General features: G+C 39.8%; 10 protein-coding genes across 10 annotated transcripts; 3 read left to right on the top strand and 7 right to left on the bottom strand.

Annotated features, from left to right (window-relative positions):
* Nucleotides 1-13,981: 13,981 nt before the first annotated feature.
* GCK72_004296 (uncharacterized protein) lies at nucleotides 13,982-14,312 on the top strand (the record flags this gene model as incomplete). The annotated part of the gene is made up of 2 exons (XM_003093262.2): nucleotides 13,982-14,065; nucleotides 14,184-14,312. 2 exons carry the CDS (start codon nucleotides 13,982-13,984, stop codon nucleotides 14,310-14,312), a joined length of 213 nt encoding a protein of 70 aa, XP_003093310.2.
* A 1,399-nt stretch (nucleotides 14,313-15,711) lies between these two features.
* GCK72_004295 (uncharacterized protein) lies at nucleotides 15,712-19,267 on the bottom strand (the record flags this gene model as incomplete). Its single annotated transcript, XM_003093259.2, has 5 exons — nucleotides 15,712-15,891; nucleotides 17,040-17,367; nucleotides 17,419-17,660; nucleotides 18,301-18,448; nucleotides 19,203-19,267. The coding sequence occupies 5 exons, from the start codon at nucleotides 19,265-19,267 to the stop codon at nucleotides 15,712-15,714; spliced, it is 963 nt and encodes a 320-aa protein (XP_003093307.2).
* Nucleotides 19,268-21,162: 1,895 nt separating this feature from the next.
* On the bottom strand, nucleotides 21,163-22,486 carry GCK72_004294 (uncharacterized protein; the record flags this gene model as incomplete). The annotated part of the gene is made up of 5 exons (XM_053724588.1): nucleotides 21,163-21,246; nucleotides 21,326-21,704; nucleotides 21,778-21,884; nucleotides 21,934-22,075; nucleotides 22,401-22,486. 5 exons carry the CDS (start codon nucleotides 22,484-22,486, stop codon nucleotides 21,163-21,165), a joined length of 798 nt encoding a protein of 265 aa, XP_053588782.1.
* Nucleotides 22,487-24,329: 1,843 nt separating this feature from the next.
* GCK72_004293 (uncharacterized protein) lies at nucleotides 24,330-25,373 on the bottom strand (the record flags this gene model as incomplete). The annotated part of the gene is made up of 5 exons (XM_003093250.2): nucleotides 24,330-24,404; nucleotides 24,462-24,837; nucleotides 24,907-24,977; nucleotides 25,027-25,168; nucleotides 25,285-25,373. The coding sequence occupies 5 exons, from the start codon at nucleotides 25,371-25,373 to the stop codon at nucleotides 24,330-24,332; spliced, it is 753 nt and encodes a 250-aa protein (XP_003093298.2).
* Nucleotides 25,374-31,878: 6,505 nt separating this feature from the next.
* Nucleotides 31,879-37,464, top strand: GCK72_004292 (uncharacterized protein; the record flags this gene model as incomplete). Its single annotated transcript, XM_053724587.1, has 10 exons — nucleotides 31,879-31,928; nucleotides 31,977-32,225; nucleotides 32,278-32,550; nucleotides 33,863-34,592; nucleotides 34,642-34,761; nucleotides 34,817-35,399; nucleotides 35,964-36,363; nucleotides 36,420-36,723; nucleotides 36,781-36,885; nucleotides 36,952-37,464. The coding sequence occupies 10 exons, from the start codon at nucleotides 31,879-31,881 to the stop codon at nucleotides 37,462-37,464; spliced, it is 3,327 nt and encodes a 1,108-aa protein (XP_053588781.1).
* A 1,614-nt stretch (nucleotides 37,465-39,078) lies between these two features.
* On the bottom strand, nucleotides 39,079-39,534 carry GCK72_004291 (uncharacterized protein; the record flags this gene model as incomplete). Its single annotated transcript, XM_003092700.2, has 2 exons — nucleotides 39,079-39,264; nucleotides 39,313-39,534. 2 exons carry the CDS (start codon nucleotides 39,532-39,534, stop codon nucleotides 39,079-39,081), a joined length of 408 nt encoding a protein of 135 aa, XP_003092748.2.
* A 1,869-nt stretch (nucleotides 39,535-41,403) lies between these two features.
* Nucleotides 41,404-43,356, bottom strand: GCK72_004290 (uncharacterized protein; the record flags this gene model as incomplete). Its single annotated transcript, XM_053724586.1, has 2 exons — nucleotides 41,404-41,583; nucleotides 43,123-43,356. The coding sequence occupies 2 exons, from the start codon at nucleotides 43,354-43,356 to the stop codon at nucleotides 41,404-41,406; spliced, it is 414 nt and encodes a 137-aa protein (XP_053588780.1).
* Nucleotides 43,357-44,394: 1,038 nt separating this feature from the next.
* On the bottom strand, nucleotides 44,395-45,049 carry GCK72_004289 (uncharacterized protein; the record flags this gene model as incomplete). Its single annotated transcript, XM_003092699.2, has 2 exons — nucleotides 44,395-44,550; nucleotides 44,810-45,049. The coding sequence occupies 2 exons, from the start codon at nucleotides 45,047-45,049 to the stop codon at nucleotides 44,395-44,397; spliced, it is 396 nt and encodes a 131-aa protein (XP_003092747.2).
* Nucleotides 45,050-46,277: 1,228 nt separating this feature from the next.
* Nucleotides 46,278-47,056, top strand: GCK72_004288 (uncharacterized protein; the record flags this gene model as incomplete). Its single annotated transcript, XM_003092705.2, has 2 exons — nucleotides 46,278-46,502; nucleotides 46,883-47,056. The coding sequence occupies 2 exons, from the start codon at nucleotides 46,278-46,280 to the stop codon at nucleotides 47,054-47,056; spliced, it is 399 nt and encodes a 132-aa protein (XP_003092753.2).
* Nucleotides 47,057-48,123: 1,067 nt separating this feature from the next.
* On the bottom strand, nucleotides 48,124-51,016 carry GCK72_004287 (uncharacterized protein; the record flags this gene model as incomplete). Its single annotated transcript, XM_003092702.2, has 4 exons — nucleotides 48,124-48,486; nucleotides 49,112-49,274; nucleotides 49,327-49,770; nucleotides 50,877-51,016. The coding sequence occupies 4 exons, from the start codon at nucleotides 51,014-51,016 to the stop codon at nucleotides 48,124-48,126; spliced, it is 1,110 nt and encodes a 369-aa protein (XP_003092750.2).
* Nucleotides 51,017-65,090: the final 14,074 nt, after the last annotated feature.

Raw genomic sequence — 65,090 nt, 5'->3', positions numbered from 1 at the left:
ACAAAGTTTTCACGTAAGTAAGGGTTCTTAAAAATATAAGAATGTCAAAAGCTCAATAATTTCATTTAGCAGATTATGTACCGCCTGAAACCGCTCGAGATATACCATTTTCATTAAAGACAATATTTATTTTTCGTTTTGCTCTACCTGCCAATGTTATATATACTCCCTAAGGATTCTCCCTGACTACTAAATATTACTATTTTTCATAAATATTTCTATCATTTCCATTTTCTCCTCCTCCTCCTCCTCTAGACAACTGCTCTTCGATTTCTAGTCAAGTGTACATATTTTTGAAGGACGTTCCCACGACTTGTATTCAGAAATTCCGAAATGCTCACAAAACAGTTGGCGGACACTTTGAAACATTGTGTTTTTTTGGGTTTTGAGGTTTTGGTTTCTCCGTTTTATCGGGTATCAGCTGACTTTAAAAAAAATTAATTTGTCTCAATTGTCTAAGAAACCGTTTTTTGGTCGTTTTTAGAAAAAACGAAGGTTTTTTTATAATGGAAGCAAAAATTCAAAAAGTTGAAATAGAAATAACCAAATAAAAATTCTGATAAATTAGATCATTCTTAGTTCACACCATAGTTGTCCGGAATCCGGATTCCGGAAATTCCGGATTCCGGAATTCCGGGTTTTTTTTGACATTCCGGTTCCGGTTCCGGATTCCGGAAAATGAACATTTTCATTCCGATTCCGGATTCCGGATTCCGGTTTTTTGAATTTTTTTTCCGGAATTCTGAGGTTTAAATTTTTTTTTTGAGTTTTAAACACAACTGCATTACTTCTTTTTCGGTTTTGAACCTTAAAAGTAGTTTTAAACTTTATATATCATTAAAACACTCGAAAAAATGCCTTGGCCTTGCAAATTTATCGAATCATTCCGGATTCCGGATTCCGAAATTCCGGAATTCCGGGTTTTTTCGTCATTCCGGTTCCGGATTCCAGATTCCGGTATTTGAAAAACTTCATTCCGGTTCCGGATTCCGGATTCCGGAAAATGAAAATTTTGATTCCGGTTCCGGATTCCGGATTCCGGTATTTGAAAAACTTCATTCCGGTTCCGGATTCCGGATTCCGGTTTTTCGGAAAATGGCATTCCGTACAACTATGGTTCACACCAGACTTGTCCGTCAGCCCGGATTCAATGGGTGTCTATTTTTCAATTTTTTTTTGAAATTTCAGAGAAAAGAGCTTAAATTATCAATTTTTTGGTTACCGGTTTCTTCGGTTCAAGCTGGAAAAGTTTCAAGGCAGTTTTACGTCTAAGCTTAGCCGTAAGTGCTACACTGCTTTAATTTCCACCTCAGGGGCAAACTTTTAAAACTTTTTCAAAGGTGTCTGGGCAGAGTTGCGCGGAATTCTGACTTCCGACTTCCGGGCATTTTTTCACTTCCGACTTCCGACTTCAGTTTTCAAAATTTTACTTCCGACTTCCGACTTCCGAATTAGAAATTTTACTTCCGACTTCCGACTTCCGTTTTAGAAAATATCACTTCCGCGCAACTCTGGTGTCTGGGATAAAGTCAAAATTATGCTCGCTCGGCCCGTTTTGAAACGGTAAATCAGTAGTTATAGATACCAGGGCTCATTTTCTAGTGGCCTGAACTATTTTAATCGATTTTAGAAAGTTCTTGACACCAAAGTCATTTCCTGTGGATAACTGACATGTGCCAAAATAAAATTCTTGTAATTCGGCTGATACTGATATTAGACTAAAGCTTGAAATAATATTCAGAACCCCCCATTATCTCACATGGGAAGTTTTTGGAGACGCCACTTTCAAACGTCCTATAAATTTGGTTATAGGTATATTCGACTACGGAGAGTCCATTTCTGCAGTCAAAACCTGCTAAATATCTCTGTGAGCCGAGTTATAAGCTCTCAAACTTTTCATTTGGTTAAGCTTTTTTCCATGTAATTCCAAATTGGCCGTATATACGCCACCACGCGGTTTAATTTATGTTCCTCAGCGGTTTATCTGTGCTTGTTCGTTGCAAAAATAAGAATATCTTAACTTGTCGATTTGGAGTTCCACGTGAAAAAGCTTATCCACATGAGAAGTTTGAGAGCTCATAACTCGACTCGCAGAGACATTTAGCAGGTTTTGACTGCAGAAATGGACTCCTCGTGGTCGAAAATACCTATAGCCAAATTTATAGATCGTTTGAAAGTGGCGTCTCCAGAGACTTCCCTTGTCAGATCTCTACGCATATGCCTGGTAATTTATGAGCGCCAAAGACACGCCAGATCTCAAAATGTTGATATTGGTATCTTTGATGCATTCCCCCCTGTAAAAATCGGTACTACCCTTTAACCTTCAAAACTGTAAGATTTATTCAATATCGCGGTAGTTTTTTTCGATTTCTTCGTATTTAAAATTTGGAACATTCTAAAATTCTTCTAATTTCCTCTCTTCACTATCTTGACAAGTTCTTTGCTCTCTATTTCACTCATTTAGTGTTTTGCTCCAACTCATTTCCTGAAAAATGACGTGTGTTTCTTTTTTTTTTCATTCATTTCTTTCTGCAATCCAGATTGTGTTGTGTTTCGTTTCGCAAAAAAAAAAGTGTCGTCACTCATTCTACGTCTCTCCTTCTCCCATTATCTCTCACTCATTACCTAAAACTACGGGTCCCTGGAGAGATCAACACATTTAGAAGGGGGGGGGGGAGGGGGATCTGCAAAAAGTGGAGGGGGAAACGGAAATAGAATCCTATTTTCAGAAGACGTCGAACGCAATTGGATAGGGGAGAAAGGGGTTGCACTGATTTTTAATTCCCGCCCGTCTTTATTTTTGATCTGCTCGGAAGAAAAGAAAAATAAGATGACGACAAATGGATTTGCAGTGCTTTTTTTTTTGAATGTTTGAATTTTTATTTATTGCAAAATGACCTACCCCCATTCCTTCTCCCTCGGATAAGACGAAGAAGGTTCTCAGGCTTATGTGAGGATCAGGACGAGCGGCAATGCAAAATTTCGGCAATCCGGCACTCCGGCAATTGCCGAATTCAAAAACCGGCAACTTTCGGCAACATGAAATAATAAGGATTTTTCATAAGTTGGGAGAGAAAAAATGCAAGCAAAGTACACTTTATTTCTCCAGTGACAGTTACTTTGAATAAATGAGAGTATTTTCCCATTTTATCAAAAAAATGTTGAAGTCTCTTTCAGATGAAAGGAGGAATTTTCTCTTCTTGTAATACCTTTGTCGAATTCAGTTTGAAATTTTGAGAAGATTTAGAAAAAAACTGCAAAAAAACATTGCCAAAAAAAAAGTCGGCAACCCGGCAACGGCAATGCATTAGAAAAAGTCGGCAATTCCGGCAATTCGGCAACGCGGCAACGGCATTGCCGTTCGTCCCTGGTGAGGATCCTTAAAGCAGGACTGAAGTCTTTATTTTTTATTACGCTATGTACAGTACCGGACAAAAAGGTATCAACTTTGGCTGTTTTCAGTGGAAAATGACCAACTTTGAGAGTGTGCTGTAGTAATTCTGAATGTCACACCAAGAAAACTTTTAATGGATCATACAGATCAAGGGTAGAACTTCATTTTTGTAATTGACAACTTTTTTGTACGGACACTCCCTAGCAAGTTACATATCGACAACGTAATTTCTCCCTCAAATTGACCAATTTCAGTGCAAATTAGTGCGATTTTTAAGCTGTCGTCTTAAAATGACCATAACTCTCTAGAGAGTGTCCAAAAATAGAGCTCTACGTACAATCTATATGATTCATCAAAAATTTTCATGGTGTGACATTCAGAATTACTACGGCACACTCTCAAAGTTGGTCATTTTCCACTGAAAACAGCCAAAAGTGATACCTTTTTGTCCGGTACTGTATCTCCTATGCCTGCAGAGCTATCAAATAGTTGTTAACTACCAAAATATAGAAAATTTAACGTAGATTACTTTTGTAGTTGACTGCATTTTTCTAAATCTACTAGGTTTTTAGTTATACCGTTCGAAAGATACGGTGCCCCGAACGGAGTACTGAAGTATTTCTTTAATTGCAGATTACGGTACTCTAGACAATTTTAAGAAATTTTTATTATAGACACCTAAGCTAGAAATCTCTCTAAACACCACAATTCCCGTTCTCCTGACTCAAAACGAGCCCAGATGGAAGAGTTTTTCCGCGCGGCCGTGTAGTCCTCTCGGACAAGATTTCTGATCAATTTCTAACCTACTTTTGTAGATTTTTCTATTTTTTCACTATAAATGCTGTAAAAAGGAGGAAACAAGGAATTGAGCGAAAAATTTTGTCCGAGAGGACTACACGACCGCGCGGAAAAACTCTTCCACCAAAGATCATTTTAAGTCAGGAGAAAAAAGGGAATTGTGGCGTTTAGAGCGGTTTTTAGCAAATGCGTCAATAATAATAATAATAAAATCTTAGAATTTTTTGGAAAGAATCGGAATATTGTAAGCTTCCATTGTACTATTTTCGTGCTTGAGTAGTATTTCAGGAATTTGAGAATATGCTTCAAAATTTTTAGAAATATATGGACAGCCTTTTGCTAATACTCAAAAACTCCCCGAACCGCGAATTTTCCACCCGAAAACGGTCGAAATTCCAAAGTGGTCAGTGCCGGCCGAACTTTTTGTTTGTGTGTTTCTAGGCCAAGGGGGGGGGGACAATCAGGGAGAGCATACGACACTTTCGAAAAACTGACATTTTTTAAACTGGCATTTGCCTTGTTGAACATTTTCAAAAAGAAAAGCCATTTGACTCATAAAAATTTAAAAACTGGGATATTTCCCGTTCAGAAAACATAACAATTTTTATTCGATTATTTGTAGTTTTGGCTCTATTCCAGTCTAGATGTCGTTTAAAAACTAAAAAGTCCCTTAAAATATTTGGACGTCCTTTCAAACTCTATTTTTTTGAAACGTCCTTTACAATGTTTAGACGTCCCAAAAAACATTTAAACGTCCCAAAAATATTTAGACGTCCCTTGAACCCGTTCAGTGACTTTTAGTGTTGAAGGGACGTCTAAATATTTTTGGGACGCCTAATTGTTTTTTGGGACGTCTAAGTGTTTCAAGGGACGTCTAAGAGTTTTTTGAGACGTTCGAGTTTTCAAAGGACATCTAAACTGGAATAGAGCCGTAGTTTTTATGCTCAAGAAGTAAAACGTCGACTATTTTCTGAAAAATCCTGACTTTTCGGTATACAAAAATAACTTCACTCCTTCTGAACTATAAGCCTTTATCATACTTTCCAAACCTCTCCAAAATCATTCCGAAATCATTTCATTTTTGAACTTTTCAAAGCATTATGACAAATTTTTCTTCATTAGTTCTCAAATAGAACTCCTTTTATCTCCCAAACAATAGAACTTCCACTCTTTAATCGCATAAATTCTACTCACCAAAAGTGTAGGCGGCTCTGGACAAAAATGAAGAATCATTTCTGGATTTTTTGGTCTTGATATCAGTGGTAATCCCCCATTTTTTTCAATGAAAGGAGGACATGATCATCCGAGTTTATTTTACTCCTGGAAGAACATAATGGGTGGTTTCCGGTAATCGGGGGAGTCATTTCACTTTTTTTTTGGTTTTGCAGACATATATTGTGTTCTCTGAAATGGATTGTGCCAGTCTGAAAGTTGTTTTTTTTCAAATCGTTTTTTCCCTTTCGTTGTAGTTTTTATACTAGTTTTTATATAGTTGTTCAAAAAAAAAGTACCAATTTGATACTGGTGCCAGCATCCGGGTCTTGAGCCCGAGACTTAAGGCTCGGGCAGGCCCGGGCCTTGACAGCTATGAGTTTTTTACTAAATAATTTTCAGTGAGCAACTTGCATACTCGTTGGGCCGAGTTGGGCCGGTGAATATTCTCAAATCGGCCCAGCCCATAATTTTTTTTTTTGGAAAAAAGTCGAATTTCTGACAATGCTTTTGAATATCAATAATACTCAAAATTTTTTGACTCCGGGGACAAGCTTGGCAATTTGAAATTTCTGATGTCTGGTGCGCCTTCGGCTTTATTGTCCCTATAATACCAAGTATTGTAAAAATTTTGAAAATTATGAGGGCATTAGAGCGTTACGCCACAAGACCGTTAGAAATCCGGAGACCGATGTTAGACTTTACTTTATTGACTCTAATACACCGGTACGCTCCAATTATACCGCATTTTGGAAAATTGACTGAAATTATAGTCAATTTTCCGCAGTTTTGCCGTGAGAATGGTTAAATTTTGCAAAATGTTATTAGGAGCGTAGGTGCTTCATATGGACTCTCTATGACCCTGTATCCTCTAAAGGCCGGGCCAAAACGGGCCGACACGGGACGGCGCGTAACTCACTTCAAACTCAATATTATGCGCTGAAAAATATACCAAAATGTAGATCTCGACGAGTTCTATGTTCGTGACCTAGAACGGGCCGGATGGTTATACTTTAATGTGCCGCGGGCCGGGCTAGAATTGCTTTTTGACCATTTTCGCGTTTTTAGCACTTTTTCCCGGCCCGCGGTACATTAACGAATAGCCATCCGTCCCGTAGTAGGTCACAGACATAGAACTCGTCGAGATCTGCATTTTGGTATATTTTTCAGCTCATAATATTGAGTTTGAAGTGAGTTACGCGCCGTCCCGTGTCGGCCCATTTCGGCCCGTTTTCTCTGGGGATCTCAATTTCGGTACAGCGTTTTTCGGAAAAACTACAAAAAAACGTTCATTTTCATCACTTTTCTTCCAAATACATCAAAATCATTCCAAATTCTAATGTCTCAATAATCTTTTTTTTGAGCAATTCGTGTCCTGATCTGTTGATTGACTCGAAAACCTCTCCTATTCATTTTCTCTGAAATTAGTCGACCAAACATGTTTACCCCACCACCCTCCTCCGTTCAAACATCTCAACCACCATCACCACTACAACATTTTCGTCCTCCAGAACACCATGGGGCTAATCATCATTACTGACCCCTAGCTTCTCATATATCCAGAATACTTCTCCACCCCCTCACCCGCCGCTCCTAATGAGTAGTAAACGGGAGGGTGGCACAAAATACTTGATGAATTATGACCGGAGTGAGTTGTATGTGTCCGTGTGCCCTTGTGCTAAGAATAGATAGCCCCTTAAGCATATGAATGGACCTAGAGAGGGGGGGGGGGACGTCATCATCATCATCAGAAGTCAGATATGTATACACATCATGTGTCTGTTTATATGCCCTTTTGAAACTTCTTTTCAAAACTCTCAAATTTTATATTCATTTTTAATTAGGCAACCGCAGTTTGATCTACTTAAGTCATATTCCACTGCTTACCCATTTGACCTATGTATTCATATATACTTACAGATATAGATGCTTAGACCAAATCAAAATTTTTCAAATTTTATGGAAAGGATAATTTCAAAGCCGATAAATTTTGAAACCAGACACGTACACCCGATTTTAAAGTGTCTGGTTTTAAGTGGCCTTGTTTTTTGTCAAGTTGTAAAATAACGGTTGCGGGACATTTTGACACCAGACAACTTTATCCGATTCTAAAGTGTCTGGTTTTGAAATTACCTGGTTTTGAGGTGTCCTGGTTTTTAATAGTCCTAGTTTTTACATTTCGAAACTGCGGCATTTTAACACTAAACGTAATTCAGGTGTTTCGTGATTTTTATAGAGCATCTGTCTGTCTGCGTCTCTTATTTGCTTGACTACATTCAAAGCGGTTTATCTCAAAAACTGTTTGTGCTACTAACAAAGTTTTAACTATGAAAATAATCTGCATAAAATTCTACACGTTTTTGTAGTTGACAACTTTTTGATAGCACTTAACCTTACAAAGTTATGAGTGTTTTAAGTTGAGCCTTGTCCTGAGAGACGCAGAGAAGCTAGAGCGTCTGACTGTCTGCGTACTCTTTCTGTTTCATGGTTTCAAAACGTCCCGGACACTTAAAAACGAGCCCAAAGGTCCAAACCCATTCCCCTCTCTCCTCAGGTTAACCCTGATTGACATGTTTATTTTTGAATTTTTACATTTTTCTTCAAATTTTTCTTCCGTCTCTGCCTGCCCCAGACTCATCTAACACCACTGACATGAATTGAGGATGACAGTGTCTAGACGCCCGGTTTGGGTATATAAGGGGTACGGGGGATTGAGTAGTACTTGCTCACTTGAGGTTTTTGAGACCTTTTGAAAATTGAAGTTTTATATAAGAAAAATATTATCAGCGAGTTGAATTTAATAATAAGTTTGCATTTTTGTCACTGTATTTACCAGGGGAAGATCACCGAGTCTTTGAACGTGACCTATATCATTTGAAAGCTGATAAAATGCTGAATTCAAAACTATCTATTCAGTTTTTGTCTTTGAGGCCTGGTATTCGAGAAAAATTTCACGCTACCATTATTTTTCATACGGCCAAAACTTTGACGATGGTTTTCTTGTTATACCTAGGCCTTGAGGGTAAAAATTGAATATATATATATATACAGTACTGGCCATAAAGAATGCGACACTTGCAGTATTTAGTTGAAAATGGTCAACTTTGTGACTGTGACACGGCCTCCCTAATAGAGTTACAATATCGATTGATTATGGGGTGTATAGATCACAAATAGAGCTTCATTTTTGTAGTTAACAACTTTTTTGTACGGGTACTCCCTAGCAAGTTATCAATCGTCAAAGAAATTTCTCGCAATTGTTGCCATTTTTCAGTGCTAGCTGTTTGCTTTGACGATTGATAACTTCTTAGGATGTGCTCGTACAAAAAAGTTGTCAACTACAAAAAGAAAGCTCTATTTGTGCTCTATACACTCTATAAACAATCGATATTGTGAGACTATCAGGGAGGCCGTGTCACACTCACAAAGTTTACCATTTTCAACTAAAAACTGCAAGTGTCGCATTATTTATGGCCAGTACTGTATATATTTTGAATCACCGTTTTCTCAGCTTTCCAATGATATAAGTCACGCCCATATTGACACTTGGGGCGAACTTCCCCTAGTAAATACTATCTGGACGCTGGAACATGACGTCTTTCAACGAATCTTTTTTCCAACAAGAAACTCAAAAAACTTGGCCCCCGGTGTATTCACTTTCGAACTTTTAGATTCCGAATCTGAAAAAATTTATGCTAAATCCATCCGTGGGCCGAGTTATGACCCGTCAAACTTGTCCTATGGTTAAGCTTAGTGTGATTTTGGAGCACCGTAGTCAAAAATTTCTTATTTAAAAAAAAATTTTGAACTGACTCACCCCCCTCAAGACCACCGTTAGTACTTCAACCCCCCTCCCCCCCCCCCCCCTTTTGTCCCAAAACTCAATTATCGTGACGCGAATTCAAAATTGACTTCAAAATTCTTCCAAACTTTCACATGTATCTAAACTCATTTATTTTTTTCCAGTCCCTCCCCCTCTTATCTCAAGAATTTTCTAGAACTCTCCAGAATCCAGGAGCTCCGTATTTTCCCATGAACTCCCCTATAATTATGGGATTTTTTTTGTTGCACAAAATGAAAATACGAAACGCTACATACGTACGTAAATAGATTGGGGAAAAATGTGCGATCTATCTATTTTGAGATCTATTTTTGAGAGTTTCGGAAAATTTTTTGATCTGGGGGTACTGTGACGTGAGATGTGTAGTCAAAAATAGAAGACCGTGAGAAAGTAGTCTGGCTTGTGAGTGGTGTTCACTGTTTTTGGTCCAGATGGTCGAGGGTGGCCTAGGTAAACCTAGGCCACCTAAACTTTGTGGCCTAGAAAAGTTTATAAGCCACCGAAATTCCCACCACAATTTTTTTTTCTTGGTTTCAATATTGGTCGTTTGTAAGAAGCTTATGAGGAGAATGAATTCCGACAAATGTCAAAAATCATATAATTTTTTTTCCACCTGTTCAAAATACTCCCACACGTTGTAGAAACTTTTCTTGTTTGAAGATTGAAGATCAAAAACAAGAAATTACAGAAACTTTCTGTCTAGAAAAAAAGTTAGGCCACCGAGAGTTAGGCCATTCGAAAGTTAGGCCACTAGACTGTTAGAAACCCGGAGCCCGAGATTAGACATTTTATTTGCACCCTCCAATTATCGCAATTTGAAAAATTGACTGAAATTCCACATTTTCAAGACTGTGCCGAAAAAATCCTCGCGGTCCAGAAGTTTTTATTACTGAAAAAAAGTTTTTAAAAAAATTTTTTGGAAAAAACTTTTCAAGATTAATTTTTTGTAGTTCCAAAGGTTTTAGAAAAGTTCACTTGAGAGAAAAATGCTTCTAAAAAAGTTTTTAAAAAATCACAGTTTTTGCAAGTCTGCTAAGAAGTTAGGCCACTAAAACGTTAGGATATGGTCTTAGTTTTCATGGTTTCACTTTGCCCGGTCTAGAATTTTTAGAGTTTTGAAATTCTACAATTCAATACCAGATACAGTACCGCTCAAAATTATATTAAGTTTTGACTTTTTCAGTTGAAAAGGTCCAACTTTGAGATTGTGTCATGGTAACACTTATTGTTCCATCAAGTAGATTTTAGTGGATCTTGTAGATCAAAAGTAGAACTCCATTTTTGTAGTTGACAACTTTTTTGTGCCGACACTCCCCAGATCGTCAAAGTGATTTTTCCCTCAAATAGACCCATTTCAGTGTAAAATAGTGCGATTTTTGAGCTGTCCCCTTAAAATGACCATAACTCTCTAGGGAGTGTCCGTACAAAAAAGTTATCAACTACAAAAATGGAGTTCTACTTTTGATCTGTATGATCCATTTAAAATCTACTTGATGGGACAATAAGTATTACCATGACACAATCTCAAAGTTAGGCGTTTTCAAACGAAAAAGGCAAAAATTGATAGCTTTTTGCCCGGTACTGTAGGTTGCATTCCGCTCACCTGGGGTCTCAACTCTCTACATAGACCATACATCCCTAAGATTCTGGATGACCTAACTTTTCCCTAGGCCACTGCCTTGAATGTCTCCAATTCTTGTTACACCAATTTCCATTAATGAGCCGCGCCTGACATTTTGTCCCCGAAATGAAATGCCAGTCACCCTCACTCAATTATTCAAATCGACTCCCCGATCTTTAAATTTTTCTTCCTTCTTTCTGTTTCTTTTTGACAGAAAACTACGACATTATGTCGTGTCGGTACATGATACGTATATGATTGGCCAGAAGTTTCCTCGATTTCCACCTGTAACTCATTCATTTGAAAATTTTCCTTGCTGAGGGACATTTCTGTTACTTTTATTGTTCCCTTTGTTATCTGTGTTCCCCCATTTCTTCACATTTCACCTGTAATAACTTTCTTTAAAAAATATTATCTAGTCTCACTCACACTGACGTAATTCCATTCGGGAGGTTGCCAGAAGAAGGTGGGAGGAGAACAGATTGTGGTCTTGAGATCCGACTACAAAAAGTGTTCTGACGGAAGAATGGAATACACGTAATATGAGGAAACAAAAGTTTTTCGTGATTTTTGGATTTTACTTTTAAATTTAAAACCGTGTATCTCAGGTCATTGTTGTCGTAGATTCAATTGAAATACAGATTCAGAATCCTCATGATTTCAGCTTTCTAAAGGTCTCGGTATACGGTGGCCGAGTTTTTGAGAAATGAGGTTTTCTAGGCCATTATTACTTGTTACGTATTTTGGGCGATTTGAGGTGTTCCTTAGAGTCTTATAACTTGGTCCATTTTGACCGTATATTAATTTTAACTGCAGATTCGGAATCCTCGTGACTCAAACTTTTTAACGGTGTAAATATTCTGTGGCCGAGTTTTTGAAAAATGAGGTTTTCTAGGCCATTATTACGTGCTTTGAAGCGTTTTTCAAAGTTTTTAAGCATTTTGAACAGTTTCTAAGACGTTTTAAGACCAATTTTCATAAATTACAAGCTTGTAACCTGGTATTCTGAAATGTTACAAAGCTCGCAAGGGCGGGTCCTCAAACTTCTGACGTTGGAAGTCATTTGAGCTAAATTTGACAGTTATCTTAAGATTCGACTTTGGATTTTACTTTAAATCCGTGTATCTCAGCTCATTTTAGTCATATATTCAATTTAAATACAGATTCAGAATCCTCATGATTTCAGCTTTCTGATGGTCTCGGTATACTGTGGCCGAGTTTTTGAGAAATGAGGTTTTCTGGGCAATTATTACTTTATTTTTTTCCTTTTTAACATCAGAATTTCAGTCAAATTTATAATTTTCAAAAGTTAAGTTTTCATGACCTAGAAAATGCTAGGCCACTACAGTTAGGCCTCCGGGAATGTCAACTACTCACTTCTTGAGAATCCACATTTTTCACATGAAAAATTTGACATGGACTAAGAAACCAGACTTGCAACGGGTCGGACTTTGAAAAAAATTTTCGAAATTTTTTTCGAACATAAAACTTCTTAAGTAGGTATCAAAGCTTTTTGAGGAAAATACTTGAGAAAAAAAGGAAAATTTCAGAAAATAAATTGTAGGGAAAATAGTTCAAGAATTCATACCCGGCCAGGGTACTTGGCACCAAAATTCAAAACTCAAAAATGTTCGAACTTTTTGAAATTTCTTTAAATTTTTTCGCGAAAAAGTCAAATTTTCATAAACTCAGAAAAATGATCAATAATGTTCACGTTTTTGATTTAAAAAAATTGAAAAAAATGTCAATTATCTTTTCGAAATCACGATTAGTCTCATTAGAGCGTAGTTGCAAAGCTCCTTTGCGCACTAAAAGCAAATTATCATTAGAGCGCACTTGCAGTTCGATCAGTGGGGCGCGTTTGCAGAGTTGTAGAGAAGTAAAGGCGCTCTACTGATAAATAATCGATAGAGCTCGGCAATCACGCTCTAATCACAATTGCCAATAGAGCACGCTTTGTCTAAAAATTTTTTAAAAAAATTTAACAACAAAAATCCGTTTCTCCTAAACTTGTTACGGGCCATTTTGAAATTTTTTTTGAAAAAGTTTAATTTTCGACTGAAAATTAAAAAAATTATCAGAAGGTAAACAGGTATGTGGATTTTCGAAAAAGTTTGTCAAAAAAATGAGTACCCATTTTTGAATCAGGGCCGGCCCGATTTTTGACAAGTCTGGTTTCCCCAGACCATAGTACACTTTACACACATTTTCCCACCCTCTAGACTGCAAAATTCCTTCAATTCCCACAAATTTCGAAAATCCTATTCTCATTTTGTTCTTGCACCCATTTCTCCTTTTTCTTCTTTTTCTTCTTCCAAATTCTTTCCGCCCCCCTCTAACCTGATGATTCAATCAAGACCCCCCCCTCGTCACTTCTTCCAGAAAAGGGGCGTGGCTTGTGAGGTCATCAAATAATTGAACCATGTTCTTCTCGTTTTTAAGCAGGAAATTTTTTTGTTGCAGGAATTCCGAAAATTTCTGTCTGCAGCACTCACTCGAAAATGCGGTTGCAACGAGTACTACTCTTCCTTTTCTACATTTTTACACAAGGTTCGTTTTTTTTAATGAGGACTAGAAAAAGCTAGGCCATTTGAAGAACATGAGAAAAAGTGGCCTAGGAAACCAAAAAACGACTGTATTTTGACAAACTCCTTAAATACTAGACCGTGGCCTAGAAACCCAAAAATCGGAAAATTGGCCTAGAAATCCAGGGTATGACCGTTTTTTTTGGGTCTTGAAAACCGAAAAGTCAAAAAACTCTGTTTGTGGCCTAGAAAACATTATGGAGGCCCACGTGGCCTAAAAATCTCTTATGGCCTAGAAAACTCCTCATGGCCTAGAAAACAATACCGTAGCCTAGAAAACTCTAACGGCACGAAAACCATAAATCAAACTTCGCATAAAACTTTCTGGTCTCAAAAATTAAAAACTCGCATGGCCTAGAAATCTCGGGTGGCCTAGAAAACCAATACCTGCTGAATTTCGGCATAGAAAATGATAGGATGACCTAGAAACCACAACAATCCAAAAATATCGGTCCCGATATTTGTTTGAAGGGGATAAACATATAAATGTAGAAATTTGTAAAAAATTTCCACTATTTTCAGCATTCTCGATGCAACTGAGTCAATTCCTTCGACTCGCCACATCAGACACCTATCACAACGATCCGTCGATTGCCGCGCTTCCCAGTGTTGAGGTGAGTTCTCAATGGAGCGCATTTGCAATTATCAGTAGAGCGTGTTTGCTGAGCTGTAGCATTGCCAATAGAGCGCGATTCATTCAAAACTTTAAAACTTTTGACCTTTTTTTTCCAGAACCGAATATTCAAGTACGTGAACAACAAGCCGCCTTCCACGGAAAAGTACGACCGATTCATCCGAAACGGACTGTTCGATTTCCGACCCCTGATACGACGTCACCCGTATGAGTACCGGTTACAGTAATCCCTGGTGTAACAATTTTTCGCTTATTTATGACCTCTTAGCTCAAAATTAGGTGTCACATTTCCCCCATATATGTGTGTACGGGTTTAGTTGGTAATCCACTGGTTTTTTCGCTTTGATTTTTGGTGTGGGACCTGGAATGAAAGAGGTTGGTTGTGGCTGGGAAAAAGTTAGGCCATGGATTTGGGAACCTAGGCCACAGGTCTAAGATGACCATTTGGGAACCTAGGCCATGGATGTCGGATTATAGGCCACCATTTGGAAACCTAGGCCATCAACCTCCTTCCCTCTCTTCCCCCGCCAAAATCATTTTCCCGCCCATTAAAAATCTCCCCGCCTCCTCTTTTTTCTCATCACCTCATTACTAATTTTTTTCTTATGTCTATTTTTTTCTGTACTACCACTACTACTCCTACACCCGTCTCACTTCCATAAATTTTTGATCATTTTCAATGAGTTTCCCCATTATATTTTGCATCAGCAATAATAAATTATTTGATGGAAAAAAACGAAGAAAGAGTTTGGGATTCTAGGCCACCAATACTTGGAAACCTAGGGGGATAAACACTAAATATACGCTCTATTTTTGATACACCGGTCATCGAAATAAAAATATCCAATTTTTGATTTTTCACGATTTTCGAAAATTTTACAAAAAACTTGTAAAAAATGATTTTTCACCCAGAATGTTAACTAAATATAACAATAACTCTACAATAAATGTTTTCCCAAAGTTTCAAGTCAATCCGACCAATTTGAAACAAGTTACGGTCGAAAAACCAAAACTTGATATCTTTTTGTCCGGTACTGTAATTTGGAATTCTAGGCCATCGGTTTTGGGATTCTAGGCCGCTATAATTTCAGAAACTTATGTCATGAAAATACAGTAGTGTCGGATTCTAGGCCACCGCCTTGGGGATCTAGGTCACCCAAGTCGGATACTAGGCCACCAACTTTCCAAGTTCTTGGAAGTTTGGAGTTCCAGGCCACCCATGTCCCAATCCTAGGTCACCAACTTTAAACGGCTTTGGAATGTTTTAAAACTAGACATTTCAAGAATCCCAGGTCATATAGATGTCGGATTCTAGGCCACCGAGACCTAGGCCACCTACCAGCACATCTAAAATAGCAAAATGAATTCATTAATATTACTGATATTTAATTGTTGAACAGATATGAAAGACAAATTAAAAAAAGAGAAAAAATTACAGAATCAATCGGAAATACAAATATTAAAAAACGCGGGTTTCAAAAACATAAAAATTAGAGAGTATCGTAATAGTTACCGGTGATGTTTAAAGGAGAATGCATTCAATTTTCCGTTAAAAAATGTGTATGCTTCTTTAAACACTACCGGGGAAGGGAATGAATTAAACCAGAATTAGAATGTATTAGAGAATTACTCTTCCATTGGCTCAGACGTCTCCTGGCACCTTGCCAAGACTCTTCTCGCCGTCTGCTTCTTTGGCTTCACGTTCTTCATCTGATTGTTTGGAGTGACGGTGGCGGTCTTCTTGGTTTCAGATGGAGTCTTCTTTTTGGTTTTGGCAGTTTTCGAGGATGCGGAGGTGGATGGTTTCTGTAAAAATGAGAATGCGAATGAGTGGTTCTGATGGCGGTTCTAGAACAGAGTAGTTTCGAAACAGGACACGTCGAAAACGTCTGAAATATATACAGTACTGGCCATAAAGAATGCGGCACTTGCAGTTTTTAGTTGAAAATGGTCAACTTTGTGAGTGTGACACGGCGTCCCTGATAGTCTTACAATATCGATTGTTTATTGAGTGTATAGATCACAAATAGAGCTTCATTTTTGTGGTTGACAACTTTTTTGTACGGGCATATCCTAAGAAGTTACAAGAAATTTCTCGCAATTGTTGCCCATTTTCAGTTCTAAAAAGGGAAGTTTTTGAACTATTTTCAATAATTGCCTGTAACATCTTAGAATGTGCCCGTACAAAAAAGTTATCCACTACTAAAATAAAGTTCTATTTGTGATCTTTACACTCAATAAACAATAGATATTGTGAGACTATCAGGGAGGCCGTGTCACAGTCACAAAATTGACAATTTTCAAATAAAAACTGCAAGTGTCGCATTCTTTATGGCCAGTACTGTAACTTCAAAACTGTAGATACTAAACCTGTCCATTTCAGAACAAGGCGGTTTTAACATGGCCAGTTTTAAAACGGAAATGGTTCTGAAATGACGAGTGGCTTTGAAACAGACAGTTCTTGAGCGGGTATAAAGCGTACGGTTCTATAACAGTCGACATTTCAGAATAGTCTGTTTTAGAACCATAGATTATAAAGCCGGCCCGTTTCAGAACCGTCAAACCACCCGATATTGAAAACGTTCAGAATCTTCTGTTTCAGAACCATTCCGGTATGGAACCGCCTGTTTTGTAACCGTCTTCCCTAAAACCGAACCAGTTTCAAAAGGAAAAACGAGAAAAAAAGACTAGATGGGAAATGGAAAACGGTTCTAAAACGGGTGGTGTTTGTAAAACGAGCTTACAACTAGATCAGGTTCAAATCAACCTCGTAAAATCCCGTTTTAGAACCATTTCCGTTTCAAAACCGGCTGATTCCCTAAATTTCAAAACTGATCATGTTGGAACCAAGTCTCTTTTTAAATCGACGGTTTTAGTATCCCCAATATCGGAACGTTTTGATTCAGAAGTTTCAAAACTGCTCGTCGATTCAGAACAGTCTGTTTCAAACCAACCTTTCCAGAGGTGCCAGCCTTCGGTTCCTTGGTCTTTTTTATCTTTTTAGTGGTGGCAGAGTCCTTAGCCTTCTCGATCTTCATAGCCGACGTCTTCTCAATTTTTTTCACCACCACCACTGACGGCGTCTTCTCCTTCTTCTCCTGCTTCTTATTCTTATTCTTCTTGTTATCAGTGCTCTTTTTCTTGACAATATTCTTCTTCTTCTTCATTTTTGGTGTCGGTGGAATAACATCCTCCTCGTCATCTTCAGAATCCGCCACCGGTCTCCGGCTGGGAGCACCAGGAGCATTGACATAACGGCGCTCGTCGAAGCCCATTATGAAGCTGAAAATAAGAAAACTGAATAAAGACATCTGGACAAACAGACAGACAAACCTCTTCCCGATGTCCTGCTGGAATTTCGCATCCGGGATCACGTAGACGCGCCCAGGGAGGACAGCTTCAATCCCAGGCTTCACTCGGACCGCCAAAACTTGAGCCAGATCGCTTCGCGACATTTGTGTGGAGAGTTGACTCAACCCAGGTACCGTATACGTCGGGATCAGGACCGGGAAGCAGAGCTTCTTGGCTAGACGGATCGCCTTGGCGATGGGGAACTCGCTGAGCCATAGGAGGGCCTGAAAATAAATAAAACCAATCAATAAGTCTCAAATTTGTTGAATTTCGGTCCCGCCTGGCTTAGATTTTGCTCGGCCCGACAAAAGGTACAGTTCCGGACAAAAAGGTATCAATTTTGGCTGTTTTCAGTGGAAAATGACCAACTTTGACTGTGTATTTCGGTATTTCCTGATTGTCCGATAAACTCAAGTTTATATGGGTTGGACAGATCAAAAATAGAGCTCCATTTTTGTAGTTGACCATTTTTTTTGTACGGACGCTCCCTAGCAAGTTACATATTGTCGAAGTAATTGCCAATTTCAGTGCAAAATAGTGCGATTTTTGAGCTGCCTCCTTAAAATGACTATAACTCTCTAGGGAGTGTCCGTACAAAAAAGTTGTCAACTACAAAAATGAAGCTCTATTTGTGAGCTGTATAGTCCATAAACAATCAGTATTGTCAGACTATCAGGGAGGCCGTGTCACACTCACGAAGTTGACCATTTTCAACCATAAACTGCAAGTGTCGCATTCTTTATGGCCCGTACTTTGAATTTTTCAACGATTTTACATTTAAAAAATCCAATTTCTTGATGCATAACTAGTTTGGGGCCCGTGACAAGCTTGATAAACCTGAAGTGAGGAAAAAACGCTACACACCTTCTCTCTATCCAGATTCGGACACGCCTCCATCAATTCCTTCACATGTTGCTCCGATTGATTTTCGTTGCTCGGATCGAAGATGAGCTCCTCGTGCTCCTTGTCATAGCACGGACCGATCAGCAACTCGTCTTCGTACGGGATTTCGCTGCAAGATTATTGGATTTTTGAGGTAATTTATGAAGCCTCATAAGCTCCGCCCACTTTCAGACAGATAAGCGGTGGTAGCGTCAGTTTATACATAGATTCGAAAACTATAAATGAGCCCCGCCCACTTTTTGGCCGCGTCAGTTTTTTCAGCCCAATTCTGAAGGTTTCCGAAAGTAAACGTGTCTAGACTCCGCCCACTTTTATGCCACGCCCATTTTTTGAAAAAAATACCCATAAAATTACTAAGTGGCGTAAGTGGGCGAGGCTTTCCAAAGAAAAAATATATAATTTTGGAAATTACTCGAAAATAAACGAAAAGGGGCGTGGCTTCTATTTTGAAGACACGCCCACTTTTCTTCAGGCTTGTCAGATCACATTAATTCCTAGCTTCACAATTTCCACCTACATATCAGGATCCTCATAAGCTCCGCCCACTTTGAATTTCAGAATTTTAGCAAGCGACGTGTCCGAGTGGAAGCTCCGGCCACTTTTTTTTCAATTTTCAAAATCTCGGAGTTTTAAAAAAGGGGCGGGGTGTGGCCGAAAAGTTTCTGAATGAGTTTTTCGAAATTAAGTCACGCCCACTTTTGCAATCTCAAAATTTATAATGTTTTTAGGTAATAAGGTGTCAAACTCCGCCCACTTTTTGAGAAATAGAAAAACCTAGAAATGCTGCAACTTTTCCAAAAAGAAGGTAGAGAGTTATGTACTCGCTTTCATCAAAAAAGTGGGTGTGGCCTCCCCAAACTCACGCAATTTTATCGGCCATCGTTTTGACAGGTCTCACGTACGGCTCCTCCTCCATCATAATGTTCATATTTCTGGCGGCCATTATTGCACTTTTTGAGCGGGGGGAAGACCGGAAGAGATTAGATCTGGAATAAGCTGAAATTGTGGGAGAAAATGAGAGAAATAGACGACGAGAGAAGATGAAAAAATCGATAATAATTGAGAGAGAAAGGTCAGTATGTTAACGAGAGAATGCTGGAGAGAAGGGGGGGGGGGGTCATAAAATATGTCGGCACAGAGATTTATGACACAGTGTATGTGTGACTCGTACAGGAAATAAGAAATAAGAGCCGCGGGCCGCGTAGATCAAATTGGAAAGAGAGGAGAGGACAGTCACTCGATATGATGACAAATGGGAAGAGGGATACTTTATAGACGAAAACATTATCATTGGAGCGCACTTGCTCTCGGGGTATCATAAAATGTTGTGCTAATGGGGAAAGTGAGTGATGGCTGAACTTTCTGTGATTTTGGGATTCTAGGCCACGATCATTTGCGGAGAACAGAATGTTGTCATTAGAGCGCAATTTGCTCTTGGTAACTAAGTTAACAGAAAAAGTTGATGGCTGGACTTTTTGGGATTTTGGGATTCTAGGCCACCAAATGAATCAGGATATCAGATTTTTCTGAAAACTGGACGTTTTCAGCTTTCCAGTCATATACTCAGTTTCCTGAGGGAAAAAGCTGTAGACCCTTTTTGTGAGGTCAGATTTGAAAAAAGCGACGGGCGGGAAAAAATGTTTTTAATCAAGAAGGACACCCAAGGGCGAAAACAGCAGGAGACGAGACTTCTGATGCGCGTGGTACAAATTTTGAACGTTATCATTAGAGCGTACTTGTTGAGATTTTTAGATTCTAGACTACCTCAGTGATTGGAGGAAGATTATGACGTCTATTTTTGCTATAAGTTGGACTACATACCATTTCGATTAATATAGATAACTAAAACTTGAAATGGGGAGAGATAAGGCTTTGAGGAAGATGATCTGTACGGGAGATCTTACGCTGCAAAGTTATATCACGTTAAATATTCCATTTTTGGATAATTTGAGCAGAAATTGCGAAGTTCAAATTAGCATAACTTTTCTAGCAACTCAGGTCGTTTTCAGTTGAAAGTGTCCAATTTTAAGATTGTGTTACGGTATCAGTGATTGTCCCATCAAGAAAACTTTTTAAAGGATAACAAAAATCAAAAGTAGAACCCCAATTTTGTAATGAACGACTTTTTTGTTTAGACACTTTCTAGAGAGTTATGATCATTTTGAGGGGACAGCTCAAAAATCGCACTGTTTTGCACTGAAATTGGTCGATTTGAGAGAGAGAGAGATATTCTGTTTTCTAGTAGTAAGAGAGGTCAGATTTGAAAAAGCAATGACGGACGGTGGGAAAAAAATGTTTTGGGATAGGGGAGGTGAGGACGGAGAGAGACGAGAGGCGAGAAGGCTGTCTAACGACTGCACTAGATTGGGATAAAGGGGTGCGGAGAGTACACACACTTGGTGGCCGAACTTTTGGGGATTCTAGGCCGCGAACGGAATTTCAAGGCTATATGGGACTGTCGATTAGGAAAACCGAACCATCTGGTAGATTGTTGTGACGGGAAAAGATGTTTTCAAGAAAAGGGAAATACTAGAAAAGCGGTTTTGGGAAACTAGGTTTGGGAAGTGGGATTGGGAGACAGGGTGATGGAAAGACAGGTGGTTGGTGTGACTGTGAGAAGGTCCAAGAGACGGAATAAACATAAATGAGAACAGTGAGATCAATAGATTTTCAGAGTAATAATAAAGATAAGTATACCCGGATGTTAATACCGGTAGATTATGAAAAAATGAAAAATATAACACCTTGATTAAAAAAAACCTTTTTATTGTTCATCATCGGGGAACAAACAAAAACAAATACAAAATTACAACACTTATTATCCTAATATTCCATTGGCTCAGCAGCAGTGCGAGTGGGCGGAGCATTCTCGTCTTGCAAGAAGCGCTTAGGGCACTTGAATGCCACCTGAAAATAGAGGGTTTTAGGGAAAACGTTATGGATAATGGTTATGTAGATCAGAAAATTCTAAGGGGGCGGAGCTTACCTTACGCTGACGTGTCCAGTGTGCGGCTGATGCCATCAGCAATCTAGCGAGGTCTCCAAGCCGAATCCCGACTTTCTTCTGCTCGCCTCCTTTCTTGATGAGTCCGGTGCCGATTTTCTTAATTTGAGGCTGCCGAGGTTCCTTCTTCTGTGTCTTCCTAGGCTCCGCCTTCTTCTTCTGAGCTCCTTTTTTCGTCACTCCAGTGGCCACCTTCGGGATCCCAGCCTTCTGACGTCCTGTAGTCTTCCGAGGAGCTACAGTCTTCTTCTCCGCCTTCTTGGGCTCCTCCTTCTTCTTGGTGACCTTTGGTGGTGGCGGTGGGCAGCTTTCGAGCTTGGGAATACCCACAAATCGTTCTTCCTCCTCTCTCAGCTTTTTACTGGAAAAAAACAACTATGAGTACACAGACAACTGGACAGACAAACAGATACACAAACAGACAATGAACTCACTTTTTAATACGATCATCAATTATGATCATAGTGTCCTTCACCGCCACGAATTCTTTTCCCCGTCGGATCGCCTCGGCCAGCGGGGATGCCGCCAAGAATTCAAGTGCCTAAAATGAAATTAATTGATTTTTCGAAAAGCAAGAAATTAAAATTTACCCTCTCAATGCCCAGGTCCGGGCACACTCTCATCAGCTCCATTAGGTTCTTCTCCGACTGATTGAAGTCAGTCGGGTTGAAGATCGCCTCGTCACGATCCTCATCATCACATGGATCAGTGAGGAGCTCCGGGATGACGTCGCTTAAGAAAAGAAACTTTTGTATGTATTTATTAGCACGACAGGCTTCTTACAACCGCGCTCCACCGTAACGATATAAAGTTGCGTTCAAAATTGAGAGACTCAGAGAAAAAAACAAGTTTTTCAAGGTGACTTCAGTGGAGCGCAGTTGTAAGACTGTTCTGAGTTTTCACCCGAAAAAAGTGAAGTGAAGCTCTAAAAAGGGGCGTGGCTTGTAGTTTTAAATTTTACCAAAAATGCTGTATTTGATAAAAGGGGTCTGCCTTTCTAATAAGACCGAAAAAGTGGTTTGAAAGTGATAACTGTCAATTTTACAATTCTACTTACACAGTGAATGTCTCCCACAGCTTCCCCTTCCTTCCAATGTTCTTCTCAATGATCTCTTTCGTCTTACTTCTTGTCATCATTGGCATTGTTGGGCGATTTGAGGAAGCTTTTCTGAAAAAAGAAAAGAGATTGTATGGGGAAAACTGTTTGGGAGAAAATCAATAGTAGACGAGAAGAACAAAAAAATGGTTCGGACTGGGAAGTTTAGATAGGAGGGAGGGGATGGGAAGGTGTGACTGGGCTATGGAACAGACGTTATGAGCAGAAATTGCTGTCATCTGATGAGCAAGGGTGGTGTTAGACTGCGCTTATGAGGTGGCCCAGCTCAATCTAGGCCGCGCGTCTGCGATGAGACAGGTGGAGGTGTGACTCGGAGTAGAAGGGCTTATGGGACGGGGGTTGTGAAAAGGTTCAAAAGACGGGATGAGGTGTCATCTGATAAGCAAATGAGGAGGATGCCATGCGTAAGAAAAGGATGGAAAGAGTATGGTGACGGTATTACGTGATGACAGTTTTTTCAGGCCCCTAAAATTTGCGACTGGTGATTTTCTAGGGACTGTAGGCTACTGGGTAAAGAAAGGAGGTGAGGGAAGTGATCATTGTAAAAGTTAGGTTTTCTATAGAAAGGTAAGTAAAAACGTCGTAAATCTTTCAAGGAGGCTTTGTTTGGGAAAACTGAAAGAAGGGATCGGAGTCGGGTAATGGTATGGAAATTATATTGGAAAGTGAAGAACGTGCCGTGTAACAATGCATGAGACGCATTGAGCATAAATGACTGACATTGTATAAACAAGGGAGAAGAGACCTGGAAAACTCGCTTTCCATGACGACAAGTGGAGGTGTGACTCGGAGTGGATGGGATGAGGAGGTGGGGTCGTGAGACTGGCCCAGAAGACGTACTAAGCAAAAATAGATGTCATGTGATGTTCAAAAGAAAAAATTCTAGAACTTTAGGCTATCAGGTAAAGCAGGTTAGGAGAATGAATCGTAGAAGGAATTAAGGAGAGCTGAATTTAGAGGTTCTCACACTAAGGGGAAAATGGAAAACTTGTGGCATAGATAATGAGATCAAACGCGCAAAATTTAAACTGATGGGTTTCAATGGTAACCGGGACTGAAGACTAGAGGATAAGGGACAGGTTGAAATTGATTGAAGATAACCTATTAGTAGTAAATAATGGATGTTCGGTGCGGTAAAAAATTGGAAGACAGAGAGAAGTAGTGTAACTAGAAAAAGGGATAGTGAGCATAAATTAATGTTATCTGATGAGAAACTAAGGTGAGACCGCGCATATGAGATGACCTAGCTCAATTCTAGGCCGCCCGTCTCCGATGAGACAGATGGCAGGCTCGGACAGAGGTGAGACTTTGAGTAAAAGGACTGACGAAACGGGTTGGGGATACGGTACACGAGGCGAGTGCGAAGTCATTTGAAGGTTTTCCGTTGATTTTTCGGAATTTTTTTTTGATTGAATTTTAAATTATTAATCGCAAACTATACTTTTTGCGAAAAAAAAAACAAAAATATTCCAAAATTTGGTTCACGGCCCGTGAAAAGTTTCAGTAAAACTGAAAAATCTGAAAATAATAAAAGGAGGGAGATTATTAGAGAAAAGCTGATTTCAAGAAAAGAGGAATACAAGAAACGAAGAAAAGTGGTTTTAGGAAATTGAAATGGGAGACAGGGTCATGGAAAGACAGGTGGTTGGTGTGACTGTGAGAAGGTCTAAGAGACGGAATAAGCATAAATAAGGACAATGAGATCAATAATTTTCAGAGTAATAATAAAGATAAGTATACCCGGATGTTAATACCGGTAGATTATGAAAACATAAAAATATATAACACCTTGATTTAAAAAAAAACCTTTTTACTGTTCATCATCGGGGAACAAACAAAAACAAATACAAAATTACAACATTTATCATCCTAATATTCCATTGGCTCAGCAGTGGGCGGGGCGTTCTCGTCTTGCAAGAATCGTTTAGGGCACTTGAATGCCACCTGAAAAAAGAGGGTTTAGGGATGTAGATCACAAAATTCTAGAGGGGCGGAGCTTACCTTCCGCTGACGATTCCATCCTGCTGCTGATGCCATCAGCTCTCTAGCGAGGTCTCCAAGCCTCACATTTTGACCAAACTTCTTCCCAACTTCTTTTTTGGACACTCCAATGACGACTTTCTTGATTTGAGTCTTTTGATGTGCAGGAGCCTTCTTCTGGGTCTTCCTAGGCTCCACCTTCTTCTTCTCAGCTCCTGTCTTTGTCACTCCAGCGGCTATTTTCTTGATTTGAGCCTTCCCACGTCCTGTAGGCTCCGCCTTCTTCTGCTCCTTTTTGGGCTCCTCCTTCTTCTTTTCGAGCTGTGGTGGTGGTGGTGGGATGTTCTCGACCTTGGGGACTCCAACATGCTTCTCCTCCTCCGCTTTCAGCAACTCCCTGAAAAACAATCATGAGTACAACACAGACATCCGGACAAACAAGCAGACAGACAGACACTAAACTCACATTTTAAGCACGAATTTCCTTCCCCGTTGGATTGCGTCGGCCAGGGGGCTCTCCAAGAGATATTCGATAGCCTAAAAAGAAAATTTGTTGATTTTCTGAAGATTCTCAATTATAGTTTACCATCTCAATCCCGAGAGTTGGGCACTCTTTCATCAGCACCTTAAGGTTGTCCTCCGACTGAATGCAGTCCATCGGATTGCAGACCGCTACGTCGCGGTCCTCGTCGTGGCAGGGCTCGGAAATGAGCTCCGGGATAATATTCCTTAAAAAATAAGTTTTTCAACCAAAAGATATTGAAGTGAAGCTCTAAAAAGGGGCGTGGCTTGAAGTTTTAGATTTTATTCAAAAAATACTGTATTTTCCAATTTCTTAACTTACACAGTGAACACCTTCCAGAGTTTTCCATTCTTTCCGAGATTCTTCTCCTCGATCTCCTTGTTAGCTCTTCTCGTCATCATTCTGGTCATTGTTGGGCGGCGTTGGGAAAGTTTCTTCTGAAAAATGGAGATAAGGGGAAAGCTGTTAAGGAGAGGAACGAAAATAGACGAGAAGAGAAAAATGGTTTGGACTGGGAAGGTGTGACTCCGTTATGGAAAAGGTTCAAAAAATCAATGAGCGGAAATTGTTGTCATCTGATGAGAAAGTGAAGTGAGACCGCGCTTATGAGATGACCTAGCTCAATTCTATGCCGCGCGTCTCCGATGAGACAGATGGGAGGCTCGGGCAGAGATGTGACTCGAAATAGAGGCGACTGATGAGACGGGTTCGGGATACGGTACAAGAGGCGAATGCAAAGTCATCAGATGAGCAAATGAAACTCCGAGAGAACGAAAACTTAGCGGTTTTTTTTAATTTCAGAACTCAAGGCTATCATGTGAAGCTGATTAGGAAAGTGAATACTGGAAGGTATTTAGGATAACAGAATTTGGAAATTTATACACTAAAGTGAAAATGATGGTTTTCGAAGGTAAGAGGACTAATGTGTAAAGGGTACAGGCAGGTTGTTTAAACATAAGTAAGAATTTGGATGGGGAAAATTGGATTATGAAAAGTGGTGTCTCGTGACTAGAGAGTGAAAACGGGGGGCCGTGACACTGTCTTAAAGGCGAATGGATCAGAAATGAATGTCATCGAATGAAATAGTAAGGTGAGACCTAGCATGAGACGGCCGAGCTCACTTGTGTCTCCATGAGATAGGTGGAGGTGTGACTCGGAGTAGAAGGGCTTATGGGAATGGGTTGTGAAAAGGTTCAAATGGGCGTCATCTGATGATGCAAGTGAGGAGGTCAGCAAAATTATGGAAGGGTCTGGTGAAACGAGACCGGAAGATGTTAGTGGTCAAATGTTAAAAACATATGACGGCCAGGTATCCTAGGCTCCAAAACGCATAAAATTCGGAAGTGGTGGTTTTCTAAGGACTGCATGCATAGGAAATGGTAAGAAGGTGAGGGAGGTGACTATAGCTAAAGAAGGGGAAGGTGGAAAATAGTGGAAAGTGAAGAACGTCAGACGATTCATTGTGATTGGGAGTGGATGGGATAAGGAGGCGGGGTTGTTAGAAAGAAGGCCTAGAAGATGTACCAAGTAGGAATGGATGTCATCTGATGAGAAAGTGAGGTGAGACCGCGCTTATGAGATGACCTAGCTCAATTCTAGGCCGCGCGCTTCCACGAGACAGAGGGATGTGTGACTCGGAGTAGAGGTGTGACTCGGAGTAAAGGGGGGCTGACGCTACAGGTATGGGAAAAGATGGTTAGGATGATGACGGATGACGACAAGTCACACGTTTGGATAATTAGTGTCTGTGGAGTACACAACAGTCTCCAAATAGCGTAAATAGAATAGGGGATACCGTATAGAAAGAGATGAGAGAAAACATGATAAGACAGTAGTGCGCTTGGAGGTTTATGGGGGATAAGAATAAGACAATCTTCCAGGCGTGTTCTGTGCAAAATAAGAGAATAAGGACTTGTCAGATTGATGATAGGCAAAATTTGAAAATACATCGATATTGAAGCTCCTGCTTTTGAACTACAGTACCGATTATGAAGATTGTGACACTTGCTGAAAATGAGCGATTTTTCAACAAGTGTTACAATGTTTTGTTGGTTTGACTTTGAAAAATGTTTAGAACTTTGATTTACTAGGTAAGTCCAGGTTGTCAACTACAAAATGTTGATCATTTGTCAAAGATCTTTTTTCTTCACATAATTAAAACCGTTTTGACAAAACACACCTGTAGCATCTGAACCTTATGAGGAGGTCAGTCATGTCACAATCTTAGAAAGATGGGAATTATGACAGGAAGAGATGTCATGGAAGACGGAAATGACAGTTCAATCTTATGCTAATTATGAAAATAGTGAAAATGAGATGGACAACCTGAAAAGGTTCATACTGACATAAATGATAGGGTACAATTTGTGAAACGGCGTTGCGTATCCAAAAATTGAAAGGAAAAGATCAATTTCCTGCTGTAGAATTGTTATAAATACTAATCGCGGTACCCTTCGATTGTAGTTTGTAGCCACCATGTCTTCCAACACTGAGATGCTACAGTACCGGACGAAAAGGTATCAACTTTGGCTGTTTTAGTGGAAAATGACCAACTTTGAGAGTGTGCCATAGTAATTCTGATTGTCACACCAAGAAAACTTTTAATGGATCATACAGATCAAGGGTAGAACTTTATTTTTGTAGTTGACAACTTTTTTGTACGGACGGTCCCTAGAGAGTTATGGTCATTTTAAGACGACAGCTCAAAAATCTCACAAATTAGCACGGAAATTGCTCGATTTGAGGGAGAAATTACTTTGTCGATATTTAACTTGCTAGGGAGTGTTCGTACAGAAAAGTTGTCAACTACAAAAATGGAGCACTACCTTTGATTTGTACGATCCATTAAAAGTTTTCATGGTGTGACAATAAGAATTACTACGGCACACTCTCAAAGTTGGTCATTTTCCACTGAAAACAGCCAAAGTGATAACTTTCGTAATATCCTTCGATTGTAGTTTGTAGCCACCCTGTCTTCCAACACTGAGATGCTATAAGTGTGAAGTTTTTTTCAAAGGTAATAGTGAACAATACCCTTTGTTTTTAACAAAGTATTGTTCTAAGTGTGACTCCTCGGATATTCAGTTCACACTTTACATCTTCTGAATCCGTCTCTTCGGCAGGAAGGTGTGAGTGCCGATCACACTTTTTTGTTGGTGATTTCTTGTCGTCCCGTAGACAAACAAAGTAATAACAAATGAAATTTTGATATTTTTGAAGTCGAAAATAACTCAGTTAATCTCAGGACCTCTACAGAACTGAGGTTGCTCCACAGTTTCAGTTGACAATGAGAAACTTTGAGCGTGTTTCATAAAGTTGCTAATGTCCAAAAATGTCTATAGTTCAATAGGCTTATAGATAAAGCCTTAAGTTACATTTTTGTAGTTGACAACTTTTTTGTACGGGCGGTCCCTAGGGAGTTACGGTAGAGTAAAGTTGACCTCTACAGTCAACAAGCTAACCTTTGAGCCACCGCATCCCTCGAGGGAGGACCCGTATAAAAATGTTGTCAACTACAAAAATGTAACGCAAGACTTTATCTATACACCAACTAAGCCCATGTGACAATCATAAACAATTTTAAAATTGCTCATTTCCAACGGGACCCACACACTGCCTAACTTTGACATTTCAGTGATGGTATTATCTCCTCATTGTTTGCTTCATTATTCTACAAATTTCAGCAGTCCCCATCAATAATGACTATGATTTTCAGAATCAGCATAGTCGAAAACCCTTATATCCTTCCCAACTTTTCATCAATTTTTCAATTTTTTCCCCTATTTTCGAAAAACCTTATTTTATTGACTCTTAAAGGCGCATAGTAGTACACTGACAGATGTCGGGTCTCACCGCATAAGTTACCGTACCCCGTTTGCGCGCGTGACACGCCCACTGTGTCCACGTTTACGACACCGTAAGGATGAATTACAGGGTGCGGCAGAATTACCCGCACAAGCTATAAGTGCTATATCTAAAAAAGTAAAAGTCAGAAAACCATGGGAATCAACAAAAAGTTTATTCATGAGCATAACAACAATTATCAGGTAATCTTGTTCCATCCGACCACCTCTCTTTTCGATGACAGCACGAAGACGTCTAGGATAGGCATCGATGGTTGCACGCAGGTACTTTGGCGACAAAGGGCCCCATTCCTTGACCAGGGTATTCTTCAGCGCCTTGATACTTTAGTGGGATTTAGCGTTGACCTTGTTTTGTAAAACCCCAGATGGAATAGTCCAAAGGATTGAGGTATGGGGAGGACGGTGGCCATTCGTCCTCCGGGATGAATGCAGGCAAATGGGTCTCGTACCACTGTTGCGAGAACTTGGCTGTGTGTGCTGGTCCACCGTCTTGTTGGAGCACCCAGTGACATCTATTGAAGTACTTCTGAGCCCAGGGAAGAAGTGTCTTCTCCAAAATCTGCGAGATGTAGACTTCCTTGTTGATTTTGGCTCCTTGATCGACAAAAAGCAATGGTGGCTTGCCATCAGCACACACTGCTCCAAAAACCATCACACTAGCGGGATGAGAAGCTTGATGTATGGTCCTTTTGTTGGCAAAAGCTTCCTCAGGCATCTCAGCAAGTACTCAATGATTTTGAGGATTGAATTCTGCCTGTACCGTGAACAGCTTCTCGTCGGAGAACACTGTCACCAAGTGTTCACCATTGCGCGTGCGCGGAAGGAGCTTTCTTGACCTTTCGAGTCGTTTCTTCCTTGTAGCTTTCGAGAGAATGGCTGCTTTTGGTACACGATAGCAAGTAAGCTTCCGCTTGTCTTTGACGACCCTTTCCATCAAACGTGAACTAATTTTCATACCTTTCGCCATCTTTCTGATGCTCCGAACTGGATTTCTTCTGATTCTCGCGTTCACAGCTTTGATCCGGCCTGGAGTGACGATTGTTGCTTTTCTTCCTCTCCCACATCTATCCAAAGATGTGCCAAGCTTTTTGAAACTAGAAACCTAACCATAGACGGTTCTACTTGGGACTCCGAGACTTTTAATGATGTCAACCGGAGCGACTCCTGCTTTGAAAAGGTTCAAAATGGAAGAGCGATGTGGACTCGGCGGTGCCATTTACCGAAAACAAAACCGATCGATCTGAATTTTGGCAGAATGATAAAAAATAATATGATTAACAAAATTTTAAATAATACGCGCACCAGAATTGCGTCAATCACCTTGCTTTATGGCTTCAAACTTTTGTGCGGGTAATTCTGCCGCACCCTGTAGTAGTTGTCATTCGGCTCGGGAAGAGCTGCGGAGGAAGGTCGTACCGTTCTCTCATCGTTTCCTCGGAATGATCCCCTGTCTTATACAACGTGTGAATTGTACATGTATACCCATTACACCTTCCTTTTTTTCTGGTCAGGCACTTTAAAGGTAGTGATGATCAGGGTTACTGTACATGTGTGTTCCCATTGTCTACCTGTACATTATAATTCATCTCCGAAATTAGAAATTCCGAAATTCACGTACTTATTATATCTTATTATATTATATCTGATTCACCTATTAATTAGGATTTCATCTAGGCTCCGCCCACTCTCTCTCTCAGAATTTACATTCTTAAATAAGCTTACCATTTGATAAGGCTTCTCCTGGTAACTTGCAAAATGAGCGGAACTTGTTTAGTTGATACACCATTCTAATCATGTTATTATCTACAATACCCAAGCACTCAGGCACTTTAAATGTAGTGATGATTCTGGGGTTACTGTAGTTTTTTGTTTATTTATTCAGTTATGTATGCATGTACTGTTTGTATGTTTGTTGTTTGAAGTCTACTCAAGCTCCGCCCACTTCTAGAGGATCTTTTCACTGGTTGGTTTGGCTAAGGTAACCAAATAATCTCATCAGATTGGTATTGCCCGACGCGGGACATGATAACAGTAAGTTAGGCTCCGCCCACTTTTGACGCCTACTAATTAAACTTAATATAGCTTCTACTACTTTTTGTGTTATACTTAGAAATTAGGACCCGCTTACTAATTAGCACCTACTGACTAACTTTCACCTCTATTGGCTCCGCCCATTTTTAGTTTTTCCTTCTCAGACTTTACCTGGCACCTTACTAATCTTATTTGGCTTCAGTCTTAGGCTTAACTTTCTAATCAAGCCTAATCTGTCAGTTAGCTCCACTCACCTACTTTTATGTATTGACATGTCATATTTTGCTGCCCAGTGGATATGAAAGTTTACAGTGTGCCAGAAGGGGTACTGTAGGCGTGTTATATATGTTGGAGAGTTGCGCGGAAGTGATTTTTTCTAAAACGGAAGTCTGAAGTTGGAAGTCGGCAGTAAAATTTTGAGAACGGAAGTAGGAAGTCGGAAGTCGGAAGTCGGAATTCCGCGCAACTCTGATATGTTGGTTTGTATGAAATAAATGAAGATGAGCAAGCAAGAAGAACATAGAATAGAACAGACGATTGGAAAAAGAGATGGAAGGGAACATGAAGAAAAGCTGAAATGAAGCTGAATTTTTGACTGAAATGGCTGAAATCCAATCGAAATCAAGAAAAATTGACGAAAAATGGCAACTATAGCAAATTTCTGACTGAATTTGGCTGAAAATCGGTTGAAAACCATCGAAAATGACCGAAAATCCGAAACTTTGGTCTGAAAATGTTCAAAACGCGTCACAGGAGCCCCAGATTGCAGTTTTACACCTTTTTGACAGCTTCCTCCAATTCTTTTACATATTCTTTCTTTCCTCTTCACGTGGGTTTCCCATCATTTTAAGTCTATCGAATTTCAGACAAACTTGCTGTTGTCACCGTCAATTTTTTTCTATCACAACCTCCTTACCTCTTTACTACCCGCTTTCCGTATTTCAACCTTTCTGTCTTTTTCTTTTCGTGTCAATAATGCCATCCTAAATTATACCGTTTTTAGAACAACATCAATTTAATTATGTCTTGCCGTGGAGCCAGCAACATTTCTGCCCGTGGAGGAAGAGGAGGGTCAGTTCTTTACTCTTTCAGATTTCTCACCAAATTTTCTTCTTTCAGACTCAACGCTCGTGGCTACTCGGCCAACAACAGATGGGCGCAAGGACTTGCCCAGCCGATCGAGCCGACTGAGGAAACAATGGCAGTTCTTGAGGATTTTGTGAGCCAGAACCCAATCACGAAGGATGAGTTGGAAGGATTTTTGGCAGAGAAGAAGACGGGGAATAAAGCCGGATCTAGAAGAGTCTCTAGTGAGAAGGCATCTGTTCCACCAGCGGCAAACTGTCCAGAAGATCTGCAAAAGATCAAGTAAGAATTATATTGTGAATGACCCTTACCTATAAGAAACTTTCATTTCTAGAAACACCCTTCCCGCCTCTCAGTATAGACAAGAAGTTCTTGAATCCATCAAGAAAAATGATGTGGTGATCATCAGTGGAGGAACAGGATGTGGGAAGACCACGCAGACACCTCAATTCATTCTTGACGAGGCGCATACGAAGAATCAGGAAGTACGTGTTATCGTCACGCAACCACGTCGAATTGCTGCCACGTCGATCGCGGAAAGAGTGGCGAAGGAGCGCGGAGAGAAGATTGGGGAGACAGTCGGGTATCAAGTGAAACTGGAGAGCAGGTTAGTTGGAAGACTAGAAAAGAACAAGGGAGTGGGGTATAGTAAATGGAATAAGAGGGGCGGATAAACTAGGAGGATAAAGTATGGGCACTACATACACTACCCCTGCAATAAGATATACAGTACTGCCCATAAAGAATGCGACACTTGCAGTTTTCAGTTCAAAATGGTCAATTTTGTGACTGTGACACGGTCTCCCTGATAGTCTTACAATATTGATTGTTTATGGATTGTAAAGATTACAAATAGAGCTTCATTTTTGTAGTAAACAACTTTTTTGTACGGGCGATCCCTGGAGAGATACAGCGCTCTGAAGTCGCTTACCCTCTCGGCCTCTGGTGCCAGTGGAGATAAGCCGGTTCAGGGCACTGCATCTCCACAGGGACCACCCGTACAAAATAGTTGTCAACTACAAAAATGAAAGTTTACATTTGAACTGTTTAATCCATATAAATATTTATTGGTGAGACTATCAGTGATACCGTAACACCCTCTCAAGATTTGACATTTTCAACTGAAAATACCAAAATTGTATATCTTATTGAACGGTACATGTAGAATACAGTATGGATATTCGGTAGGCCGCGGTGGCCAAAGTCTTATAACTGAAGAGGGTACAATCATTTTTATGGAGTTACAATGAGAGGTAGGGAAAGGCCGTGAGAAGAGGATAAGTCCCAGCTACCCATATATGCAAGATTGACATCAGTGACTGTGAATAAGAAGGGGCGTAGCTTGAGTGGGGGGGATGGGGACCAGGGATGTGCGGAAATAAAAATTTCGGAAATTTCGAAACTTTTGCGAATTTCATTTTCGGAAATTTCGGAAATTCATTTTTCGGAAATTTCGGCAATCGGAACTTTTCCGAATTTCATTTTCGGAAATTTCGTAAACTCGGTTTTTCAAACTTTTCATAGTCAAAATCCAATAAATATGCAGTAAAAACTAAAATTTTTGTAAATTTTAGTTGGATTGAAAACAATTTCTTTCGATTCCGCACAAATTCTCTTTTTTATCATCATGAAAATATATGGAATTTCGGAAATTTCGGAAATTTCGGAAATTTCGGAAAAATATCTCGGAAATCGGAAATTTCCGAAAGTTCCGAAAATAAAATTCGGAAATGTTCCGACGGAAAACAGTCTCGAAAAAAAGTCGGAAATTTCCGTATTTCCGATTTCCGTTCCGCACATCCCTGATGGGGACGTGCTGTAGGAAGAGTATGATGGGAAGATTGAGAAAACGATAGATATTGAGAGATAAGAAGGAAAAATAACAAGTTTGGTAGAAATAATAAGCTTCGTTTTTACAGAAAGAGCGAAGCAACACTCCTCACCTACTGCACCACTGGAGTACTCCTCCGGATGCTCACATCTGACCCGCTCGCCTCCAACATCACTCATATCATTATGGATGAGATCCACGAGCGGGAGATCAACACCGACTATCTCCTTATAGCGGTCCGGGAGTGTCTGAAGCGTCGGACAGACTTGAAAGTCATTTTGATGTCTGCCACGATTGAGGGCAACATGAAGTTGTTTACTGAATACTTTCAACACCTCAACGTGGGTATCATTAAAATGGAGTCCAGAACGTTTGATGTGAAAACCTATCACATTGAACACATTTTGGCGATGACGGGATACCAACCTTCTCGTAGCTCGGATGACTTTTATTTAATCAACGATGAAAATTGGAACGAGAAGTTGGTGGAGTTGATGGAGGGACAAAAGGAGAATATTGTGGATGGAGTTGACCTCGTGGAACAGCTTGAAGAGAGGTTTAAGGAGGAAGTTGAACTGGCTATTCCATACAGAACCGATCACTTCAATATCCAATCGAATGATTATATTGAGAAAGTCGACTTTGGGAAGAATCGGCTCGGAGACATGTATGACATTCTGTACGGAAAGGATAACAAAAACTCAGTAGACTTTGATCTTTTGAACCATGTTATCCGATATCTGACAGACAGCCCAATCCTTGGATCGATTCTTGTCTTCCTTCCTGGTTTTGAGGATATTCAAAAGGCTATGGCATTGGTAAGACTAAGTTTAACATTGAATATAAACTGAACATTTTAACTTATAGATTAATGAATGGAAGAATAAGTTGATCAACATGAAGTCAGTTTGTGTCGTTCCACTCCATTCACAAATGAGCAATCATGATGAGGCTTTTAAGAAAGTTGATGACGGAACCAGAAAAATAGTGAGTTTTTAAATACATAGTAGAATTCGAGTTACGTAATCAATCATTTTTCCAGATCTTGGCCACAAACATTGCCGAGGCGTCAATCACGATTGAAGACGTCATATTCGTGGTGGACACAGGAAAAGCCAAGGAAAAATGTTTTGACCATAACGCCAAGATGAGCACTCTATCAACCAAATCTATTGCAAAAAGCAATGCATTACAACGATCTGGAAGAGCAGGAAGAGTAGCTAATGGATATTGTTTTAGGCTATACTCCAAGAAAGCCTTTGATGAAATGCCAGAGTCACAAATTGCCGAGATGAAGAGAGCACCAATCTACGATGTTACATTACACGCAAAAATTTTTGCTCCGCAAGGCATGAGGATTCAGGATTTTTTATCATTGGCACCAGAAGCGCCCGAGGAGGAATCTGTGATCCAATCGATTAGCTTCTTGACTCAAATTGGAGCCTTCCATAGGTCAGCTAGCGATGAAGATTTGGATAAGGATCCGGAGGTGACTGAACTTGGAAAGATTATGGCTCGACTCCCATTGGACCCTCAACTGGCTAAAATGCTCATTTTTGGGCTGGCTCTCAAATGCTTGGGGCCAATTGTTAACTTGGTATCAGTGTTAGCGTGCAAAGATCCTTGTAAGTTGATTTTGATTTTTTTATACTCATTGTCTCAATTCAAAAAGTATCAGTGACGATTTTCAATAGAAATCTCTAGCATACAGTACCGTCCAAAAGGTTGTAAACTATAGACGTTTTCAGTTGAAATTGGCCAAATTTGTTAGTGTGTCATGGTAATACTGATTGCCCCATCAAATAGATTTTTAATGAGTTATACATAACAAAGACGGAGCTTCATTTTTGATGTTGATAACTTTTTTGTACAAGCACTCCCTAGAGAGTTACATATTGACAAAGTAATTTCTCCCTCAAATCGTCCGCGCAAAATCGATTGATTTTTGAGTTGTCCCCTTAAAATGACCATAACTCTCTAGGGAGTGTTCGTACAAAAAAGTTATCAACTACAAAAATGGAGCTCTACTTTTGTTCTGTATGATCCATTAAAAATCTACTTGATGGGACAATCAGTATTACCACGACACACTCTCAACGTTGGGCCGTTTCAACTGAAAACGGCCAAAGTTTACAACCTTTTAAACGGTACTGTCAAAGTACCCTAAACATAATGATAAATATTTTCAGTTGTACTCCCAAGTCTCGAGGACAGAAATAAGCAGGAGAACAAGAAGGCTAGTTTCTCCGCCGCGCAAGATTTCTCCGATCATCTCCTATACATCCGCCTGGCCAGAGCATTTGAGAATCTGTCCGGATACAAGGAGCAAGCAAAGTTTTGCGATGACAACTTCCTCAATCTGTCGACAATGAAAATGATCAATGGGACTTGTCGGCAACTTCTCCAGGAGTTGGTCGGAGCCGGTCTCGTGAGCTATTCTGGCCGCGATGTCATGGCTCTCTTGGACGATATCTCCTACAATTGTTACTCGGATTGTTGGTCAATGGTGCAGGCAGCAATTGCTGGAGGAGTCTATCCATGTGTTGGAGTCAATCGGACCACCTCCGTTTTGAAAAAGGTTCAGACATCGTAAGTTTTATTCGAGACAATGTGAACGTGAAGCTTGATAATAACTCAACTTTCAGACACTCTGATGATGCTGGCCTTCACCCTTCCTCATCATTGAAAAAGGCAACTAAAAATAACGCACAAGGCCCAGTTCTCGAATTTGTGGCATATCAAGAAATGTGTCAAATGTCGGATTCTTCACTGGCAATGAAGATGGTAACAGCGATTCCGTCACTCACCGCTTTTTTGTTCACTGGAGGCATTCAATTGAAAAAAGAAGTGATAGAAGAGCATGTGCTAGCCAATGAGCCCCAATTCGAGTTAGAAGGAATTTCACATTTCTACATGGGTGACTGGTACTGCGTGGAAGCTGAGAAGAATGTAAGTCAAAACTATCTCTTATTCGTGAGAGACCTTAAAACGTTCCACATTTGTCAGACAATGCGCCAGCTACTGATTCTCCGTCAGAAGTTCATGAACTACTTCATGGAAGGAATCTCCAATCCTCAATTCTTTGGCCAGGGAACCACGGATAGCCAGAAGGTTAGTTGTTTTACTGTTAGCTTAAAACATGCATACATATGTAGGTAATTATGATTTAATTTTTAGAAAACATTGGAAGTCGTTCGACAACTTTTGGAATCTGAGAAGATGAGAGCCAATTTCTCGCCAGTGGAGATGTCTGCGTCAGCAAGACGTTATGGAGGATATAAGAGTGGCCAGAATCATCAGTACCAAAACCAAGGGCAGTCATCTCGGCAGTACATTGGTGATGGTAGTGGCTGGCAAAAACACAAAACTGGTGGAAACAGAGATCAATTTCAAAAGCGCGAGATTCCTTTCAAACAATCCAAAACAAGTGGTAGCGGGGGTCAGTGGCGAAACACTGGCAAGGAATATCAACCGAGAAGAGAACAAATCGCTCAGTCAGATAGTAACCAATGGCGTAATCCCAATTCACAACAGTACAATGCAGATGGTAGTGGTAGCCAGTGGAAGAGACAAGAGCAGTCGTACCAGCCGAGACAAGGACAATCTGGACGTGGAAGACAGGGTTATAAACCGCGTGGACAATCATACCAGCCAAATGGTGGGCAATCTAGATATCAAAATAAATTGTGATATGTGATTTTGAATGAACACCTAATAAAGTTTTCGTATTTAATTGAAGTTTTCTTGTTTGGAAATGAAAGTGTAAAGAGATCAGTGAAAATTACAAATTTACACAGATTGATAGTAGCATGATAGTTAGACTGGCTAGGGGGAAAACCATGCTTGCAAACCGGGCCGAAACGGGCCGACACGGGCCGGCGCGTAACGCGCTTCAAACTAAATATTATGAGCTCTAAAATATACCAAAATGTAGATCGCAGCGAGTTCTCTGTCTGTGACCTACTATGAGCCGGGCTAGAATGACTTTTTTGGCCTTTTTCGCGTTTTTGGCACTTTTTCCCAACCCGCGACATATTAACGAATAGCCATCCGGCCCGTAGTAGGCCACGGACATAGAAATCAACGAGATCTACATTTTGGTATATTTTTGAGCTCATAATATTTAGTTTGAAGCGAGTTAAGCGCCGGCCCGTTTCGGCTCGGTTTGCAAGAATGGAAAACAAAATGACGCGTTCTTCCTACAAGGCCCAAACGCAACCGTGGGTAAATAAAACTCGCCATCTTCTGAAGGCAGGCGAATTATGCGCATCTATGATGATAAATCATCATAAAACATATGATAATGATGGGAACCAATTAAGGAAAGGCGTAAGTGGGAATTCTAGATAAAATCTACATACACAGCGTTCTATTACAATGCAGGTAGGACAGAGCTCACTAGGGAAGGTCATGGACTCGGTCTGGAGTTATGGGTCGTGAACTATATCATTGGAAAGCTGAGAGAACGCTGATTCCAAATATATATTCAGTTTTTGCCCTCGAGGCCTGGCATTTGTGAAAAACAAAGTCAAAGTGAGAAAAAAGACAAATTATCGTCTTTTTAACACGCGAAAATTGCTTTTAAAAAATGCAATAATTTGCCTTTTTTCAAACTATGACCATGTTTTTCTCAAATACCAGGCCTCGAAGGCAAAAATTGAATATATATTTGGAATCAGCGATTTCTCAGCTTTCCAGTGATATAAGTCACGACCCATTACTCCAGACCGAGTCCATGACCTTCCCTAGTCAGATGGATTTAAATTTATTTATTTATTTGAAACAAATTTGAAACGAAGGAACAAGTCATTGACACGCTACATTCCGATAAAGTAAGTGAGATTTCAATTTAGGCCGGGGCTCATAATTATTGTTATTCAATCTTCTTTTTATTCTTTCACTTCCGATTTTATTTTTGTGAAGTCACAGTTCTCGCTTATTTCGCTCACTGGCAGTAGTTATTACCATACATGTTCAGGTTTTTATTGAGTTCTAAACTTTTAGTTGAAAACTAGACTTTTTTCAAAAATATCCAAAAATTTTCAGAAAGAAACTCCAAAATTCTGTTCGAAGCATGTTTTTGAGAAAAATTCTGATTTTGCTCCCGAACCGGCCCATGACAAGCCTGGTTATTGTCTTGTTAGAAGACCCAATTTATAATCCTTATGCAAGAAATTTTTAAACTGCAATTTATAATTATTTGATTGTCTCCTGTCTACCTCTTTCGTGGCACGTCAAAATCAGTGTTATGAGTGTTGTACATTACAAGAGGGTTTATTAATTATTTCATCCAATTAACAATTATCAATACTTTGGTGGTGGTGGTGGTGGTGGATCCTGAATGATAAGTCTCGTTACTCCAAGGTCTTTCTTCAGATCCTCGGCAATCAAGTAGTAACGTCCAGTGTCTTTCTTCTGAAGCTTCGAGAAGACAGCTTCGCCGCCCTTGAGTGTCACTTTAAGATTAGCCGACTTCATTTTGTTGCCTTTCTGAAGAAAAATGAAGAAATTCAGACAAGTGTTAACATTCTATCCCACCTCATCAACCCAGGATCCACAATTCTTCTTCTTGGTCTTCTCACAGAAATAATAGAATTGGTCACTGCCTCCTTCCCTCGGTTCAAACTTGAATCCGACTGCTTCATCACTCCAAACTGAGTACTTATAGTCTTCTCCAATGAATCTACTTTCCACTATCTCTGATTCAGCAGAAACTAGAGAAATGACAGCGAGTAGAAGAATAGCAATGAGGGGTTTCATCTTGACAAGAAATGTGATAGAAATGGTTTTGAGGGGTGGTATTTATAAGGAAAATGAGATGATCGAGGTGGTCGTGTTATCTATTGTGAAATAATAACAGATAAGACAAGGAAGTGATTAAGAAAAAGGGGGGATAATAGTTCAGAGATTTGGGGAAGAAGGAAGTGGAAGAACGTACAGGCTGGTGAATCCAAAAGCGACAATCTCGACCAATTGACTGATACAGTACCGGACGAAAAGGTATCAACCAGAGTTGCGCGGAAGTGATTTTTTCTAAAACGGAAGTCGGAAGTCGGAAGTCGGAAGTAAAAATTCTAATCCGGAAGTCGGAAGTAAAATTTTGAAAACGGAAGTCGGAAGTCGGAAGTAAAATTTCTAATCCGGAAGTGGGAAGTCGGAAGTCGGAAGTAAAATTTCTAATCCGGAAGTCGGAAGTCGGAAGTCGGAAGCAAAATTTTGAAAACGGAAGTCGGAAGTCGGAAGTCGGAATACCGCGCAACTCTGGTATCAACATTGGCTGTTTTCAGTGGAAAATGACCAACTTTGAGAGTGTGCCATAGTAATTCTGATTGTCACACCATGAAAATTTTTAATGAATCATATAGATTGAACGTAGAGCTTCATTTTTATAATTGACAACTTTTTTGTACGGACGCTCCCTAGAGAGATATGGTCATTTTAAGACGACAGCTCAAAAATCACACTATTTTGCACTGAAATTGGTCGATTTGAGGGAGAAATTACTTTGTCGATATGTAACTTGCTAGGGAGCGTCCGTACAAAAAAGTTGTCAACTACAAAAATGGAGCTCTACGTTCAATCTATATGATTTATTAAAAGTTTTCTTGATGTGACAATCAGAATTACTATGGCACACTCTCAAAGTTGGTCATTTTCCACTGAAAACAGCCAAAGTCGATACCTTTTTGTCCGGTACTGTAAGAACAATTATTGAGATGGCACAATTTTCAGTAACTTGCAGAGTTTTTATCGAAACTGTCACTTTCAGTATTTTCATATTATTTTTATATTGAATGGTGAAAAAATGGGAAATTTTAAAGATATTTGGGGGAAAATAGTTTTTTTTTCACATTTTAAAGACCAAAAAAGAAGTTTCTGTATCGCAAATTGGATAATTTTGATAGGAACTACTATAAATATGAATTGTAGCCTGATAATTACGATTTCGTAAAATTTTCCTTCATAAAATCCGCTTTGAATTTTGTCAAATAAAAAAAAACTGAATTGTGGGTCATTTTAGGTGAAATTCCCAATTTTTGAAATGAAACAGTTGAATTTCTGAAATTTTCAAACAGAAAATGTCTAAACGTAATTTTCATAATTCACACCGAATTTTAGCTCAAAAACTTGCACTTTGCAGCTTAAAAATTTGAGAATTATTTAATTGCAGATAAGACAAGAAAGTGATCGAGAGAGGTGATGGAAGTTCTGCATAGTTATAAAGGCCCAGCCCGGGCAAATTGGCGCGAAAGTCATATTTTCAAATTTTTTGAAATTTTTTGAATTTTTTTGCGAAAAAGTCAAATTTTTGACTATCAGTCAGAATTAGACGAAATTCTGAAAAATAGTCAAAAATGGTCACATTTCCGATGAAAAATTGAAAAAATTTCGAAAAAAAGTTGTAAAAAAGGGTCATTTTTTGAAGCCGGGCCGGGCCGGGACTTGAAAACTATGAAGTTCTGGGAAAAAGGAAGTTGTAAGGAGGATGTACTCAGGTAGAGCCTGAAATGTTCTCCGGCAAAATAAAACATAGTTATTCTACTATAAGTTTTATTTATTTGAATCTATCTGGCAATTGAAGTAAAAAGTAAAAAAGGATCCCTAAGAATAGTTGAATATAAAAGTTATTCATTGCTTTGGTAGTGGAGCTGGAGTCAAGACATTGACTCTCAAATACCCGAGCTCTTCCTTTGGCTTCTCCGAAATGACGTAGTATCTTCCTTGGTCCTTTGTCGAGAGTTTGATGAAGGTTGCCTCGATTCCCTTGAATGTCACTTTCAGAGTTGCAGATGCGATTTTGTTGCCTTTCTGGAAAGATGGGGATGTTTAAAGTGAAAGGATTTTTATGAGATTATTTGAAGTTATGAGTTTGCTTGCAGTTTTTCTTGAACATCAAAATATATACAGTACCGGACAAAAGGTATCAACTTTGGCTGCTTTCAGTGGAAAATGACCAACTTTGACAGTGTATTTCGGTGTCACCTGATTGTCCGATAGACTCATGTTTATATGGGTTGGACAGAGCAAAAATAGTACATCATTTTTTAGTAGAAACACTACCATGAAAGTTACAGGTAAAGAAACCCATTACTCCCTGAAATCGACTAATTTCAATGCAAATTAGCGAAATTTTGGAGATTTTCACTTTGACAACCTATAACTTTCATGGTAGTGTCCCTACAAAAAAGTTGTCAACTACAAAAATGATGTTCTATTTTTGCTCTGTTCAACCCAAATAAACTTGAGTTTATCGGACAATCAGGTGACACCGAAATACACTGTCAAAGTTGGTCATTTTCCACTGAAAACAACGAAAATTGATACCTTTTTGTCCGGTACTGTAGTTGCCAAAATATAAAAAATACGGACTTTGAGTCTTTACTTGAAAACAACTTTTAGGCTCCACCCTCAAAACAGAAAGGCATTCCAGACCCCTGAAACTGTTTTGTACAGGCACTCAAAAAGTGTAAAACGGTGTATTTTCAGTTTAAGGGTGGAGCCAGAAAATCAATTTTAATATTTCGTTTTACGTGTTTAACTCTGCCGCACAAATTGAGCATCTTTTTGCCAGAGAAGCACTTTAATTGATAATATCTAAATCACGCTGCCGATATTTTTAACACGTCGGTAAGGTTAGGGGTCCAAACTTGTTAGGGGTCCAAACTTTGACCTTGTTTTTCTCGAATACCAGGCCTCGAGGGCAAAAACTGGTTATATATTTGGAACATACTTGCAAACCGGGCCGAAACGGGCCGACACGGGCCGGCGCGTAACTCGCTTCAAACTCAATATTATGAGCTCAAAAATATACCAAAATGTAGATCTCGACGAGTTCTATGTCCGTGACATACTACGGGCCGTATGTCTAGTCGTTAATATGCCGCGGGCCGGGAAAAAGTGCCAAAAAACGCGAAAATGGCCAAAAAAGCCATTCTAACCCGGCCCGCGGCACATTACCGAATAGCCATCCGGCCCGAAGTGGGTCACGGAGATAGAACTCGTCGAGATCTACATTTTAGTATATTTGTGAGCTCATAGTATTGAGTTTGAAGCGAGTTACGCGCTGGCCCGTGTCGGCCCGTTTCGGCCCGGTTTGCAAGTATGATTTGGAAGCAGAGTGATTTCAGCTTTTTAGTGATATAGGTGACGGCCCATAACTCCACGGAGGCCTTCCTTAGTTAGGCTCTACCCCCCAAAACAGACCAGAATGCCCGGCGCACAACTTTTTTCAAACGGACTCCTAAATGTGTATAAAAGTCCGCAAAAACCAAATGCTTTTTTCAAAAAGAATTATCCTTGAGCTACCTAAAATTAGGCTCTCCACCTTTTCAATAATAGCCAACTCACCTCATCAACCCATGATCCACAATTCTTCTTCTTCTCTCCCTTGGTCTTCTCACACAAATAATAGAACTGTGATTCCATGCTTCCCTCAACAATCTGTCTCTTGAATCCAATCGCTTTCTCATTGTATAGTGGGTACTGTAGGTTCTCTCCTTGAAGAATGTGCTCCACTGGCTCCGATTCAGCAGAAGCTAGAGAAATGACAGCGAGTAGAAGAATAACGATGAGGAGTTTCATTTTAAGAGATGATGATACGAACTGGGCTCCGCGAGCCGTATTTATAGGAAACAATTGATGATAGAAGTACCTGACAACTGTTGTTGAAACAAGGAAGTGATTTGGAGGAAGAGTTCAGAAATTTGGAGAAAGAGGAAGTAGAATTGTGGCTCACGTGAATGTAAACATTTTACGGAAGTATAGAATTATCACTGAGAGCTTTGCAGATTTAGTGTAATAGACTTCTACAATGAACATTTTGAATTTTTTGTAAAAGTTTTACAGAATTAAGGGTCACTTCTGAAAAACGCGTGCTGAAATTTAAAGGTGCTGGCGGGCAGAGTAATATTTGCATACAAACAACAATTGTAATTTCAAATTTTCCTCCGGTCATGATAAAAATTCAAAAATAGTTATAAGGTTGAACTACAGTAATTACAATAATTCTAAGCCGTTTCAGTTGAAAACCGGTTGTGTCACTAAGTTTATTTTTAATGGATCATACAGATTAAGAATAGAGCTCCATTTTTGTAGTTGACAACTTTTTTGTACGGACACTCTCTAGAGAGTTATGGTCATTTTAAGAGAACAGCTCAAAAATCGTACTATTTTACACTGAAATTGGTCAATTTGAGGGAGAAATTATTTTGTTGATATGTAACTTGCTAGGGAATGCCCGTACAAAAATTTTTTTTAATGGATCGTACAGAATTTTTGTAGTTGACAACTTTTTTGTACGGGCGGTCCCTGAGGAGATGCAGCGCCCTGAACCGGCTTACCTCCACTGGCACCAGAGGTCGAGAGGGTAAGCGACTTCAGAGCGCTGTATCTCTCCAGGGACCGCCCGTACAAAAAAGTTGTCAACTACAAAAATGAAGCTCTATCTTTGTTCTGTATGGTTTATAAATAATTTCCATGGTGAGACAATCAGTAATATCATGAAACCTTTTCGAAGATAGAGATTTTCAACTGAAAAAGGCCTATAGCGGGTTACAGTATCAAAGTAGTCAAAGTTACGCACACTGATTATCTTTATTAGCACAGAAAAATATTTAAAATTTATGGAAACACGTTAAGATCGACATAAGAAGGAATTGGTTCTTTTTCGAAAACTGTGAAATACACTCCCTCGTCCTTCTTCAACACCTTCAAGAGCACAGCGTTCTTCCCCTTGAGTGTCACTTTCAGAGTAGCTGCCTTGACTTTTGTTCCTTTCTGGAATAAGGAAAGGCTTTAAAAATGTACCAATTAAAAAAAACTTTTTTTTGACATTGACTTTCTCGCTTGAAATTTCACAAAATTCGAAAAAATTGAAATTTGAATTTTGGCGCCAATTATCCGGGCCGGGCATTGACAAGTATGGATAATTCTATATAGCCGGGGGTAGCTGAAATCACGAGGATCTAGAATATGTTTTCAAATTTAAATTGGCATCAAATGACCCCGGAGTCACACTATTTTTAAGCAATCTCACCTCATCAACCCACGCTCCACATTGCTTCTTCTTCTCTCCTTTCGCCCTTTCACAGAAATACCAGTACTCGGCACCTTGGCTTCCTTCAGTACCAATTCTTCTCAAACCGCTCACATTAGGGTCCTCTAGGACGAACGTGTAGTCTTCTCCTTGTATCACTTGTCCTTGTGGATTTTCTGCTTCCAATGCAGAGGTGAGGGATATTGTCGCGAGAAGGAGAACAATGTTAAGGGAACTCATTTTGCAAGGGGAAATACAAAATGTTGAAGATTTGGGGGTGGTATTTATAAGGGAAATGAGATGATAGAGGTCACTTTATCAATTGATAAATAATAACAGATAAGACAAGGAAGTGATTGGGAGGGAATCGGAGAACGAAAGTTCAGAGATTCTGAGAAAATGGAAGTTAAGGGTTAAAAAATCTATAAATGCTCCATTAAAACAGAAAGATGTTCTACAATCGTATATGTTTAGTAGGGGTCATAACTCCAAAAACTTTGGTAGTTTTCTGTTTAAAATGTCTATCTTTGAGATGGTGTTACGATATCACTGATTGTCCCACCAAGAAAATTTTTATTGATCGTACAGATCAAAGATGGAGCTCTATTTTTGTAGTTGACAACTTTTTTGTACGGGCGGTCCCTGGAGAGATACAGCGCTCTGAAGTCGCTTACCCTCTCGACCTCTTGTGCCAGTGCAGGTAAGCCGGTTCAGGCCGCTGCATCTCCCCAGGGACCGCCCGTACAAAAAAGTTGTCAACTACAAAAATGGAGCTCTTGTTTTGCTCTGTATGATGCATAAAAGTTTCACTTGATGGGACTATCAGTGATATCATGACTCCCTCTCAACCGTATTCTCTTCAAAAGACCGGTACACACACCTATTCGCCTCAAGGAAGGTTCTATATCTACGGCTGAAAATCTTCAAAACACTTACTAAGCTTATTCTATAGTTGCAAAAAATTACTGTTGTTTTGAAGTGTGTATGTTCGAACATCAAACTTTAAATCGTTTGTTCGTCTTCCTATTCAACATCGTGCCGAAAATTACTGAAATCTTAAATCAAGTTGTCTCCCTTTGCTGGCCAAACCAACTCCAGTTTACATGGACAAAAGAGTTGTCTCAAATTCAGCTCTAACTCAGTTTCATGCAGTATCCCCAGCGGATTCGGCCCAAAAGGAGGAAGGTTGATGTACCAGAAGGACATGGAAGCAGATTTCATGAGCTATAAACTCGGAGCCCCCGTCGTTCTTCTGGCAGCTCTCTAGACGACAGGATTCATCAACAACGGCGCCTTTTTCTCCACTTCCTCCTTCTCAGAATCTCTGAACTTTCGTTCTCTGATTCCCTTAATCACTTCCGCGTCTTATCTATTATTATTTATCAATTGATAAAGTGACCTCTATCATCTCATTTCCCTTATAAATACCACTCCCAAAACTTCAACATTTTGTATTTCCTCCTGCAAAATGAGATCCCTTACCATTGCTCTCCTTCTCGCATTCATTTCCCTCGCCACTTCTGAGTCTGTGCCCCTAACCGGTGTAAAACCAGGAGAGGACTTCTCATTTGAACTAAAAGATCCAGATGCGATTGGAGTGACTAGAACACTGTATCAAAGCAATGCTGACGCGCAATTCTATTATTTCTGTGAGAAGACCAAGAAGAAGCAATGTGGAGCGTGGGTTGATGAGGTGAGGTACTTTGTCGATACGTAACTTGCTAGGGAGTGTCTGTATTCAAAAATGTTTTAATGGATTTCACAGATCAAGAGTAAAGCTTCATTTTTGTAGTTGACAACTTTTTTGTACGGGCGGTCCCTGGGGAGATGCAGCGCCCTAAATGGCACCAGAGGTCGAGAGGGTAAGCGACTTCAGAGCGCTCTATCTCTCCAGGGACCGCCCGTACAAAAAAGTTCTCAACTACAAAAATGAAGCTCTACTCTTGATCTATACGATCCATTAAAAAAATTTTTGATAGGACATTTAGTAATACCGTAACACCCTCTCAAAGTTAGAAATTTTCAACGGAAAACTACCAAAGTTGTTAGAATACTATAAATCGCTAATTTCAGAAAGGAAACAAAGTCAAAGGAGCGGATCTCAAAGTTGCATTCAAGGGGAAGGAAGCGGTTTTCTTGAAGGTCCAGCAGAAGGACGCTGGAAGTTACCACACGGTTTTCGAGAATGCACCAATCAGTGCATGGGTGAACCTTGAAGTTGTAGTTCCAAAGAAACCAAAGCATTAATAATATTGAAAAGGTTTAATAAATATTTTCTTTTGATTTATTTATTTTAACATGATAAACGCAAATTTTTTGAAAAACCATGAAGCATACTTGTTAAGGCCCGGATAATTGGCGCCAAAATTCAATTTGAATTAAAAAAAAAGTTTTTCTAAAATTTTGAGTAACTGACTAACTACGAAGTGGGTCTGTCTGTTTCTTTGTCTGTCTGTCTGTCTGTTTATTCGAGAATCCTGATGTCTGTCTTCTTTAAACAACACGGGGAAGGGATCATATAGGTCTAATAATAAGCGTCAAAGACACTCCTGGCGTTTGAGAATTTCTGTCTGTAGTTCTGTTTGTCCGTTTGAGAAAACACACACTATGAGTAGCATACTTTAAAATGTTCGGAAGTGTGTCCGGGTGTCCGAATTTCTAAAATCTTAGTAAGCTTATGTAAATACTCTCCTATAGTTTACTCGTCAGTGAAATTCCAAATGTCTGTATGTGTGTTCGCTCGTCCGGATGTCCGAATTTTGCGATTCTATTGGTTGAACTAATTTCTTTATAATGCATGTGTCTGTATGTTTATCAAGTTGTCCGGGTGTCCAAAATCTCAACTAACTTTTGACTTTTCTATGCCGTTTACTGAAAAAATCTCGAAAAATGAAAAATTTTAAGTGGCGGCCTAACTTTTCCACCAGTGGCCTAGTTTTCTCATAATTTTTTATAATTTATATGTATGTATGTTTGTCGGGTTGTCCGGATGTCCAAAATCTCAACAAACTATCAGATACGGTGTTCAAAATGTGTTTATGTCTGTCCATCTGCCTGTATGTCCGATTATCCACAAGAGTGTTTAACAACCAAAAAAAAGATTTGTACTTAATATATTTATTCAATAAAAACATTATTTTTCTTCATATTATTAAGTAAATGCGCAGCATTCAAATAAATTATTACAATAAAAAGCTCACGGAAATGAATTGGGATGGGACCTACCGGTAATAAAAGGGGGAGAGATTTAGCCCGTGAAATTTGGAATTTTTGGTATTTTTGGTATTAACAAATAAATAAAACAATAAATTATCTTATTCCCATGGCCTGAACACTTTGACGACCTTCTTGGCGACAGGTACCGTAACCGCTACGGTAGGTGACGTAATCGTCGAGTTCTCATTGGGCGTCGTCGGCTCGATGGAAGACGTCGAGGTGTCCGATGATGGTGGTGGTGAGTCCAGTGAGTAGGACGGTGATTGTTGTGACATTGGTGGTGGTGGTGGTGGTGGTAATGGTTGTGGGATAGGGAGGAATGGGTTGAACTGGAGGAATGGGTTGATGGGGAATCCGAGGGGAAGGGGAAGGCGTGGGAAGCCGATAAGCGGTTTTGGAGCCAGTGAGAAGTCGTAGAACTTCTCGAGCTCACCGCAACGGACGATCAGGTGGCGGTCGCTCTGAAAATCGTAAATTTTAGAATGGTGGCCGAGGTTTTTTGAATGGTGTTGCCTAACTTTAGAATTTTCGTGGCCTAACTTTTAGAATGGTGTGGCTTAACTTTTTCGACTGGTGGCCTAACTTTCAGACTGAGGGTCTAACTTTTAGAATGGTGTGGCCTAACTTTAGAATTTTCGTGGCCTAACTTTAGAATTTTCGTGGCCTAACTTTTAGGATGAAAATCCTCGGCCATGAGAAATTTTTAAGCTCTTTTTCAAAAGACATGGCCTAATTTACCGCCCGTGGCCTAGTTTTTTTTTCAGTCAAACACTGAAAAAACATTCGAACATTTTTTATCCAAGTAGTGGCCTTTCTTTTCTGCCGTGGTATAATTTTTTTACTTTTGACTTTTTTAGACCGTTTACTGAAAAAAAAAATCTCGAAAAATGAAAATTTTTAGGTGGTGACCTAACTTTTTCATCCCGTGGCCTAGTTTTCTTACTTCCCAATTTTTGATATTTCAATGCAGTTTACCTCGACAAATCTCGAAAAACGAACATTTGGTGGCCTAACTGACCAAATTTTTTTCCTATGGCTTGGTGGACTAACTTTTCCATCCCCGTGACCTAGAAACCCCCTACTCACCTTAAAAAACTGATAGGCAACCGCCTTGCCAGTCTTCTGCCCCTCTGCTATCGCATGTGTGTACAGTGACTGCTCCTGTCCATTCCTGCTCACAAAGTTGTTTTTCTTATTCCGGATATAATTGATAATGATGTCGAGAGTGTTGAGTCGTTGCATTTTTTCACTGAAAATTTACAAAAATTTAAATCAATTTCGGCGCCAAAATATCGACTTACACTTGCTGATGGCTCATCAATTTATTCTCAATAATGAAATTCTTCAACGCATCGAATGCCTCGCCCTGTCGATCCCTTCTATCCTGCTCCCGATTCTTTTTCACCTCCTTCCGATCCATGGATCCTCCGGATTCTGAAGTCGACGGTGATGAGACTCCAGAGTAGTCGTGGTGATGACGTTCCTCGGATTTTCGTTTGTTTTTGCCGGACGTCGACACCAAAAGTGACATCCTCTCCCGGTCGAAACATTGCTTGGCTTTTTGTACGAACTCCTGACAGACTTCTGAATTCACTCCAAGGGATTTGATGAAGGTGTAGGTGAGGGTCTCGATGGTCGCGTATCCGTCGAAGAATCCTTTGCGGTTTGGGTTGGTTGACGGGCCGGGCGACTCGGATTCCATTCGGGTCACCAGTTCAACGGCTCGGTTCAGCACTTCGCTTTGGCTGGAAAAAGAAACTATTTGGTGACCTAAGTTTTCACTTTTAAATTTTTGACTTTATATTTTTGAAAAATGAACATTTTTAAGTGGTGGCCTGTCCCAAACTGTCCCAATTTTTTTCTATGGCTTTAACCTCGGTATGGCCTAACTTTTTTTATTCCGGCGGCCTAGAAACCCCCACTCACCTTAAAACCGTGATTCGCTACTTAACATCAAACACTTTGACTTAGGCCTAGTGTTTTAAGGTCAAAAAATTTCCGATCAAACTTTTAGGCTTAAATTTCAAATATTTGGAAATTTCCTGTTTTTTCCGCTAAAATTGGCTTAAAATTTCAGTTTTCAACTCAAAATTATTTGCAAAAGCTTTGAATTTTTGGTACATGCTCAAAATTTAGGCTGTGAGGGTCGTAGGCTTAAATTTTTTTAATTTGAAAAATTTTTTTGTGAAAATCTTAAAGTCTGAAACTACAAAACTTTAAACTTACAAATTCAAGACGCTTAGTTTTAGATTTAGAAGTCAAAAACTGAAATCCTGATTCTGAGCATCACGTTATACAGTGACCAATTTTGAGAATGTGTTACGGTATCAGTAATTGTCCCAACAAGAAAGTTTTTAATGGATCTTACAGATAAAAAGTAGAACTGCATTTTTGTAGTTGACAACTTTTTTGCACGGACGGTCCCTGGGGAGATACGGCGCCCTGAACCAGCTCACCCCACACTGTTGAGGTCGAGAGGGTAACCAACTTCAGAGCGTTATAACTTTCTAGGGAATGCCGGTACAAAAAAGTTGTCAACTACAAAAATGAAGTACTATTTTTGGTCTGTATGACCCACTAAAAATTTTACTTAGTGGGACAATCAGAAAAACTGTAAGACACTCTCAAAGTTGGACGTTTTTAACTGAAAATGGACAAAGTTGTTAGAACATTTTCCTTTTTTGCATTTTTTGATAACCCCTCCTTTCAAATTCGGATTGCCGAATGTTCCCAAACCTAAGAGCCTAAAGATTACTTAAGAAAATCCCAAATCCCAAAAACATCGTCATAATCTCAAATATGGTATTTTGAAACTAGCAGATCTCCTCTGTCGTCACCATTCCCCACTTACGTCAATTTCTCCTGATCGGATTGATGCTGGATCAGCTCCTGAAGCTCTTTGATCTTCGCATTAATCTCGTCGCGTCGTTTCTTCTCCTGTGTCGTTTTGCGATTGAACATGTTCGGTGGCGATGTGCTGAGAAGGACCATATGTGCTGAAAACAAAATTTATTTGATTTTTTGGGGGGTGAATTGATTGATTTTATACGTAGATGTCGTGGCAGACGAGAGACAACAAAATGTTGCGGAATTGGTGACGGAGACAAGAAAAAGTCATAAACCATTCGGCGGGGGAGAGGGGGAGCGTGGCGATTTACAGTATCCCTGGAGAGGAGACGCACCCATTCTTAGAAGAATTAGATTCTTATCTATTTTTTTTGTTTTAATTGTTGGAAACTACTAAACCCAGATTCCTTGTTGTAGGATTGTGAGGATTGTGAAGAAAAATTGGGAGGAAGCTCAGATTGAATTTGTAAATAATTAATATTGCAGGTATTTTATATGACAAGAAAGTTGAGATTATGAAGATTCTAATTTTGTCTTCATAATTAGTATAGGATCAATTCCCACCCGAAATAAAGAAGGTTTTCTCAATGCCCGCGATCAAAAAGAGGGGAACAACGTGTAGCAAGCACTACGAGCAAAAAAAGGTGTGAGAAATTGAATTTGTAGAAATTTTATATGAATAGAAAGCTAAAGTTACCAGGATTCTTAATCTGTTTTCAGATTCCGTCTAGGATCAATTCACGCCGAGATACACGCGATTTTCTCAATGTCCGCGATCAAAAGGAGGGGAACAACGGGCAGCGAGTACCTCCAAGGAAAAAACTTGTAGTAAGCGAAATTTGTCAACTTTTTTATATGACTAGAAAGCTGAGATTATGAGGATTCTAAATCTGTTTTCAAATATTTTCTAGCACCTCATTAGGCTCAGATACACAAGATTTTCCCAATGTCCGCGATCAAAAGGAGGGGAACAACGGGCAGCGAGCACCACGGAAAAAAAAGTTGTGAGATATTAAATTTGTAGAAAATTTTATATGACTAAAAAGCTAGATTTATAAGGATTCTAAATCAGTTTTCAGAATCCGTCTAGACCAAATTGCACCCGAGATACAGACGATTTTCTCAATAAAGGAGGGGACCAACGGGAAGCGAGCACCGCAAGGAAAAACTTTGTGGCGGGTTAAATTCTCAGAAATTTTAAATGAATAGAAAGCTAAAGTTACAAGGATTCTTAATATGTTTTCAGATTCCGTCTAGGATTAATTCACGCCGAGATACAAGCGAGTTTCTCAATGACCGCGATCAAAAGGAGGACATCAATGAGTACCCCGAGGAAAAAAATTGTGGTGAGCGAAAAATTTTATATGACTAAAAAGCTAAAGTAGTAAGGATTCTAAATCAGTTTTCAGAATCTATCTACAGTCAATTCCACCCGAGATAGCCGCGATTTTCCCAATGTCCGTTATCAAAAGGAGGGGAAGAACGGGTGGAAAGCATCCCCTATTCAAAAAAATCAAAAAATTATCATCTCTCAGTTTCCCACCAAAATCTTCGTTTTCTTCCTTATCACGTCCTATCACACGCGTGATATCAAAACGAGCCCCGGTGTCGAGTGGGTGAGTTATCAGTATGGGAACGGTTTGATAAGTGTGGCGGGCCCATGGGAAAGTGTACTTGAGTGGGGGGGATGTTCCCACAACTCTTCATTCGGACCGACAGAGATGAGCCCCTAAAGACTAATCCGCTAATGGAGGGGGAGAGGTGAGAAAACCGGAAACAAGATGAAAGGTGTGTGTGTACTGTTGGATGGTTGGGTAAATATGTAGTTGGCGGTAGGTGGGGAGGGGTAAAGGTGCCCAGGGGGGTGTCAAGATTTTGTAGTAAAAGTCAACGACAAAAAAGGAAAAAAGGGTACTGTAGGCTGGAGCCATGTGGAGACCGGAAGTAAATAAAGTCAGTTTGGGGAAAAATGGGGTACTGTAGGCTTACACACGTTTACGTGAAAATTTTACTTAGGGTATGGTAGGGAAACTGTGCTAAAGTTACGGTAGCGTTGCGAATGGTAAAACATAAAAATGAGTTGGGTTAATGTAGGCTTACGTGGTTAACGTGGAAATTCTACTTGCGGTACGGTAGGGGTACTGTAAAGTTTCTAAGGGTACTGTAGCTTTACTTACGGTAACGCGAAATTTCTAATCTTGGAAGAGTGAAAGTACGGTAGGGCTACGGTAAGATATCATAGGGTACAGTAACGACTACGATAAGATTACTGTAGGGTTAGAGGATTACTGTACCCCGAAAAAGAAGAAACTCAAAAAAAAATGAAAGAATGAAGAACACAACTGTGTATCTGACATCTTGTTGTTGGGGTGTTGTTGTTACTAATTGCAAACGGATGCGCGTAGCTAGGGGGGCGGGGCGTTGGTGTTATGGCGGGCAGAGGAGGCCCCGCCCACTGTGGGAAAGGTGGATGGAGAAGAAGGGGGAAGGATTTTATGATAGGGTGTTTTGGGAAGATGGGATGTGATAAGGGGGATGGATTTGAATTTGAAAATAGCAATTGAGGAGACATCCGGAAAAGCTGATAGACAGACAGACAAATTATGCACAAAATTCTACTTTTTAGCTAGTTGAAAATAGGAAAATTTTGTCATTTTTTGAAAAAATGTGGAAATTTCGGACTTCCGGATAAGCGGACACAGAGACAGACATCTAGAACTGATAAAATGGGATTTCTAGATATTCGGACAAACAGAGTTACAGACAGACAGACAGACATTTTGAGGGCCACGTAAACACTCCTAATTTAAGCAAAAGTTGAGCATTTTCGTAGATCCTGGACATCCGGAAAAACCGACACAGGACAGACAGACAGAATAAAATGAACTGATAGGAATGTCAGAAATTTTGGACATCCGGAAATACAGAGTTACAGACAGACATATATGCATTCAACACTCTTTTTTTTTTTTAATTTTTGGTTTTCTGGATATCCGGACAAACCGACACACAGACAGACTGACAGACAAACAGGTAGGTATTTGGACATCCGGAAAAACAGAAAAACAGAGGGAAATTCTAGAAGTCTTTTTGAAGACTACTCGGAGAAATCTTCTGGCGCGCCTTTGCCGCTTTCCTGCCAGCCGTGTGAACCCCGTTCCCCCTCTACCAATATTCTTCCCACGTGGCCACATACATATTCTGTCTCACAATTATGTCAATTACACCCCCACGTGGTCATTTACATAGACAAACAGACAGATAGAGTTAGGGAATCCCCGGAATTTGCCTAAAATGTAAAATAATATTATTTTGGGATTTTCCCTTGACCCTGGCTAACCCTTTCTCCTTTTTTCCACCGCTTCCGTTTATCACTATGGTGTTAGTTCCGGCAATATGTTATGAGAATCCGAATCGAGAAGTCACACTTGTAACGCTGATCTGTGAGAATTTGGGACAGATTGTTGGGAAAATATTTGAATGTTGACGGTACAGTTTGGTATTCTTGGGCGATGGGGTATACTTTATAGATGGTTATGGTATCGGAGGGTTTACGGTATAGGGTTATGGTATAGGGGGGTGTACTGTATACTGGAACAAGTTATGGGAGATCGATTTGGAGGATTGAAATTTGAAGTTTCAGAATTCTTAAAAACTCAGATTTTATATTTTCCGTGAAGTTCCCTATTTTTAAACAAAAAATGTGCAGAAAGTCGGTTTTTAGAAGGAACTAATGTAGCTGGAAGGGTTACTGTACCTTTTGAAACTTTTTGAAAATCCTCAAAACTATTGACAACTTTAGGGAAATCCAAAATTTTCAAACAAAAAAAACGTTTTGGACTAGAAATTTCACTACTTTAAAAACAGTACATCTAGATGAAAACTACATGTCCGGAAAGCTGAAAACCAGAGGATTCTGAATCTGTCTTCAAAATTTGTCTATCACGAAAATCCACCGAGATACACCAGTTTTTATAGTGAGTGGTCGGCGCCCTCCCTCAGATCGCGGACATTGAGAAAATTGCGTGTATCTTGGCGGGAATTGGTGTTAGACGGATTCTAGGAACATATTTAGAATTCTTACAACTTTAGCTTTCTAGTCATATAAAAATTTTGATAAATTTCGTTTATCGTAAATAGTTTCCTTGGGGTGCTCGCTACCCGTTGTTCCCCTCCCTCTGATCGCGGACATTGGGAAAATTGCTTGTATCTTGGTTAAAATCGCCTCTAGACAAAATCTGAAAACGGATCCAGAATCCTCATCGCTTCATCTTTCCAGTGACACACTCTCCTACAGTACCCTTCCCTCCCTAATCTCCCCGATCTCCACCATCTTGTCATCACCCTCTTGTGTACCTTTACATGTCGTCTCCAAAAAATAACAAGTTTCACACCAATTACCCTCACCGACGAGAGCGAGAGCGAGATAGCCAATCAAAACCATAATTATTTAGTCAACATAGATCTAGATAATAACTTGTACTATGAGAACGAGGAATAATACCGGAACACGAAAAATGTTGTTCCCATGAGCTCTCATAATCGTTGCTCTTTAACACCACTTAACGTTCCCATGGACTAATTGTGAAGTGGGTGGAGGGGAGATGAGAGACGATGCCGACCAATGATATTCGACAGTTATTAGGTATAGCCATGGGGGAAAAGGGGGACGGGAGGTTGACATCATATTGTTAGGGGGGACTAGGGTAGGCCACGTGGATACTTAGGAAGCTTAGAGTTGGATGGAAAGGGGATCGGAGCCTAGGGTGTACTGTTGACACCCTAGCTTGTGTGGCCTAGTTTTCCCATAGTTACTGTAGAGCTCCCTGGGATACTGTAACTAGGTGGTCTAACCTTCCTATATCCTTCTCTTTTTCAAATTCAAATTTCCCTTATAAATATGTGACGATCATAATCATGACGACCCCTTTATCTATACCTCTATCTTGTTATGACTACCCTTTTTATTCAAATTTTCTGACCCAAACAACTATATTATGACTGTAAAATTTACAATCCATATACCCTGACCTAGTTCTCTGGGAAGTCACTTTTTGAATTTGAATTTTTTGGCCGGTAAGGCAATAGGGTGATTTGAAATTTTAGACGAGGGGAGTCCTGAGAATCCTGAAGTTGGAGCTGCCGGATTATAGTATAAGGTGTACTGTAGTTTAGGGTATACTGTAGTGAACGTCAGAGGTATACTATTTTTATGTATACTGTACTGTGCGTTTGACCGGTAAGATGTTTTAATTGCATTTCGGTGAACTTTCGAAATCCGATTTTTTTTTTGAGACAAAAGTTTAAATTTAACTAACTTTCACATGGTGCCATGGACTCAAAAAGAGCCCAAATTTAAAAAAATTTAAAACAACATAAAGATTAAGTGTGGGACTCTATTTTTGTAGTTGACAACTGTTTTGTACGATTCGTCCCTAGTAAGATATCGCTAACTGAAGTGAGGAGCCTTTTTGACTAGCTTAAAACCACCCAAGCTTTGAATGCCTGAAGTAAGGTCCCAAACTGCTGAAATCAGAAAAACTTGTACATGATTGTATAGTGCAAATCTAAATCTCCATGTTTGTAGTTGACAACTTCTTTGTACGGGCGGTCCCTAGAGAGTTACGGTAGAGTGAAGTTGGCATTCTTTGGTAATCTTACTACCTACCGTATCCCTTTAGGGAGGACCCGTACAAAAAAGAAGTCTACTACAAAAATAAAGTTCTAAACCTGATCTTTACAGTCATTTAAAAAATTTTAAAATCCCGCCATTCTGGAGCCCGGTACACCATTGACAAGCACTGCCACCATCCCCACCCTCCAACTTTAAGCCTCAAAGGTAACCTATCTTTGGCCTATCATGGATCGCTTAAACAAGAAAATTTTTGACTACAAAAATAAAGTCCCAGACTAGTACAACATTCTCAAATAAGAATTTTCAGATTCCAACTCCAGGACGCTCTCTAAAATCTAGCCGATCTCAACCGCACAAGCGGATGTTACATTTCTCACCTAACACTTTGTTGGTTTCCCATGCAATTTAGACTTTCTTAACTATTCCAGCTATACATTGTTCCCATCCTGTATCTATTATTCATTCCGCGTGTCATCCGCTTCGCGACATCATAAAACGATGTCCCCCCCCCTCCTCCGTCCGTGTCAATTTGCTCGCTTGTCGGTGTCCCTCTCTACTTGTCATCATCAAATGTTGTGTTGTGTTCCCATACCGATTTATCATTGTTCCGCGAGACGGAGGCGCCGAAAAGTGATGAGAGAGTGTGGTGATAGGGGGAGACGCAGAGTGAGCGCGGACAGATCTCGCGCACTCTATTGGGGCTCTCTGATCTCGCCGACAAAAGAAGGACTCGGGAATTTTATTGGATTGATGATTGGAGAATGTCAATTTGTAAAATTAAGGTTTTGTTGAGGTTTGGGTTCCAGGTTTTGGGAGCTTTTAGGGAGAATGGATTGTCCGAAAAAATCGAGGTGCCTTAGTTTTGGCAGGGTACTCAACAATTTGAAATTTTATTGAGACCTAGAAATCCAAATGGTGGTCTCCTAGCAAAAAACCTAGCAAAACCAAAAAACGGTTTTTTTGAGACAATAGTTGAAAATTGACAAACTTTGACATTATGCCATGGGCTCAAAACTGGCCCAATTTTAAAAATTTTTTAGATCAACGTAAAGATCAAGTGTGGGACTCTATTTTTGTAGTTGACAACTTTTGTGTACAATTCGTCGCTAGGAAGATAGCGCTAACTGAAGTAAGGAGTTTTACTAGCTTAAAACCACCAAAATTTTGAATGCCTGGAATAAGGTACCAAAATGTTAAAACCTGAAACATTTTTATATTGTTATATAGTGCAAGTCTAGGACTTTGTTTTTCTAGTTGAAAACTTTTTTATACAGGCGGTCCCTAGAGAGTTACGGTAGAGCAAAGTTGACTGGCTCAGCGCTCTATAGTCTACAAGCTGAGGGATTGATGTTTGACTATAGGATCAGGGTGTCAAAAATGGTTAAATCTTGAAAATTCTTATTCAAGCACACAGAAAATTTCCTAATCTCCAAATTTGTCGTTGATAACTTTTTTGTACGGTTTCACCCTACGGTAGAGCGAAGCGGGGACAGTTTGAGTTACCGCCGTATCTCAAAAGGAGTGGAAAACGGTCAAATTTGAGAGTGTACCATAGTAATTCTGAATGTCACACCATAAAAATTTTTAATAGATCGTACAGATCAAAGGTAGAGCTTCATTTTTGTAGTTGACAACTTTTCTGTACGGGCGGTCCCTGGGGAGATGCATCGCCCTGAACCGGCTTACTGGCACCAGAGGTCGAGAGGGTAAGCGACTTCAGAGCGCTGTATCTCTCCAGGGACCGCCCGTACAAAAAAGTTGTTAACTACAAGAATAGAGTTCTAAACTCGATCTTCACAGTCATTTTAAAATTTTCAAATCCCGACCACAGGACACCCTCTAAAATTCAACCGATTTCAAGGATTCCCCTTTTCCCCACTTCATCCATCATGTTACACTCACAGCCTAATTGACAACCGTCTGTGACTATATCTATCCTTTCCCCCCCCCCCTTTTTTCCGCTCTCAATCAGTACGAAAAGGGCGCCATCACATATAGAGAGGGCGATGACACGCGGTGACTCCTTTGATGTGGTGCCCTCCTAATTTTTGATGGCACGAGACGACGTATTGGAGTACAATGGGAATGGGAAATTAGGTGTGTTTAGTAGAAATGAGAAAGAGGGGATCGGAACCAAGGGGGTACTGTACCATAGCTAGGCCACGTGGATAATCAGGGGTACTGTAGAGCTTCCTCGGGATACTGTAACTAGCAAGGCCTAACCTTCCCATAACCCTTTTTTTCCAAATTCAAATTCCACGATCATAATCATGACGACCCCTTTATCTATACCTCTATCTTGTTATTACTACCCTTTGTATTCAAATTTTCTGACCCAAACAACATATTATGAATGTAAGATTTACAACACCCATAACTGTGACCTAGTTCTCTGGAAAGACACTTTTTTGAATTTGAATTATTTGACCGGTAAGGCAACAGGGTGATTTGAAATTTTGAATTTGTACTGTAGTTTAGGGTGTACTGTAGTGTGGGGTATACAGTAGTAAATGTCAGAGGTATACTGTAATAGAAAGTAAGTTTGTATACTATGGATTTGAAAAGTTGGGTATTTAAGGACTGTCTGATAAAGTTGAAAAAAACTCAAGAATTCGAAAAATTTTTATCGTGGCCTAGAAGTCCGAGTGGTGGCCTAGAATCTAATAAAAGCAAAAACCGCTAGCGATACTGTAGTTTAAACGTTTTAACACAGAGGGTTAGAGATTCTTAGTAGAGCGCGTTTTCAGCATTCGAAAAACTCAAATTTCAAAATTTTCAAATACACAGGGGTAGGTACTGCACGCACCGTAAGGCTACAGTACTTCAAAACGCTATAACAAATTTCTCCCCAAGCAGGATACTGTAGCATTACGGTAGTCAGAAATTTATAACGTTATACATGGTGTTCAAAAAACTTGATCAGCGGAACTAACTTTCCCACCCAATAAGTTTTTCTTCTCACTTTTTTTCACATTTGCAAATAAAAAAGTGAAATCGCCACCCCCATCAAAACTCAATAACCCGTACTTACGCTACCCCAACATATGTATGTTTTTCCCCCCTTCCCCCATTAAAAGCCGTTTTTTTCTCTTTTTTCGACAATCAACTAGCCGCTAACCTATCTCTCTATCGCCCCAGGTGTACATGACCGCCTCTCATTAATTATGCACACATCATTTGTCCGAAAGGTGGTTGGGGACGACGGGGGGAGCGCGGGCGCCATCAAAGTAATGACGGTGGCAAAATGTGGGTCGCCTGGGTGGACACTAAGAAAAAACAGCTCCGGATGGTCCAGAAGCCCTTTGTCGGCGAACACACGTGGCCAGATGAACAAGCTTAGTGGGTGATGAGAGAACAAATTGGTTTAGGGAATAGGAACTAGTGGGGACTAGGGGCTGCAAAGTTTTAAGGAATTTGAATATATTTTTGAATTGCTTACAGAACACCAAGATACGAACGATTTTGTCAGTGTCCGCGATCACAGGCAGGGTGTCAACGGGTGGCGAGCATCTGAAATATTCTGAGCGCTGTTGCATACTTCCAAACTCAGAACCTTGGCAAGAAATTTATATGTGCAAAAAGCTGAAAACTTGAGGTTTCTGAATCTGCTTTCAAAATCCGTCTATGACCGATTCTCACCGAGATACACGCGATTTTGTCAATGTTCGCGAGCAGAGGGAGGACGTCGACCACTCACAATAAAAATGGTGTATCTCGGGGGATTTTTGTGCTGGGCGAATTTTGAAAACAGATTCAAAATCCTCAGGTCTTCAGCTTTCCGGATGTCTAATTTTTATCTAGGTGTACTTCTGTTAAAGAAGTGAAAATTCGTGTTCAAAAATGTATTTTTTGCTTGAAAATTGGATTTCCCAAAGTTGTCTTTGGGGATTTTCAAAAAATCTCAAAATGTACAGTAACTCTTCCAGCTACAGTAGTTTTTTCCAAAAATCGACTTTCTGGACATTTTCCTCAAAAAATAGGAAAGTTCCCAAAAAAGTTGAAAATCTTAATTTTTTGAATCTACGACCAAACTTTTCAGTGGACACCTTTGAGCCGATCTTTATTGGACATTTTTGAACAAAAATTACATGACTAGAAAGCTGAAGTCATGTGAATTCTAAATCTGTTTTCAGATTCCGTTTCTGATCAAAATGAACCGAGATACACCACTATAAGTTTAGACCACGCGTGCCGTTGACACCCCCCTTCAGATCGTCGACATTGACGGAGTCGTACTGTAGAAGGCCGGAGCATTTATAAACTACTGGTAAGCTGAGATTATGAGGATTCTGAATCTGTTTCCAAATTTTCAAAAAAGTTGAAATGAACCGAGTTGCACACGATTTTGTCAATGTCCGCGATCAGAGGGAGGGGAACAACCGGGGGCGCGCGGTTGACTACTAGCATGTGTTGATACGGGAAGCGCTGTTATTTCATGGGGATTGTTATACATGGTTGGAAAGCTGAAATCATGAGGATTCTGAATCTATTTTCAAAATTCAGCTAGAGTCAAAAAGAAACGAGATACACCACTTTTTGTTTAGATCACGCGCGCTTACCGTTGACGCCCTCCCTCTGATCGCTTTTATCGGTCGTATCTGTATTTAATTTGAAGCCAATTAAAATCTGAAAATAGATTCTAAATCCTTGAGACTTCAGCTTTTCAGTCATATCAGTTTTTTCCCTCAAGCTTCAAATTTTGGAGTGTGTAAACGCGCTCTAACGCTAACTGTTAACGCGAAGCCTTCACTTGGTTCATTTTGTTGCTGAATTCATTAAATTGAATCAAAATGGTTCTTCGCTTGAGCCCTATTTCTGTTAATAAAGCATAAATATAAAATTAAAATGAATTCGCAGACAGCAGGATTCGAACCTACGCGGGCAGAGCCCAATTGATTTCGAGTCAATCTCCTTAACCACTCGGACATGCCTGCACGAGAGAGGGCGCAGCGAGATTTTGTTGAAAAAAGGGGGGGGGGAAGCGAGGAAGAGAGGAGCCTTTGGGAAATTTTTGCGTTTTTTTTTAGTTATGAGCGCATAAGAAATACGAATTTCTTGAGAAAATGACAATATAAACATCGTTATTTGATGGTAAATATTAGGGGAAAACGTCTTGGAAAACGTCTTGTGTATAGTCCTCCTCTACAAGCATGGGAACCTTTGCAACAGCGCTCCGCTGCACACTAAGTACCGTACCATCTCTCCACGCGACCCTCAAACTTATGGTTATAATGAAAGAGAACTTTTTTATCAGTGACCGTCGATCTAGAGAGGGGGGACCGCCCGTCATGTGGACTTAGGTAATAAGCGTATCCGGGTGAGGAGAAGAAAGGACTTCCGACGGTGTGCGGACGCACCTTAACGGAAAGTAATTGGTACCTGCTAACCCTTTTTTGTGATTAGGGATTAGGGGGGACTCTGAGGCTCTGACATTATGAAGGGACCAGAAATAGAAAATAAACTTTTGAAAAAAAAGTGTTTTATTTATTTTTTGAAAAAAATTTTGTAGCTCTAGGACCGGTCAAACATGAATTGTTAGGCACTAGGCTAGTTTTTTAAGTGATTTTTTTCGATTTGTTAAAAAATATATATAAGGACAAAAATAAGCGGTCGGCATACACATCTTAAGGGAAACCTTTATGGGGAACGTCTGTACACATGAATGGGAAACTGGAAAATTGGGCGGCACACTTCTTATATATATATATATATATATATATATTTCTAGCTATGGGAACTTCTCATGAGATTTTTATATGATACTTATATGTCTGGAAAGCAGAAAATGTGAGGATTCGGAATCTGTTTTCAAATTTGAGTTAGGACCAGAACGCGTCGAGTTACAACACTTTTAGTTAGCAGCGTTTGGAAACCGCGCGCGGGGGGTGCTCCCCTCCCTCTGATCGCGGACATTGTAGTAGGCCTGGACAGCTGGAAATGTGAGGATTCTGAATCTGTTTTCAGATTTTTTCTAGGACCGGTTTGAAGCGAGATACACCACTTTCAATGTCGTCACCTTTGGATATGTTGATTCCCTCCTTCTGATCGCGTACATTGACAAATCGTTTGTATCTCAGTTCAATTAAATGTTAGCAAAAATCTGAAAACCGATTCTGAATTCTCGTGACTTCAGCTTTGGTCATATTAATTTTTATGCAAATTTTTGAGTTTTGAGGTATCCAACATCGCTCTGAATACCTTAGATGCTCTCCACCCGTTGACGCCCTCCCTCTGAGAAATATCTCGGCGGGAATTGGTCCTAGACGGATTCTGAAAACAGGTTTGGAATCAGCGTAATTTTAGCTTTCCAGTCTCAAATTCCAATTTCTGTAAATATGTGTATCCAGATGTCCATAAGTCCCCCACCAATCTTCTAACCTCCAAACCTAATCCCCCTATCCGATCTTTACGAGAGTTAAGACAGGGACGCGCGACGTATATTAGAAGGTGTTCTCCTCCTTCGCAAATGTTGCCATCTTGCCGCCGAAGTGTTGTATCTTTTGAGACAGATAGGGACAGAGAGAGATGAGATAAGTATCTGAGAACCATCTAAAATAATTACCTTCCTCTACAGATTGGGGTGGGTGAAGGGGGATGGCGTAACTGGTAATAAGAATACAAATTCTCGGGGATAAAAGAACAAGAAGCGATTGATAAGATCTTTATGACACTATGTTTTTATGTTTTTACCTTCGGAATAGGTTGGAGAGATAAGGAAGTCAGGATTAGAGCGCTGTTGCACATTTCAAAACTTTGAAATATTTAACGATATTTATATTCTTAGAAAGCTAAAGTCTTGAAAATTCTAAATAAGTTTTCAGAATCCGCCTAGGACCAATTCCCACGAGATACACACGATTTTGTCAATGTCCGCGATCAGAGGGAGGGGAACAACGCGTGTCGAGCATCTTTGTGGGAAAGGTATTCCGAAAACTTCAAAACTTCAAAACATATAGAAATTTATATGCTCATAAAGCTGAAGTCTTGAAGATTCTGAATCTGTTTTCAGATTTCGTCTAGTATCAAAATGAACCGAGGTACGCCGATTTTAATATCGCCTTGATTCTTCAAAGCCTAAATATCTTCATTTCCACATCAGAAACAGATTCAGAATCCTCATAACCTCAGCTTTCCAATTATACTTGTTTTTCTTCAAGTATACTTGTTTAACTCACAAAAAAACCTTGAAATCTAAAAATAAGTTTCAAAAAAAGATGTCAAGCAAGAAATTTATAGCGGATTGAGAGGACGGCTAGAAAACTGGGGATTAGCAACCACTTGACATCAAGAAGTGGCGTTTGATATATGATTCTGCAAATCTTTTCGGATTTTCGGAGGCAAAAATAGATACTTTTGAGAGGGACGGAAGCCTTACGCTCTGGAATGTTCTGGAATGTTTTGGGTGGTCTAGATTTCTCGAAAATTATGATATGAAATAGAAAGTGAGATGACTAGAAAGCTGAAGTAACGGGAATTCTGAATCTGTTTTTATATTTTGTGCAGGACCGATTTTAACCGAGATACAAGCGATATTCTCAATGTCCGCGATCAAAAGGAGGGCAACAACGGGGTGCCTAAACGAGTGGCTAGACAAAAAACCAAGATTTCCGATACATTTTTGTACATCGTTAGAAAGCTGAAGTCACGAGAATTCTGGATCTGTTTTCAGATTTTACCTAGCATCAAATTGAACTGAGACGAACGATTTTGTCAATGTCTGCGGAGGGCAACAACTGCGCGCGGTGTCTCCTTATTCCACTTACTAAAAATGGTGTCACTCGGTTTCTTTTGATTCTAACTCATATTTCGAAACAGATTCAGAATCCTCACGCCTTCAGCTTTCCAGGTATACCAATCATTCCTCTGAAAATTTGCTCCTTTAGTTACCTAACACCTTCTACAGTACCTGCCATCTGTTATTGTTTCTCACGGTAACCTATCCACCCAACACATTCTCATCGTCATATGTTACCAACCATTCCGGTTTCACACTCAACTGAGAAACTGATACCGAAAAGGGATTTCCGGTTGTGTCATACTGCTATTATGTAGGGAAGAAAAAGTGAGCAACATATTGTGGGAAACTGGGAGAGCGTGAGATAATAGAAAGACAATTAGAGGAGCATAAAGAACGTAAAACGGGGGTTTCTGGAATTAAACGGCTTCCTAACAAGCGCATTTTTGCGTGCAAAAGTTGCATAGGGCCTGGAAACCACGCCCCCTTTTTTTGTAAAGAAGGAACCAAAAATGCTTAATGATAAGCCAATATGGGTGAATAGCTCAGAAAATATCAAATCTAACTTTTTAGAAGAAAATTAATCCTTGTTAATCCTCCCCCCCCCCCCCCCTTTGGAGAGGAGAGGGAGGAAATGCACGTGTCTATTTGTGCAAAAAAGTTTTAGAAGACTTTTCGGATTTTAGGTGTCTTAAAAATGACAGTTTTGAAAAATTTTGAAAAAAATTTTTCGGAAATTTTAAGGAAGTGTCCCGGAACACAAGTGGTCGCAATTTTTTGAAAATATGCTTGGTTTGACAGAGATCCACAATGTCGGGAAGGGTTCAATTTATTTGAATTTTCGATAT

Source organism: Caenorhabditis remanei, chromosome II, assembly GCF_010183535.1.
Source record: "Caenorhabditis remanei strain PX506 chromosome II, whole genome shotgun sequence".
NCBI lineage: Eukaryota > Metazoa > Nematoda > Chromadorea > Rhabditida > Rhabditidae > Caenorhabditis > Caenorhabditis remanei.
Note: the sequence above shows the minus strand (reverse complement) of the source record. Positions and strands in the feature narration are given on the sequence as shown.